General features: G+C 40.5%; 4 protein-coding genes and 2 pseudogenes across 4 annotated transcripts in view; 4 read left to right on the top strand and 2 right to left on the bottom strand.

Annotated features, from left to right (window-relative positions):
- Positions 1-1,922, top strand: part of LOC145940453 (uncharacterized) — a 2,879-nt gene extending 957 nt beyond the window's left edge. The window contains exon 1 of the mRNA XM_083045625.1: positions 1-1,922. This exon is cut by the window's left edge and continues 957 nt beyond it. Coding sequence (XP_082901751.1) covers positions 1-1,252 — 1,252 coding nt within the window. The 3' untranslated portion in view covers positions 1,253-1,922.
- LOC145940454 (uncharacterized) overlaps positions 1-2,931 on the top strand; it is an 11,045-nt gene extending 8,114 nt beyond the window's left edge. Inside the window, exon 2 of the mRNA XM_083045626.1 lies at positions 2,194-2,931. Within this exon, the coding sequence (XP_082901752.1) occupies positions 2,196-2,843 (648 nt within the window). The 5' untranslated portion in view covers positions 2,194-2,195 and the 3' untranslated portion in view covers positions 2,844-2,931. The remainder of the gene's footprint in view (positions 1-2,193) is intronic.
- A 13,686-nt stretch (positions 2,932-16,617) lies between these two features.
- LOC145941121 (uncharacterized) lies at positions 16,618-17,265 on the top strand. The gene has a single exon (XM_083047003.1). The coding sequence runs from the start codon at positions 16,618-16,620 to the stop codon at positions 17,263-17,265; it is 648 nt and encodes a 215-aa protein (XP_082903129.1).
- A 28,183-nt stretch (positions 17,266-45,448) lies between these two features.
- On the bottom strand, positions 45,449-61,813 carry LOC145941116 (uncharacterized; annotated as a pseudogene).
- Positions 61,814-62,701: 888 nt separating this feature from the next.
- On the bottom strand, positions 62,702-64,504 carry LOC145941115 (uncharacterized; annotated as a pseudogene).
- Positions 64,505-68,475: 3,971 nt separating this feature from the next.
- On the top strand, positions 68,476-69,104 carry LOC145941114 (protein GVQW3-like). Its single transcript, XM_083046997.1, has 2 exons — positions 68,476-68,503; positions 68,671-69,104. Exons 1-2 carry the CDS (start codon positions 68,476-68,478, stop codon positions 69,102-69,104), a joined length of 462 nt encoding a protein of 153 aa, XP_082903123.1.
- Positions 69,105-72,089: the final 2,985 nt, after the last annotated feature.

Raw genomic sequence — 72,089 nt, 5'->3', positions numbered from 1 at the left:
CGCTCATAAAATAGTCGACAACGAACAACATCAAACGGTTTATTCTCTCACCACACAAGAAGCGATATTCGCTCTTACCAGCAAAGGAAAGCAAGAAGTTTGCGGATACTCTCTCGTACGAACAGAACATCCTAAACTAATGATTTTCGAAACAGTACTCGGAACCGTCATCTTTAAAAAACAATCACGCATCTCAAACCTTGATATCTTTACGTACATGAATTCGAAGTTCGTCTACGTAGAGAAGCACATCCGTACACAAATCAATCAACTTTATCATGATATTTTACTTCAACAATGTAACCTGGAGCAACGCATGCTACAAAACGCCTTAGCCATAGCCACACAATCTCCTGATATCTTCGCGTATCACTTGATGAAAGGTCCCGGTTATATGGCCCTACAAGCCGGCGAAGTAATACACATAGTAAAATGCGTACCTGTCGAAGTTACACTCGCCCAAACAGACCGTTGTTTCAATCAATTACCCGTACTCCGGGAAAATCGAACATATTATTTAACACCACAAACTCACATATTATTACGACAAGGTACACAAACAACATGTAATACGTTAGCACCCGCCATGTATCAGTTGGGAGATTCCTGGTATAAATTTATGCCGAGACCGGTGGATACCATACCGCCCATTATCATGAAACCTTTAACCAAACCGGTATGGAAATACATCAGCCCAGGATCATTGGCTACTAGCGGCATATACTCAGAAACGGACTTAAAGGACCTAAGAGACCATATAATGTTCCCAGCTGAACGACCTGCAGTTCTTAACTCTTTGGCAAGAGGAATAATGGGCAGAACAATCTCTCTAGAAGAAGGGTCGATTTCCAACTTATTAGACGCAAAAACCATAGAAAAAATAGCAATATCCGCTTGGCAAAAATTCTGGAGTAAATTTTTAATTTTTGGAAATTTTAGCGCGGGACTGTTAGGAATATACATGGCCATTAGGGTCGTGAAATTAATATTAGATACCATAGTCCATGGCTACGCCCTACACACCGTATATGGGTGGTCCTTATACCTGATAGGGGCCCTATGGGACTCCCTGACCAACCTATTATTGCACTTAAAAATGAGACGACCAATGAAATCGAAACCAACCGCCCCAGACAGTGAAACGCTTGAACTCCATAATGGTGAAGATAATACAACGACAACAGTCTATCCCCTCCTCCCCAGAAGAGAAGATAACACTTACTCCTTCGAACTCAAGGAAACCAAATATTGAACCACTAATACCTTACATCTTATCAGCTTTATAAAAAAAAAAAATAAAAAAATAATAACAATCAACACCGTACAACTGTTGGAAAAACCAACGTTAATATAATTAAAATTTTTCTTTTCTACAGAGAAAAATGGATATTCAATTTTTAAGAACCGATCTCCTCACACGCAACCGCCTAGAAGCGACTGTAATAAAAGTAAAGTCACCACACCTCTTTTGGATACAACTCCAAAACAGCGCAAAGGACCTAGAGGACTTAGAAGAAGAATTAAAATTCAGAATGGACAGAAAATCCTCATACCTCCATTTATGGCCGAATGCCATGCAAATAAACCTAGACGTCGCAATTAAAGAAGGCGACAGTTGGAAACGAGGATTTATTAAAACAATAAACGAAGATACCCTAACAATTAAAGTCATCCTAGGAGATTGGGGACGACTCGTACAGCGACGCATGTGCGACGTATTCATACTCGAGGACAGATTCAAAGAATTGACTTGGCAAGCGCTTCTCTGTGGATTAGCACACACAGAACCCGTCGAAGAAACCAAAACATGGCCAATACTAACTCGAAAAATATGTCAGACAATGCTCGAAGGCAATAAAGGATGGATAAACATAATTAACCCCCCACGGGATGGAGTGGCCTTCGTAAAATTAGAAATACAATCAAGAAACAACATCTTTCCCAATTCTGTATACAACGTCCGGGACACACTGATTCAAATGGGACTCGCAAAAATCAGCGCTCAAGCCGATGCTAATATTAATCCATCCATATAAATAAATATATATATATCCTATAAAATTACAACATAATATAATCCACTCTTACTATCAATTATATATTTAAAATCATAAGGCATACCGCCGGATTTCTTTATACATAGACAACAATTTCATTACCACTTTAACATATTAAATATAATATCTACTACAGAAATGGAGATCCAGTACATCGAAACGGAGTTCCTGACTCGCAGCCGCCTAGAAGTGACAATACTGAGAGCGGATTCACCACTCCTCTTCTGGGCACAATTAAAAAACGGCGAAGCAAATCTCCAAGAGATGGAAGAGGAGCTCAAGTTTCGAATGGACAGGAGAGCAAAATCGTTATATATTTTACCCGAAAACCTGAAAGCAGAAATGGAGGTCGCAATCAAAGAAAAAGAAACGTGGAAACGCGGCTTCATCAGAAGCATCAACAAAACTACCTGGATGGTCCAGGTAGTACTAGGCGACTGGGGCAGGACAACCTGGTACCACGCGAACGATGTCTACATCCTAGAAGATAGATTCAAAGAATTGCCATGGCAGGCCATTATCTGCGGGTTAGCCTATACCAAGGCCCCCACCAACAAAACCACTTGGCCCAGGAGGACACGCCACTTATGTCAACTCCTTCTAGAAAAACAACAAGGATGGATTAACATCATACATCCCTTGAGACAAGGAGCGGCACTCGTAAAACTACATATGAAAACCGACAGCGAATTCAACAGAGCATACAACGTTAGAGACGTGCTTGTCAAACTAGGACATGCAGAACTGCACACAAAAATCACAGCCGACGTCGAACCCGCCGTATAAATAAAAACATATATATATACGCAAATATATTCATCCGTAATCTTAAATTAAACTATTGTATTTTCTTTATAACCTCGTATACTCTATATTACTATTCATATATTATATTTCGTTAAATACCTTCTCTTTATACATATATATATATAAAAAAAATTTTTATATAGTCTCAAATACATAAAATATTGTCTTTTTATCTCTAGATTAAAATAAGTTATATTTTGTAACTTCAGTAGTAAGAAGAGAGAAGGAATTTACCTATATACATATATATATCTATAACCAACACGTATACACCAATATTTTAGTTTAATATTCTTCGTAATCGTGAACGTGGAATCATTTTCCATTCTATAGAAAAACTACCTGATCGTCAGTTCCAGTATAACAATGCCAATATATCATCAACTCCAATGGACTCCTGAAATAACAGAAGAAATACGGCAAGGACCCATCGACGGCGTGAGACCACAAGATCACCCTGAAACTTATTTAAAATTGATGGAAATCCGATGTGTCATACAAGCACGGGGGAACATCTATCAAAATACTGAAGACCACTCTAAAATCTGCCAAGAATGTTATAATAAAATACCAACCAAGGAGGAGTATATGACACTACCACCCCACAATCTAGTCCATAAGGACTCAGCAGACAACCAAACAAACTGCACTAAGTGCGAAATAATAATCGTACTAATAAAACCTGCAGAAGAATGTATCGAATGTATAGAAGAATTTCTATACGTCAACTACGCACACCTGGTAGACGGATGGGGCCAAGCTGTGTTTCCCAGAGGGAGAGAAGAACAATAAAAGGAAAAAGATTCCACGCGCATCTTACCAGTAATAAAATAAAATTAAAAAAAAAAATATAATAAAAAAAAATGTAAGAAAAGAACGAAAGAATAAGGAAGGGGTTTTGGTGGTCGCCTTTTTCTTTCCTCCTTTTCAAAAAAAGGAGATACATGTTAACTAAAGGAAGCACAATTAACCAACAGGTTAAATGTGGTTCTTTCTACCGATATTCGTAAATCGCGGCAAGAAAAGAATCGAAAATTTTTTATTTCTTTTTTGCAAATGTTGTGTTACACCCCCAACATTTGTCTAAGACGGGGGGTGTTACGTCCTGTGGACTGCACGATTCTTTTCTCCTCCCCGATTTACGCAGATTCGCGTTCCGCGAACATATTAATTATAAGACCGAAATTAGTTATAAGAATTAAACGGAGAAAGACAGTGATTGTGAAACAACTCGATCGGTGAGATTACGAAACCTACACTTTGATCAATAAGTCATAGGTAATGTTGAAATATCACGATCGACACACGCTATCAGTAGACCAAAGATCGGAATTAGGAAAGAACTCTTCATACAAGGAAGCAATACGTTGCGCAAAGGGGATTAAACACCGAACGTATGACTATGAGTCACAAGAAAAGAAGACGCTCTTTGCTCTATAGGAAGGGCAGACGAATAGTATAAAAGCAGCGAATCTTCCAAGAACGCTCTATTAATTCCGCCTACGTCGTGGCAGTTACACACTTCTGGATCCTCGCATTAAACATACATTGTGACCATCGGGGCTCAACAACCAGCTACCAGTCAACCTACACCTTCGCCCACACCACTCGAAGGAACCATCGATCCTGAGGATCAACCTATAGCTGCCAACCCGCTCACCAAATAATATACAGCCAACAGTGAGTACTTTCATTCTTCTACGATCACGGAAGTGAATAAATCCCCGGAATCGCGACTAAACTTAATAAGTAGTGGAAATCGCTGCCCGTCGAGCATTGAAACGCGCTCTCCGATTGAAACGGGACGATTAAAAGCCAACGCGAATCCTCAACCGCCTCATAGCACATCAACGTTACACACACACTCATATATAATTGTTTATACATGTCCACCAAATTTAAATGTCTAATTCTCCGAATATTATTAAGATTTTATTTTTTTGAATAAATGATAATTATTTACATTACGCGAATTTAAAGTCTTATTTAAACCCCTGCGTTCCTTCATATATCCCCCGAGATCGCACAAGGTCCTATCCCGCGTAAAAGGGATTTAATTCCCTTACCGAAAAGGACCGACGAACGGACCCCTGAAATAAGCCAGGTAAAAGCGACTATCCAGTCGTTGACCTGCAAAAGGGCCAGACAGTCCGTTCGACCCGAAATCACTCCGATTTCGGGAAAACGCTGTTACGACCTTCGAGCGGCCTTTCCTTCGTGCAGGCCAGGACGTAACAGTGTAATATAAATTTAAATGTCATGGATAATTTATAATAAATAAACATTAAATTCAATAAATATAAATAAGTGTCGCAACCTCACTGACCACGACTGTACACAGCATTTTAGCTATATACGCTTGTGTCGACTTGTGTCGTAGTTGGAAAGCACCGAGTCGTATACTGTGTTACACAGTGTCGCCTGTGTACATAGCTGGAAAGCACCCAGTATATACTACTAGACTGCTATCTCCTCGGGTCAGCTACAGCGAAAAGTGAGGCAAGTTAAAAGTAGTGGAGGGGATAGCGGCACCATTTTTTGTCGGGCAAACATTCTGATGTTTGTATATCGAAAGTGATTGACAGATTGACATATATGTTATGACGAATTATTAAAATAATTATAATTAAATTATTATAAATAATCATTTTGAGAGAGAAAAGGGTAGAATAATATGCCGATGTCGTGTAGTGTACTGGGCTGTGTAAGCAGGCACAAACCCGGTTCAAAGATCAAGTTCTTTGGGTAAGTATTTCTGCATTAACCGTGAGATTATAAGTAAATGTGTTGTGGAAGTCAATTTTATGAATTATGTGGCAGTATTTTATTTCCTGTAATATTTTTTATTTCTTTAAAATCTACAATCTATTCTGAATCAAGATCTTTTAAGCAGAAAAAAATTTGCAAAAGAGCCATTGACAAAAAGAGTCGACATCCTGTCTGCGAAAACCTCCCAATCAGTACCAGATGTTTCACCAATAATAATAATAATTATAATTAAATTATTATAAATAATCATTTTGAGAGAGAAAAGGGTAGAATAATATGCCGATGTCGTGTAGTGTACTGGGCTGTGTAAGCAGGCACAAACCCGGTTCAAAGATCAAGTTCTTTGGGTAAGTATTTCTGCATTAACCGTGAGATTATAAGTAAATGTGTTGTGGAAGTCAATTTTATGAATTATGTGGCAGTATTTTATTTCCTGTAATATTTTTTATTTCTTTAAAATCTACAATCTATTCTGAATCAAGATCTTTTAAGCAGAAAAAAATTTGCAAAAGAGCCATTGACAAAAAGAGTCGACATCCTGTCTGCGAAAACCTCCCAATCAGTACCAGATGTTTCACCAATAATAATAATAATAATAATATATTTCATAATAATTATCAAATGTCTACAATTTTAATAATTCGTCATAACATATATGTCAATCTGTCAATCTGTCAACCAGTCAACCACTTTCACTTCGATACACAAACATCAGAACGTTTGCCCAACAAAAAATGGCGGCTCTACTATTACTTGCCTCATTTTTTGCGAGCAAGCTAGCAGTCTAGTAGTATACAGACGTCTGTGGTCCCAATAACCGACACATTAAATTATTATTAAAAATATTAAAATAAATAAATTTTACGTTAAAAAGCAAATATTTTATTATAATAAGTAATTAAAAATCAAACAAACTTACTTGTAAGTAACATTCGATTGTATTATATGAGAGTCTCGTTCGAAGGGATTACACTAGGTAGTACCGCTACTTTCGCCAAGTTGAGCCACCAAGTTTAGAGAGTATGAGGTAAAGAATTTTCTTTGGTACGCGTCTGCGCACCTCAACCACCATCGACTGCGCACCTAACCACCATTACATCTTCATAATTTTCGGAGCTATAAAGGCACTTGTCGACAAACAAAACAAAAAGGAAATTCGTGATTGAGAGGGAAAACGGTTTTTAAGGGTGGGTTGTAATCCCTTCGAACGAGACTCTCATATAATTACGAACGTTACTCAGATAAGTTCTTTTGCTTTTTAATTATATTTCAAGTCTCATTCTTCGGGATTACACTAGGTAGATGTTTAGAGCTACAGAATTTAACTTCGAATTCTTTTTTTTTATTTGGTTTCCTAAAATCGTTGAAGTATACACCTTGATCAGAAGAAATCGGTCTCTTGTAGAACTTTGCGAAAATCTCTGATTGTCCTGACCTGATTGATGTGTCTTACGTATTATATTTATATCTATTCCTTTACGATCCGCTGCCAAAGTCGCAGCATGTCTTGTGAGTCGTGAAACATGTCAATTCCAGCTTGTCTGAGACACTTTTATCCATCTACTCACAGATTGTGAGTTTGCTGCATGGTGAGGCTTATTTTCAGTGATAAATAAATTTTCCTCACCCACTCTCAAATCTTTGGTTGGTGCCAAGTAACGAATGATGGCTCTTGCCACATGTCTTTGGTCTCTCCTTGAAGAAAAGCAGAAAGACTGGTTAGTCCACTCCCACTTTGAAGTTTCAATTGGCTTACTTATTCTTATCTGTATTCCCTCTTGTGATATAGAAATATTGTTGATTTTTATTAATACCAACGTCTGAACTCTATGTGTTGTTGCTAATGCCATTAAAATTACTAATTTGTAAGTCAGATGTTTTAAATCCGGAGTATCAAGAGGTTCTAAATCTTCTGCCCATTTCGAAGTTACTTCAACGTCCCAAATCGAGTTGTATTTAATTTTTGTAGGTCGTAGTTTGAATACACTCTTGAAGAAATGAGTCATTATTAAATTGTTGTTGGAGAATTTTTGAGATTGATAAGTGATATTGCTGATTTCTCAGCGTTGAGAGTACCATAAGAGACTCCATTGTCAAAGCGTTGAGATAAATACACAGTTTCAGTATCCTGGAATGCATTCAGTTTCAACTTTTTGCAAAAATTCCACCAATTTTTTAAGTCAGAATTATATTGATGTAATATTGAATTTATTAAGGATGTAAAAACAAAATATTGATGACTTTTTCAAACAGATTTTTCTTTTTGTATGCTATCCACATAATTTTCCTGCAATCAGAGAAAGATGACTCGCTAGGGGGTGTTTCACTAACCTGCAGGGAGATAATAAAAGATTAGATGATGCTGGAAAAATTTTTGGTTTATTCATAAGCATAAACATAAATACGTGATACCAAGGTTGGGAAGGACAATTCGGCACGACTAAAGTACCACACGCCACGTCATTTTTTATTTTTTATAACGCTTTTAGTACTACAGAAAAGCATAGAATTTTTAATTTTTCCAGACTAGCATAAATGCATCAATGGCCCATACCTGGATCTCTTTTCCAAGAACAGAATTTGTTTATCTTGGTGTTATTTCTTGAAGCAAATAAGTCAATTTCTGGGTGACCCCATGTTCACTATTTTTTTGAATGCCGAATTTGCCAATGTCACGAAAAGGGGCGTTCGTGGGATAATTTCTGGGGCGATTTCCGTCGCGGGGTAACGCGTATGTGATTGGACGCTGGGCATACTCGTTTCGTGCCCTTTCTGGTTCGCGGCGGTTTTGGTTCTTATACCTCTCCTTATCTAGCTCTTCTCGTTTCGCGAGGGCTTTGGCTTTCGCGAATGATTCGAAAAGGGAAGAGTAGAAATGCCTGTCCATTTGTAGTCGATATTGTAATGGTAGTCCGTCGCAAAAGGAACGAACCGTTAGTTCATCTACGTCGACTGTTACTCGTTTGCAGAGGTACCCTGTTGCGCGGCGTTCGGTGTCGAGGATGACGGAACGAAGGTCTTTAACACGACTAATATAATCTAACATGTGCTCGTTAGGTTTTATGTAAATAGTACTAAGCTCATCGCGGTACTGGTCTATTGTTTTCGCGGATCTGAAAGCGGTGGTTAGGAGATCGATTAGTTGCGTTACCGTTTCGCAGGGTTCGTCCTCTACTGAGTAATAAGTATGCTCGCGAAGCTTATTTATTAGTAGTTTAGTGAGGTTACGATGGGGGCACGATTTCTTTAGCGCGGCGACATGCTCGAATGAACTGGTTTAACGAAACATATCCATCGAACGACGGGATCGATTCCGTTGCCTTGTGAAAAGATACCTTGGGTAGTTCTCCGCAGGGTGGATTTCCGATTCCCCCTGATTTCTCAATAGTTAACAAGGGTTGTCCGGAACGACGCAAGGTCGGCTGGTTTTGCCTTGCAGGCGCTTGATTTCCCTACGCAACTCTTCCATTTCTGCTAGAACGTCATTTTTAAAAGAGGTCATCTTGTTCGGGCCGGACCCTTGTTTATAGCCTTCACTATCCCTTTCCATTTGTATTCGCAAAAGTTCTATCTCGTGTTCCCTTTAATCCTGTTTTTTTCTCTGCTCTGTTAAATAACCGGCCTCTTCGCTTAAACTTGCTTTTGTTTTAGTTTATTTCGGGCTTCAGCTAATTCGGCTTCTTCTTGTTTTAATTTTGCCTGGATTTCTATTAATTTCGTTTCTGACAACTGGCTATTGGAGTCTCCCTTTCCCCCTTCTCTCCCGGGTTTCCGCGCGTGATTATCATGCTTCAGATTTTTCGAATCCCACCGCTGTCACCAAAATGTTACGTTTTGGCACGATTGCGGCGTGATTTCGCGGGGGGAATAAATTTTTCTCTCGCGAAACACGTGCTCGAATTTGCCGGGGTACGTCGTTTTTTCGGAAGTTATTTTCCGGCGATCGCCTGCGACAGAGGCTATTCGAATGTATGGTTGAAAGTCGACGAGAACGGTTGATTATGGGAATAAAAGGGATATCTGGATTTACGCGGGATCGTCTTTCAATAGCCGCGATTTTTTTATCCTTATATTAACGGAGGTATTCTCTATACATATCGAATGTTCCGTTCAGATGAAAAACGGTCACTACGCTATTGCCGTCAGAATATACGTAAGGTATTTCTTCTCCGTCAAAAAATTTTAAATACGCGATTTGACACTTGAGACAGTGAAAACGTGGATCGCGAGTTTCCGTCAGTTTATGTACATTACACACGGAACACGTTATTACTACGCAGTAGACAATTTGCCGATTACAAGAAAATGTTTCGCTATAGCTAACCAGTTAGATTTCTCTGTTATGTTCGCGCGATGGTGACAATGTGCGCATAGAGCGGCGTTCGTATCTTTATGTATGAATCCGATTGCGATTTGATAATAGATAGTCTCGGGTTCTTTTGTACGTTCTTTTTCTGACGGGAGAATAATATATTTAGGGAAACTACGCGGACACACATGAGTGACGTATTACTATCGGAATGCCACGTAATTGAAAGTAGTCGTCAGACGGCAATTTACCTTAACGTTAATTGAGTCGTTATTCTTAATGTTTTAATAACGAGGATCTAATGATTCTATAATATTCGAACTAAAATGTATTTCATCACTACTGTTGAGGACGGAATCGGATGATTCGATCTTATCGAATTTCCACACAACTTTTATTGCCTCAGGCAAGAAAATGCGTTAGTCATTTATGATTTCGGGCGAGGAAACTAAATTTTACCGATTTATTGCCTCGGCTGGAAAAACGGAGTTTCACTATTTTATCGCCTCAGGCGGAGAAACCGGATTTCATTTTGCGTTCCACGACTTAGTGTTTTTCGTACGAGATATTATTTTATTTTCACGTTCCAACAACGATGCGACCTTGCTAGTTATTCCGGTTGCTGATTTGGAAAGAATGCTACTCGCGCAAGGGCTTCGCGGCCTTATTCGATGAAAAGTGGGTGCTTGGCAGTTCCCCAATGTTCAGGAGTTGCTCCTCCGTAGTAGGTGTGCAGAATTTCAGCTCTCACTTCGAGGTATCTGACACGGCGTGAACGCTATCGGAGATGGTGAGTGGTGGCAAAGCAGGATACTAGAGATCAATCGGCGTCAATCGTGAGGGGCACTTTATTAGTTCAATACCTTTGTTACCTTCGTTATTATTCGCGTTTTTGCTAACGTTGAATAGGGCTTCGCATTCTTGATCCACGTAATAGTCTCTATACCGAGCAACGTGATGTCTACGCCGGACACTGGTTGATAGTAACGCGCGACCAAGCGTCTGAGCTGGTTTTTCCGTCCTGCACGACGAGTCTTTGGCATCTCAATATTGTCTCGACATTCTAAGGCGTGTGCTACGTCCACAATTATTCAATGTGCGGATGTCCTCACTATCTAATATTGTTTCGGTGTGCAACGACGAGCGGGTCGTCCTCTCGAAGCCGTTGCCACAGTGTCTAGAATTTGCAAGGGCGGATCGTTTGGTAACGAAGATCGGGTCGTCCTCTTTAAATCGAAACCGCGTTGATCCAGAGTTAATAAATATATTAAATAAAGGAATTATTCGCCTCGTGCAGAGCAGATAACGTTACGATTTAATAATAGCGCGTAAGTAGACGATGAGGATATATTTCGAATGATATCACTTATTCAAATAAACACACGATTTATTTTAGTAATAAGGCTACACACAAAACGAAATTGACTTGAGTAAAAGAAATACACTAGTAGTAGATTTAGTATTAGAGTTAGACTTAATTTTAAAGTTGGAACTTAACTTTAGATTTAGAATTCGAATTTTAGAATTTAGAAATAGAAAATTAACTTAGAAGTAGATTCAGAGTTAGAGTTCGTAGTCGGAGAGGGTTTGAGGTAAAACCACTCGAGTCGGAGTCGCGATGTGAACTGACGAAATTCGGGACTGCTATGAGGTCCTTCGTTTCGGCGGCTCGGCCGCTGCAGTGGTCTGAAAGTGGGAATGCACGACGTAGTGGGGAAGTTCTCAAACGCTACGCAGCGCCGCTCTTAGGAACTAGGCGGAGTTAGATGTCACTAGCATGTTGTAACGAAGTTACTAACCGGCTAAAATATATAGATTAATAATAGACCGCTTGTTTGCTTTTTCTACCTCTCTCTATCGCTCTCAGCATGCTATCTCGCTCGCACGCATGCCGTCTCGCTAGCACACATGCTATCTCGCTCGCACGCATGCCGTCTCGCTCGCACACATGCTATCTCGCTAGTCGCATGCCGTCTCGCTCGCACGCATGCCGTCTCGCTCGCACACATGCTATCTCACTCGTACGCATGCCGTCTCGCTCGCACGCATGCCGTCTCGCTCGCACGCATGCCGTCTCGCTCGTACGCACGGCCGTTCCCCCACGCACCCGACCACGAGAGTGGGGCAGCCGGCCGAGTATATAAGGGCGACCGACCAGCAGATAGACACTAGATCCTATCCTGCAGTCCTGCCTACCGCACGCTCCAGCATAAGACCGAGTTGAGGTGACTCAACTCCGCCGAGTCATCGGCTTCCTGACCACCTGTCGGACCAAGGTGTTCCTTGGTCCCGCCGAGTCATCGGCTTCCTGACCTCCTGTAGGACCAAGGTGTTTCTTGGTCCCGCCGAGTCATCGGCTTCCTGACCTCCTGTAGGACCAAGGTGTTTCTTGGTCCCGCCGAGTCATCGGCTTCCTGACGATACCGTTAGGGCAGAGGGGTTCCTCAGCCCTCCGGACGATCCGGCCCGCGACCGAGGTGGACGCGTTCCCCGCCTCGTCTGCGCCGGGCTCCACGAGCCACCATTGTAAATACGCGTGTCGCGACCGTTCTCTCACACACACGCACATACACACAGACATGCATACACACGCTGTGAATAACACATTACACACAGTGTTCCGATTAGGGACCGGCTGGCCGCGCATGTGCGAGCACGCGGCATCAGTGAAGTATCTTGTACTAGGGAAAAGAGGCACCGTTACTCACCCGGTTACATTTAGAGTTTAGAGTATTAAAAAAATATTTAAAATTTAATTATTTTATAAATATTAATTATAATAAAAAATAAAAAGGAAGGGAAAAAGGTGATATCATTAAATAAAACACTTTTTACATCAATAAAATAAAAATCTTTAATTTGGCAGAAACTTCAAAGAATACCAACATTTGTTGCAAGGGTAAGGAAAACTGCCAAAAACCTTACCAGTATTCATTAATAAACAAAAATTATAATTATTAATTATCGTAATCGTCCGATCGTCCGATCCCTAACTGTCGTTCACGATCCCGCATCCCGCTCCCGCCAAGCGCCAAGATACTACATGCGTACATATGTACGTCACTGTATCTTTCTGGCCGCGCATGCGCAAAAGCACGCATGCGCGGCCAGCCGGTCCCTAATCGGAACACTGATTACACACCTAGGCTTTGCATGTATTTTTCTAAATCAATAAAAGTTAGTTGTTACGCAAAAGCGGGTTAAGAAGTTTGAGTCTCCCCTTCTCTCGAACCCTGACACCGACGAGCCGATCCGTGCGCTCGGGAAAGATGACCGCGTTACATGGCGCCCGAACAGGGACCTGCCCAGTAGAGACTCAAACTTTCGAACCCTCCCTGAATGTTATCCTGGATCTATCGCTTAAACAAAGACCAGCTCGCGACGCTTCTGGATCTCCACGGGCTTGATAGCACCGGGAGTGTCGACGCGCTACGCAAACGCCTACGCCAATTTGTGATCGACCACCCCGACCGATTCATAGACGACGAGATGCCGAAACAAGAGGACGAGACGACTGCCGGACCAGCAACCAACCCAGAACCAGAACGACCAGACCGCGAGCCAGGACGACCCGAACCCGCAGCTATCCTAAACCAAATAAGAAAGTGGGGGCTGCATTTTGACGGGAAAGATCCATTCGCGTTTATGGAACGCCTTGACGAATTAAAACGAGCCTACGGGTACGCCGACAATTTTCTCCTGCTCGGGCTTCCCGAGTTGCTCCGAGGAGACCCATTGCTGTGGTATCGGAATAACCGAGACAGCTGGACTACGTGGGCGGACTTTTGCAAGGGATTCTACCTACAGTACCTTCCCCCGGGACACCGGAGCCAAATGAAGCGGGAGGTGCAGAACCGTCGACAACAGCCAGGCGAGCCATTTAGTAAATACGCCACGGCATTGTTGACCCTAATGCGGCGGGCCGGGGATTACACCCCGCTGGAACAGACCGAACAGTTGTATGAAAACATGGATCCGGATTACCAGATCTACGTTCGCCCCACCGAGGCCACCAGCATAGCCGAACTTACTACCAAAGCCACGGAATATGAACGAATTGTTCAGCGGCGTAAAAACCGGCAAGGCGGGGATAAACACACACCAGAACTCGCAGTCGCCGCCGCCATTTACGACCGAGAAACCTGCTGCTGGCGGTGCAAACAACGAGGACACACGCGCCTGGACTGCAAGAGACCACCCAAGAAGTTCTGCTCCAGGTGTGGAAAGGACGGGATGTTCACACGCGATTGCCACCCACCGGCGGGAAACTCGCCGCGGGCCGGGGAAATTACGGCCGCTACCCGTCCCGCAGCTACCGAATAAAGTTCGCATCAAGGCCGTATCTCAAAGTGCGGGCAGCGGGCCGCCACCTGTGGGCCCTCCTGGACTCGGGCTCCGAGATCTCTTTCGTCAACCCAACCGTGGCCAATCTAGCCGAAAAACGGGGTCACCCCAGACGCCCAATGGACCGGCAGATAAGCCTGGCCGATGGAACACCAGTGCTCATCACGCACACCGTCATGCTGCCGCTCACTGTGGCCAGACGAACCGTAAAACACTGCTTCCCGGTCATGCCCAATCTCGACGTACCTATCCTAATCGGAGTCGATTTATGGGCCCAACTGCCCATTACTCTAACCCCACCGCCGGCCGCCTACCCACGGAACAGCCCCACTGCGGGGAAGATCTCAGAAGGCATCACCCTGCGAACACCCGACGAGGACCAAAGGTTACGACAATTTTTGGAAGAGGAGCTCGCCGCCTTCGAAACCGTCCAAGGGCCGACCGATAGAGTATCGCACCGAATACAACTAAAAGTCGACGTACCGATCAAGCAGCGTTACCGCCCAAGAAACCCGGCAATGCAAGACGTCATCAATACGGAAGTCGCTAAAATGGAACGAGAAGGCGTCATTGAGCCCTCGCAGAGCGCGTGGAGTTCCCCCGTGGTAGTCGTACGAAAAAAAGACGGGACCCATCGCTTCTGTATCGACTTCCGGAAAGTGAATGCCGTCAGTGAAAAAGACGCGTATCCGCTGCCACACATAACGGCCACACTGGACAAGCTCAGAGGCGCCCGGTACCTGTCGACATTAGATTTAAAGAACGGATACTGGCAAGTGCCTCTGGCCCCGGAGAGCCGCCCCGTTACAGCGTTCACCGTCCCGGGAAGAGGGCTGATGCAATTCAAAACCATGCCGTTCGGACTACACTCAGCCCCGGCCACATTCCAACGACTGTTAGACTCCGTACTGGGACCCGAACTCGAACCAAACGTATTGGTCTACCTGGATGACATCGTGATCGCCAGCTCGTCGTTCGAAGACCACCTACGACATCTCGCCGAAGTATTCCGACGCCTGCGTGAGGCGCGGCTCAGACTTAATGTGGACAAATGCCATTTTTGTCTGGACAGCCTACGATACCTGGGGCACATTATCGACCGGCAGGGGATCCGGACCGATCCATCGAAAGTCAGTGCCGTTACAAACTGGCCGACCCCGACCAATCTGAAACAAGTGCGGCAATTCCTCGGCATGGCATCTTGGTATCGGAGATTCGTGGCAAACTTCTCCGCCCTCGCCGCACCCCTGACCCGCCTCACCGGTAAAAACGCCCGGTGGACTTGGACGACAGCGGAGGAAGACGCTTTCGGACGACTAAAGGAGGCGCTAACTACGGCCCCAGTACTAGCCTGCCCAGACTTCACCCTGCCCTTCACGCTACAAACGGACGCCAGCACGCAGGGCCTGGGAGCCGTACTCACGCAGCAGCAAGAAGAAGGGGAGAGGGTTATTGCCTACGCCAGCCGGACGCTGAACCCCGCCGAGAAAAACTATAGCGCCACCGAGCTCGAATGCCTAGCCGTGGTATGGGGGATACGCCGTATGCGAGATTATCTGGAAGGATATCGGTTCACTGTAGTCACCGACCACCAATCTCTGCGGTGGCTACAAACCCTGGAATCTCCAACCGGCCGACTAGGGAGATGGCTGTTCGAACTACAGCAATTCGACTTCGAGATTCAATATCGGCGGGGCGCGCTGAACAAAGTAGCCGACGCTCTCTCTCGCCAACCGGAGGCCTGCGCCGCACAGAAGACCACGAAGTGCCCCTGGTACTATCGCATCATCACTACGCTGAGAACTCGCCCCGACGAGCTACCGGATTACCAAATGCGTAACGGAACCCTGCACCGACATATCCTCCACGACCTCGACTTCCGAGAAATTCCAGCCGCGGACCAATGGAAGCGATGCGTCCCCACGCCGCAACGCACCGCCCTCCTCGAGCGAATGCACGATGACCCCGCGGCCGGCCACCTCGGCACGGCCAAGACAATGGCCCGGATCGCGCAGTTGTACTACTGGCCGGGAATGTTCCGCGACATCGCCCGCTACGTTCGATCCTGCGACACCTGTCTAGCCTATAAGGCGTCGCAACAAAAGCCCGCCGGGAACCTGCATACGGCACCCGTCGCTGCCCCCTGGCAACAAGTGTCGATCGACTTAATCGGTCCATTGCCTCGCTCGAACAGCGGCCACACTTGGGTCCTGACTATGCAGGATCGCTTCACGAAGTGGCTCGAAGCCGCCCCATTGCGAAAGGCGACAGCCGCCAATGTCGTCAGAGGGTTTTATCCGACCGGATAATTTACCGGCACGGCTGCCCTCTATGGCTGATCTCGGACAACGGAACGCAACTCAAATCACAGGACCTGCACAAACTACTGACCACGTTGGCATCCAGCACCGTAACTCACCGCCCTACGCACCGCAATGCAACCCGGTCGAGCGAACCAACCGGACCCTGAAGACAATGATCGCCCAATATGTCGGAAAGCATCAGAAGTCATGGGATGAGCGCCTTACCGCGCTCCAATTTGCATACAACACCGCCTGGCACGAGGCCACGGGACACACACCCGCTTACCTTAATCACGGGAGAGAGCTCACCCGACCACACCCGGAGGACCGACGAACCTCCGCCGAATCGCGACCACCGGACGCGGTGAATTGCCAATTGCGAGAGGCCTATGAACTGGTACGAATCCACCTGGCGCGCGCCTTCCAGCGGCAAGAACGCCACTATAACCTACGCCGGCGAAACTGGAGACCACAGATTGGCGAGAAAGTGTGGAAGAAGAACCACACCCTATCCGATAAAGCAAAGGCTTACAATGCGAAACTCGCGCCGAAATACGTCGGACCCCTGGAAGTCCGCAAAATTGTATCGCCGGTTATAGTCGACTTGCGTGACGCCCGAGGGCGCTGGCATCGACACGTGCACGTACAGGACCTCAAGCCGCACACGGGCACGTAAACATGTTTACGCCGCATTCCAGACATTCCAGCGCCCCCTATAAATTCGAGCACGCCGTTGGGGGTAACAACAGTACGCTATCAGTCCAGCTAGCGAAACGATGGCATCGCCCAACGCAAGAAAAGAGCTCCACGATCTCTTCGGAGACTTTCCGTGGTCCGACGAGAGCGACCCGGGACTCGATCCACCCCCGCCCGCGACCACTGACAAGGCTCAGCCACCCGCCACGATCAAGGACGCCCGGGCGACCGCGACTTCTCCGGCACCGGTCACCGACCGGCCCCGACCATCCGAGCCGGTCAAGAAGTCGGTGCCCCGGGTCGGCACCACGATCCAGCGATCGGACGCGACCAACCGACGGAAGATCCGTTTTCTAACGGACCCGCCGCCGCCGCCGACTGGTCGACATCGTCCGAGCCCGGCGAAACCGCCGACGAGACCACCAGCATCAGCCAAGATACCGGTGAGACCACCAACGCAGGCCCCGGCACCTCCTACGGCGAAATTACCGGCGAGACCCTCGCTGGGGGCACCCGCCAGAACCGCGCCGCCCAAGCCAACGAGCCGAGAGGGTGCCACAGCGGACAAGGCCATCTCGCAATGCGCAGCCGCCCGGACGATGCCTAACCCCCGAAAGATACGGGTGTTATCAGTCCGGACGCCCACCGGCCCAGCACCACCACTCCGCGCCGTCGGGGTGCGTCCTCCGCCGCAGATCCCAGTCGAGGTCGCCCCCGGCACGATCCTCTTGGTGCCCCACCATGCCGTGCACACCACCCGCCGCCACCGAGCCTGGAGCACCAACGGAAAGTGGCTGTTGCGGTTCAACGCAGACGGAAGCCTCCGGTCCAGCCGCCTCCGACCCACCACCACGGATCCGCCGTCCCAGGTTCCCGGATAAACAAAGGGGGTGATGTAACGAAGTTACTAACCGGCTAAAATATATAGATTAATAATAGACCGCTTGTTTGCTTTTTCTACCTCTCTCTATCGCTCTCAGCATGCTATCTCGCTCGCACGCATGCCGTCTCGCTCGCACACATGCTATCTCACTCGTACGCATGCCGTCTCGCTCGCACGCACGGCCGTTCCCCCACGCACCCGACCACGAGAGTGGGGCAGCCGGCCGGGTATATAAGGGCGACCGACCAGCAGATAGACACTAGATCCTATCCTGCAGTCCTGCCTACCGCACGCTCCAGCATAAGACCGAGTTGAGGTGACTCAACTCCGCCGAGTCATCGGCTTCCTGACAACCTGTCGGACCAAGGTGTTCCTTGGTCCCGCCGAGTCATCGGCTTCCTGACCTCCTGTAGGACCAAGGTGTTTCTTGGTCCCGCCGAGTCATCGGCTTCCTGACCTCCTGTAGGACCAAGGTGTTTCTTGGTCCCGCCGAGTCATCGGCTTCCTGACCTCCTGTAGGACCAAGGTGTTTCTTGGTCCCGCCGAGTCATCGGCTTCCTGACGATACCGTTAGGGCAGAGGGGTTCCTCAGCCCTCCGGACGATCCGGCCCGCGACCGAGGTGGACGCGTTCCCCGCCTCGTCTGCGCCGGGCTCCACGAGCCACCATTGTAAATACGCGTGTCGCGACCGTTCTCTCACACACACGCACATACACACAGACACGCATACACACGCTGTAAATAACACATTACACACCTAGGCTTTGCATGTATTTTTCTAAATCAATAAAAGTTAGTTGTTACGCAAAAGCGGGTTAAGAAGTTTGAGTCTCCCCTTCTCTCGAACCCTGACACCGACGAGCCGATCTGTGCGCTCGGGAAAGGTGACCGCGTTACAATGTTTTAAACAGCGCCTAAGAAACTTAGAATTATTTTACATGTTAGTTATAAAAAGTGAATAATTTTAGTGGCCGGACGTGACACCAATTCCCATTCTGTATCAATGTTTGTGTTTCTTGATTCCCTATCAGCGTCTATATTCTCTTGTGAAGGAATATAAGAGCTATTCAGATTTCCCTTTCTTTACACCACTGGCAAATTTTTCTAGCCAAACAATTTAACGTGGGATACTGAATGTTCCCCATTCGATTTATATAGGCTAACGCAGTTGTATTGTCCACCCTAAGATTTCACATTTTCGACAATTTGAAGCAAAACATTTTAATGCATAGAAGGCTGCGATTAACTCAAGATGATTATGTTGCTTTCTTTCTGACAGTGTTCAAAAATTATTGGCATAAGAATGATTACAACTAGCCCCCAACTTGTGAGGGAGGCGTCTAAAAAAATTTCTTTTTTAAATTTAAGTTGCCTTATTAGTTGTTTTGCAATAGGGATATTTTTCTTTTACTAATTCAGATCTAAATATGAGCTATTTGATATTGATATGGTTTTTTTAAAATCCTGATCTTGAACAATTAAAGCCATAAATTTTTCTCTTTCAATTAATCAATATCTTAGTATAGAGTAAACCATGCGGAACCGCTGGACACGCCACTATCAAGAGTTCTATTAAACTTGCAAAATCTTGTATTTTACAAGACTTCTTATGTTCTTAAAAAATTTTCTATTAAATTCCATTTTTTCCTTTTTTCTTGTGTTAACTCTAAGGTCATTTGATTCGAGTTAATAATGAGCCCTAAAAATTTACCCTATGTCGCAGGAACATTCATGCTCTTCTCTTCACTTATTAAAAAACCCAAGAATTTCAGCAAATTTTTAGTGATTATTACGTTTTTTACGCAAGACTCATAAATTAATCCTATACATAAAATATCGCCTATTTATATTGTTGAAATTAAACCCTGTTCTTTTAAGATATTAATTACAGTTATTAACCACAATTTTTATTATTGGCGTTGTTATTAATGGCTGCTGGGTTGTTCTGGTCTGGTTGTATATCGGTCTTTCGGATTTGCACTATGTACTTTCACTTGCACACCAAACGAACATTGGAATCTGAGTTTGAGCGAAGCCGAATTTCGAAATAAATTGTGTTTGAAAGTCCGAAAAGTCTAAGTACGAGGCCGGATAGCTCGAGTGCGGAAAATTACGCTCAAAAGTCCGGAGAAAAATCTGCTCTCCCGAGGGATGTCGCGGGTATATCAACCTCCTTGCTTTTCCTCTCCATTGGTTTGTTAACATTTCCTGACGAATAGGAAATTTTTCAATGACGCCCTTTGGGTCCCGGAGGCGTCGCTTTTGATTTTACAATTATCATGGTTGGTCAGGGCTTTTGTTTAGGCCCTTACGTTTCGACCAATGGAGAATTTGTTGCTATCAAGTGTGATTAATATTTTTATTACCCTCTTGAGTTTGTCTCGGGCCGATATCGCGTAACGATATGTCAGGCGAGAATTGTTTAGGATCTGTTATCGTTGTTATTCTCTCTTCTAAAATTTTATTAGTTTCAAGTGTTGGTTTTGTTTAAAGAACTGACGATTATAGTTTATCTTCTTAGAGTATAACGAGTTACATTTTTGAATTTTATGAGTTGATCTGTTTGCTTCTCAAGTTCTGTATATATTTTTTAACTTTTACTATTGAACTATCTCGGCATATGTTTTCCTCGCCTATCAGATCATAGTTTATTTGTGCGTCTGTGATATCTCGAATATCGCTTTGCGTTTTCCGTAAGGAAAGAATCGTGGAGTCCACAGGACGTAACAATTCTTTATTTTTATTATTGAACTATCTCGGCATATGTTTTCATCGCCTATCAGATCATAGTTTATTTGTGCATCTGCGATATTTCGAATATCGACTTGCGTTCTCCGAAAGAAAAGAATCGTGGAGTCCACAGGACGTAACAATTATTTTATATCCTTTAATGCACTCAAGAACAAACTTGTTGCGTATAATTGCCTTCCAGGCTTAAACCTTCCAGGTAAAAACTTTTTAAACGTCTAGCAGTATGACTTAGGTTTTCAGCTATTGTTGTTTTCCTTGCTGGATCTTGGTTTGAGGAGTCTGTTTTGTTTGTTGGTTTTTCTTTGAAGACGTCTGCGACGTTTTGTAGTCCTGATTCGCCGTTCCCTGTCTCGAATAAAGGCCTCTTCTGGTTAAAGAACTGACTTTTACAGATCTAGGGAAATGCAAGGAAATGTAATCACGAATTTATTGGATACACAGGAATAGATGTTTAGGGAATTCCAATATTTTCTAGGAAGACGATTAATAATTCTATCTCCAAACGCTCGTTTAAATAATCTGATATTAATTTAATGGTTAATAGCAATAATATTTTACACTCGTATTTTATTCTTTAATAGTTCATTTAATTCTAAGCGTTGATTATAGATAACAGTTAAAATAGGCGCTAATATTTTTAAATTAAAGATTTAAGTACGTAGAATATTCATCTATTTCGAAATTTATTTCGGGCAACTGAACTTTCAATTGATCAATTAATTCCGAAAGCGAGGTTTCGTCTTGAAAAGTGTATTCATCAAAAGGTTGAATATCTTGATTTAGTTCTTTAAATGAGTAATTAAATAAATCTAATGATTTATCAATATCGGAAGTACAATTATTAGTATCAATTATTTTATTACTCGTAGAAGGAAATTGTTGAATGTCTTGAGAATTATTAGTTGTCTCTGAGGCTTTTGATTTATCAGAAGATACGGGTAGTAAGGAAATTGCCTCACAAGATTTGGATAAATTTCTATCTTTGGGTGGAAACTTGAATAAAATAGTTACTGTTTCCTTATACTTATTTACTGTAGCTCGACTACTACGCTTTGTAAAGTACAAATAATAATTTATATCGCGAATAATAATTTAGAAGCGACGCCTTCGCTCTTCCATCACCGTTCGAGGATCGACTGCCGAGCCGCCGATTGCTAGGGCAACGTTATGCCTCAGGAGTGTCTACAAAAATTGAATGACGATTTCGCGGAAGTTACAATCTCAGCATATTTTTTTTGTAGGGACACTCCTGAGGCATAGCGTTACCCGAGTGATCGGCGGCTCAGCCGTCGAGCCTCGAACGGTAGTGGGGGACCGAAGGCGTCGCTTCAGATATCGGTCCGAAAAGGGCAACTAATTCCGAGCACTGATTTATATTAATGTTAAAAGTTATATTTTTCATAAATAGGATCGGTAATAAGTAGGATTATTAATCTTAAAACTGATCGACTATAATAAATTGGCAGCGTCATTCAAATGCTAATATTAATTAAGATAATATTTGTTAAAGGACATGAGACAAAATGAGGAAAACGGAATGTCGATCCGTATTGTCGATATGAAATTATACAATGAATATGTATATTATGAGTGGTAGTCACTTACTGAAGGGTCTAGTACATTTCCCCGACAATCATTTGTCCGACGATTTACTTGACCGACACCATTTGGTCGACAATACATTTGACTGACAACATCACTTAATCGACAATTAACATGGCCGACAAGTACACATAACCGACACGGTTATTTGACCTACAGTTCACATAACCGACAAGTACACTTAACCGACACGGTCACTTGTTCGACAAATTACTTCACCGACAAAAAACTAAACACATAGGTCTGGGTGGAACCTCGCTTCGCGTGAAAAGTTGCAAACCCATGTGGAACCTCGCTTCGCGTGGAAAAGTGTATGCGTGGACACAGTGGGTTCCGCCCCCCTGCGGGGGGCTCCACTACAAAAAACTAGACACGTAGGTCTAGGTGGAACCTCGCCCCGCGTGGAAAGTTGCAAACCCATGTGGAACCGTATATGGATACGACAATAAGGAGCCAGGGGCTCCGCCCCTCCCCCTGCACCCCCACCCCACTCAAAAACTAACCCGACCCAACCCATGTCCGCAGTACTGCATAGAAGTTCCAATATATGGCCTCGCTTTGCATGGAAAGTTGCAAACCCATGTGGAACCTCGCTTCGCGTGGAAAAGTGTATGCGTGGACACAGTGGGTTCCGCCCCCTTGCGAGGGGCTCCACTACCAAAAAACTAGACACATAGATTCGGGTTGAACCTCGCTTCGCGTGGAAAGTTGCAAACCCATGTGAACTTTGCTTTGTCTTGCAAAGTACATGCGTGAACACAGTGGGTTTCGCCCCCCCCTCCCTACAGGGGGCCATCACTTCCGAAAGATATAACCTAACCTAACCGAAACTTACTTCTGATTTAAAATTGAAATTTCATAGAATTGTAGAAACACGGACCTTGTTTTGCACTAAAGTATTTTTTATTCCTTCATCTCTAGGAATTGGATTAAATTAAGTTAGTTTTGTTAGGATAGGTGTGAACGGGGAGAGGGATTCCGCTCACACCCATCCTACAGATTTTCGCAATTTTCAGTATTTTTGCTTATAACTATGGAATCATTCAAAATTCACATGTACGACCTTGACACAATTATAGACCTCGTTTCGAGCCATAAGCACGAGGGATATGAGGTAAACTTAGCTTCGCGGGAAAAGTCGAAATCCCATGTAAAACAAAACAACAATAGACCTCGTTCCGTGAACTGTGGGTCAAATAACAGCGTCGGTCAAATATACTTGTCGGTCATGTGAACTGTAGGTCAAATAACTATGTCGGTTAAATATACTTGTCTGTCATGTGAATTGTAGGTCAAATAACCGTGTCGGTTAAGTGTACTTGTCGGCCATATTAATTGTCGATTAAGTGATATTGTCGGTCAAATGTATTGTCGACCAAATGGTGTCGGTCAAGTAAGTTGTCGGTCAAATGATTGTCGGATAAATAAATGCGACCCCTTACTGAATGATACTTGTTCAGTTGGTAGAGGCGTCTAAACCGTCGCTCTTCCTTGAGGACCTCGGTCTCGGGATGCGGATGGTTAAATAGACGTACACGCATTTAAGCACTTAAACTTATTTATTATTGATCAACAATTTATGTGGCTATGTCCAGAAGTATGGACCGGTACAATCAGAGTTTAAGTACAATCGGTAAGGCAAAGACGAATAAAAATATGCAGTCTAAGAACTAATAAGCTCGACGGAATGAATAGAAGTAGCCGCAGGACGCAAAATTCACGGTTTATATACCCTTGGCATATCCGAGCCGTGTGCAGATCGCGCTCGATTCTTCGATCTGACGAGGCTTTTCTAAGAATCTATCTTATCTTTCGGAGGAGGTGGTACAGCAACGAAGAGTTATAATATAATTTTTAAAGCTGCCCAGATAGAAAACTTTTACGATAATTCAGATTTGTTATTACAGGTAGTATTACATATTTTATGCATACATCTCAAACTCATCTTTTGCAAAATTATAATTTAAAATGTTTAACAATATTTTGCGAAAGGTCTGAGTTAATACTACTCTTATAATTAGTGCGGCAGTTATTTGAATAGTTCATGATTTTAAAATTGAACAAAATTTTATTTATGATATGCTATGTCTTATAAATTAAGGTAGAAATTCTTTTATGGTTTTCTGTCCGGGTGCATGATGTTGATAGTTAGCAGAGGCTCGGTAATTTAGATATCGGTCTTCGCAACATAAACAAGGTGGAGAGCGAGCTGTCCGTTATCTTAGACGACGCAATCCTTAATTGTATCATTAGATTATTATTTTTTTACGAGGGTTTATACTTAAAGATACATATACTTTATTTAATTCCTTATATGTTAATAATATAATTAATTAATTACGAAATCATTCTTTAGAGATTTGAAATTGTCAAAATAACAACAAATTACAAGTCTGTCTGTAATTAAGTCTAAATTATTATAAGTTATGATTCCATAATTTATTAATACAACATTAAAACCTTGTAAGAATGAATAATTACATAATTTCTTAAAGATATAGTGTTATTTTGATCATACTTATAGAATCATTATCACATAAATTAATTCGAGTAATTAATAATAAGAATTTCGACAAGGAATTAATATATATATAATATATCTCAAATTTAATTATTGTATGATAATTAGCGTAAACAGGATTCTATAAATATGATAAGCTAATGGCGCATAGCATTATATCGCATTGCTTAAAGTTGCTGATTATGGTCTATGGAATCTTCTCCTCAACAATTACTATTTCATGATTCTTCGCGTTTAAATGTTAAGCATAGAACTCCTAATATTAGTATTGGATATAGGTATACATATTTTGATAATGATTTATAATTTATATTACTAATTGTTAGAATTCGTGATCAAGTATATTCTATAATGAAGCATTCTATTTAGCCTTAAATGGTCGCGCGCGCGTTCTGGGATCCCGAGACGCTTGGTTGGTCGTATTATAGCCCGAACTATAACCAGTAGTTATTAGGAATAATAATATTGTAAAACATTTTTACTTATAAACGAGCGCTCTCGCCAAACGCTCGTCGAACGAAAACGCTAACGCAGCGAAATACGCACGAAGCACGGAAATCGCGAGCTGCAAGCGAAGGCCAGGGAGTTCGACCTGCTTCGCTTGCATTTAGACCAAAAATGCGTGAATATTGTTAACCAATCGGGGACTTGTTTCCAAGGGCCTCGCCCGTTGAAAATCAAAGAACAAAAGAAGATATAAGACGGAGAGCCCGCCCGCGAAGGCAGTCTCGAATACAATTCCTAAACATCAAGACGTGGTCGCTAATAAGAACCCGGAACATCAGAACGAGACTCACTAATAAAGATCTAAATTATTGAGAGGAATACGAATATACGCTCGTTAACCAAACATCGAATGTTTGGTTAACGCGAATATATAATTAAAGAAAGGACGAGAAATAAAGTGAAACCATATTCGATCCCCAATAAAAGTGTATTTAACGAAAAGAAAAGAGTATAATCCTCCTAACGTTCTGCGAAGTCCTGATCGACCCGAGGATCCTCATCCTTTATTCGACGCAACCCCAGTGCCTTGCTCGAGGCACACAACAATTTGGTGGCAGCGGTGGGATTGTGCCGACGGACCGCCAGGACCAGCAGGAACCTGAAGACCTGAAAACAATACAAAAGTATTAGAAAAATCAGGCACGTCGAAATAATCAACGGATAACACAGAAAGCAGCATACAATAAATTAAGACCCGCAATACACACATACACAACGTGTGGAAGCAGGCACGTCAGTTAGAAAAACAGCTGATGGAAATAAGCAGAAGCCACAGTGCAGTGAGAGAGAAGGACGGACAACGCAAGCAGTACGAAGAGCGATAAGCAAGCAGCTGAGAATCGGGTAGGATCGCCAACGTCCCAAGGACAACGCCGACCTGCGACAATCTCACGGACAACGCATCATCACGGAGCGACGACGTGCCGTGTCAAGCACGAGCACCGAGCCGCCAGCCGTTATCAGCCCACGAGCGATCGAGTTGCAGTAGCAGCAGCCAAGCCGTACCGAGCGATAAAGAGCGTAACGATGCGAACCGTAATACTGTAAGTCCGATCCTTATAATATTTCTGCGTGAATGTCGGAAGGGAACAAGACATCCCCGAAACCGATAGCGAACAAATCTTGGTTACATAGCGACTCAGCCAAACGAGCGATTCAAGCGTTACCATTAACTGTAGAAAGACTCGAGCGAGTTCGTAGAAAATTAGAGAACGAATATTCAAGCGAAAACGAAGACGAATTACCCGCGAACGTCATTGTTAAACGCGAATTCCCCTTCGATAGTTTTGACGAAAGTATACTAAAGACGCGAACCGACGGTAATAACGAAAATATAAAAGAAATTAAAATACGCGCAAGCCAAACCCCTAGCAACGCGTCGCAGAAAAGCGGATGGTCAACTACGTACGATAGTAGCGATTTTGACTCTAACGAAGACAACATGTCGGTTATGCACACTCCACCAAATGGTGCAGCGGACGTATCCATGGGTGCTGTAGACCGCGAAATTGGTCGCCTACGCGAAACTATAGAGCGCGGAAACGTACATCGCGTAGAAGTCGACGTACACAGGACATCCGCCGAACATAGGACACCCGTCGAAAACAACGCGAAAGAGGAAAACCCTTTGATGCGCGACGTATTACAAGGCCTACGAGACCTACGAATTGAAATGCGGACAGAAATAAATAAAATGTACGATTCGAGGTCAGGCGGAGAGAGATCAGATGACAGTCGTCAAAGCTCCCGCGAACGCGCACGCAAACGGGATGCAAATAGGCACCGCGATAATCGACATCTCCGTGAACACACCCGTAATCAAGATGCGGAAGAGAGATGCGACAGTCGATTTACGCGAACTCACTCCCGAGCGAGACAGAAATAATCAACGTGATCACCGCGACTACCCTCGCAATCGAGACGCAGGAGATCGACGGAATCTACGCGAACAGGGAGCGGATAGGCGCTACAATAGGCAGATTAGATCCCGCGAACGCGCTTATGATCGAGATTCGGACGAAGAGCACGAGCCTCGTATGGCTTACGGACGAATCGAGCGTGACATCCGAAATCGGCGGAATGCCTCACAACGGTACATGTCACTAAAGGAGGCGCGAATAATGATACCGGAGTTCGACGGCACAACGCGAACCCGATTACAAGAATTTTTAAACTCCTGTACGTACGTAATTAAAAATATTCACCCCGATGACGAGGAAGCGTTAATTCAAGGAATATTATTTACTAAATTACGGGGAAAAGCCATGCAAGATTTCGAGACACGAGACATTCAAACGTTCGAAGAATTGAAAGACCAACTAGAAAATTCTTATCAAAGTAAGCGGAGTACAGCGCATTTACAAATCGAGTTCAATTCGCTCAAGCAAAACTTTAACGAACCGGCACAGAGTTTCGGACAACGCGTCGACAAACTTGCCAGGAAATTATATAGCTCAATGATTGAGGGAGAAAAGCGTTCGAGCACCTATAAGCGTGCTATTCTAGAAACCATACAAAGCCAAGCATTACTCAATTTCCAATTCGGGTTACGTAACGAATTGAAAATACTCGTGCGATCACAACGATACACAACACTCCAAGAAGCGATAACGGGCGCAACCGCAGAAGAAAAGTTAATAGGATCTAACGCGTCGCGAATGACAAATGCATCGCAAAGCAAAACTGGGCAACAACCGCGACAAGGTCAACATAAAACCACGCAATGTTATAAATGCGGAAAATCGGGACATTACGGACGCGATTGCCGCAGCAGTAAATACGCGTTCCCAAAACCGGACAAGCCCCCTCCCGCAAATACCGTAGAGAAATTCTGCAATTATTGCAAAAAACGCGGACATAATCGCGACGAGTGTTGGACTTTAAATGGAAGGCCGAAAACAAATACACCGGACCACGATAAGGGAATCGATAATAAAAAATCGCGAAGCATAAATAAAATTGAAAACCGTAAGAAACCGCAATCACGAAAAAGAGATACCGAATCCGAGTATAGCAGTGACGAGGAAGAACGGCAAGAAGAAAAGAATAAAAAGACACGCGCGATAGAATATCAGGTGACTCACGTGCGACAGACGTCTCGTGGAGCAGCGAGCCTGAATTTAATAACTCTACCTATACGCGAAGTAAAGAACGGCAAGATAAACATGCTCTACGATTCTGGAGCTACTGTCTCTCTAATAAAAGTTAAACATCTGAAAGGTGAAACCGAGATATACAACGACAAAATTACTTTGATCGGCATAACCGGGCATAAAGCGCGAACAATAGGAAAATTCTACGCGACTATCGATTTAGGCAACCGAAAAATCAAACACGCGATTTATGTCGTAAAGGACGACTTCCCAATGGAATACGAAGGGATCATAGGAATCGATTTTCTACAAAAGCAACAAGTCACGTGCGATTACAAAAAACAGGAGATTCAAATAGGAAACGCCATATTAAAATTACGACCGTACAATAAAATTCAATTAAAACCGCGTAGCGAAACGATAATACAAGCGGCAACGAATCGTAATAAGATAGGCGTGATAAAGGCCGAAGAAACAGCACCGGGAATATATATTGGATGATGCCTGGTCAGTGATGTGCCGTATAATTTACGTCCATTCTTTACGTAATTTTTTACGCGTAAAAAATTAATTGTTTACCTTATTTATTTTTTACATTTTTTACATAAAAACGTAAAGAATGTAAACAATATAAAAAATAGCCTAAATTACTAACAAAATTATATAAACTGGACAAACTTTATATTACTTTATTTTAAAAGTAATAATACAAAAGGTTAAATGGACACGAACCACGAACATACATTTTTCCAAAGAACATAAATTTTTAAAATTTATATATAAAATAAAAATAAAAACTTTGAAACAACATGAAAACTAGACTCTAATAAAACTAAAACAAATCATATATTACATATCAGTCATAATCATATCACATATGAACATTTTTTTAATAGTCATCACTTTCATTTTTATCAATTAGTTTCAACGAAAAATATATATGAAGCAGTTTCTTTGAGCGTTCAAAAGTTAATCTATTTCTGATTGAAGAATGAACGTATGACCAACTGGAAAAAAGTCTTTCTATCTGTGCTGATGCAGCTGGTAATTGCATTAATTTTATAGCCACTTCAGAGAGGCTTGGATGCTTTATTTTTGACATATTCCAAAATACTATCGGGTCTACAACGTTTTTCTCATTTAGTGTTTTAAATATTCCAGTATTCTCCTTAAAATTATGTAAACTGTTAATGCCTTCAGTATCCAAATTTTCAAGTAAAAATTCATGCATTTTTTCCAGTTGTAGTGGTAGAAGTCTTGAATCAGCGTTCTTATAATAAACAGGATGAAGATAAAATGCTGACAATGTATATACATTTAATGCCATTGTTCTTCGATGTTCTAGTTTTGAATTTAAATACGCAAATTGTTGTGGAAATTTAAGGTTTAACCATAAATTTGTAGCTTCTGCAGCAGAACAGTTTGCACTTTGCGTTCTGTTTATCAGTATACAAATTGGATCGAACAATAAAATATATTCTCTGACTTGATCAGCAAAATTGTCATCAAAAATTAGAGATTTCACATTTTGTTTAATTTTCTTGAAATTTGGATCATTAACAATGAGATTCTTCATAATGTTTAAGTTTTTTATTAGACAAACATACGAATCTCTATATGAACACCATCTTATCGCAAGGTAATTTTATTCGAGAGCCTTTGTTATCGACTAATGCTCTTTCAAAATAAGATTGCTTAAATTCTTTTAAAATAGTAATAACATTTTTTGTACAATCTTCATCCAATACGTCTTTTGCTAACAAATTAGCCGTATGTGAATTGCAGTTTGAATGCCATATTTTAATTGTTCGACCCATTTTAAGCATAGCTGAAGCATTATCAGACACTACAGCATAGACTGTTGTATTATAAACATCTTTGGCTAATTGAATTGACTCATTAACAATTTCAGTAAATTTTTCTCCTGTTTCTGAATTTCCAGTCAAATCCCAAGCATTTAGAAAAGCTTGAGAACCTCCAACATTATGAAGCATACATACTACTGTTTTTGTATTGCTAGATGAATTTTTCCAGCCATCTATTAACAGTGCCGAATATATATTTAGTGATCTAGCGTTGTTATGCATTTTCTAGCAATGTGCTAGACAATACTTTGCGATTCGGTAATTTAGATGAATATGCTGGACGAAGCTTAGCAACAAAATTTTTGAAATGATCAGACTCTACGACGCTGAGTGGTATATTACACCCAAAAAAAAAGTTTGCTAATGCATCATTTATTTCTTCAATTTCTTTATGATTTATTTGATCAATAAAATTGAATATTTTTTTTTGTTTTTGATGTTTTCCAACTTCATCATCTTACTACTACGATTTTTTTTTGGCCGAGTAGATGGTGATAGTACAGATTGTTTAGAGTTAGATTGTACATTAGATATTTGTTCCCAGCAAGAACTTGTCGAAGGCATTGCAAAACTTGAGTGCGTCCATGTTTCGGAAGAATTAGAATAAGATCTTTGGCTGTCAGATATCAAGCTCAACGGGGGTTCCTAAGACCCTGCGGCCCCCCCGGCCCCCTATGCTACCGCTCCCTCCGACCCCGTGGGGGTTAGGATTCGGCGTCAGCACAGGGGGTCCCCTCCGGGAGACTCCCTCCAAACAGGGAGCCTCTCATTACGGGAGGGAGGGGAGACCGGCTACCTTTTCGGCAGCCCCTGTCCTCTCCGTCCCGTTCCAACTCAATCCCCCGCAGACTGCACCCCCTCCGCCCCCAAAAGGGGGTCAGGATCCAGTCGCAGTCCACGGGGGCCCTCTAATGAGAGCGACTCTGTCCCGAAAGACAGGGCCGCTCCCAGCGGGATGAGAGGAGACAATCGACGGATCGATCAATGTCTCCCCCCATCCCGCTGCTCGCACACACACCTCCTCTCCTTCTACTATTGAATCCTGGCCGCAGCAGCACCAAAGGCTCTGCGCCTTGCTCCACCTCTCCTCCTCCTGTTAGGATCCGCCTCAGGGTCGTTCTCTCTCTCCCTCTCGGCCACTTCTTTCATCGTCATCACCTCTTCGCAGAAGAAGGTGACCGCCCTCCACTTTTCTTCCGTCTCCAGCATTTCTTTAATCGTTTCTGGCAGGGAAAGTCCCCGTCCTATCGTTCCCCTTAATGCCTGTCGCTGCTCCTCCCATGCCGGGCAGTGCTCAACCGTATGCTGCGCAGTATCCAGCCTATCCTCACAATGGTGGCATCTTGTGTTTGCCTCTCTCCCTGTTTTGTGGTGCAGGTACTCACCAAAACAACCGTGTCCCGTGAGCACCTGCACCACTCTGTAGCTGAGATCACCGTGTTGCCGGTCCAGCCATTCTGCCAGTACCGGCCGGATTGCTTCGATCGCTCGAAAACCCGCCCTTGGGTGAGTTAGCCTCTCCTTCCACTCTTCTACAGCTCTTTCTCGAGCCCGCATCCTCTGCACCTCCACTCCTCGTGGTGTTAGCTTGACTCCCCTACTTTGGAGGTCCTTTCTCATAGCGTATAGAGATTTATACGCTTCCGCCAGTATGGTCCAGGGCACGGAACCCGCCACCACACATGCCGCTTCTCCCGGGATAGTTCGATAGCCCCGGATGACCCTGATCGCCAGCCTCCTCTGCAGTTCGTGCAGAAGTTTTTCGCTGCCAACGGTCAGGGCTCCGCTCCATACCGGGGCGCCGTACAACGCCATCGAACCCACCACCCCCATGTAGAGGCGGCGCATCTTCTCCTTTGGCCCCCCGATATTGGGCAACAGTCTGCCTATTCCATTGACTGCCCCCCTTATTCGGGGAGCCAAGCGATGAAAGTGCTCCCTCCAATTCCAGAGGCTGTCCAGTGTGAGGCCCAGATACTTCATATTATTACCCACACTTATTCGAACTCCCTCTACCTCTATGTAAGGTTGGGGTGGCTTGCCTCTCCGAGGCCCTGTTAAATATATGGCCTCCGTCTTATGCAATGCCATCTCCAGCCCCAGAGTTCTTATTCTCCTGACCACCAGAGCCGCCCCTCCTCTCGCTCTTCTAGCAGCTTCCTCCCAAGAATTCCCACGGGCGAGCACCAGCGTGTCATCTGCATAGCACACCAGATGCACGCCCGTGAGAAGAGCCCCGCGCAGCACCCAATTATAGCCGAGGTTCCACAGGAGTGGTCCTAAGACCGACCCCTGCGGAACCCCGCAGTTAACCTCCTCATGGTGTTCCTTCTTATATTTCCCCCTATATGTGATCCTCCTATCCCTGAGGTAATCATGTATCACCCTTTGCAAATATTGGGGCACCCGATGGTGCCTCAGCGCCTCTCTTATGCATTCCCAGGGTAGAGAGTTGAATGCATTTGATATGTCCAAACTTATTGCAAACAACACTCCACCCTGGGAAATCGTCTCCTCTGCTATCTCCTTGACACGTAAAATCGCATCCACAGTGGACCTGTTTTCCCGGAAGCCATATTGGCATTCCGCCAGGTTTGGTCCTACCCCCGCTAAGTGCCTCTTGAGGCGGGATGCTACTATCCTCTCAAGCAGCTTTCCCGCCTCATCAAGGAGGCAGATAGGACAATATGCTGAGGGGCGCCCCTCCTTCTGGATGAGGACCAGTCCTGCCTCCTTCCATATAGTCGGGAATCTTCCTGTTCTGAGGTAGTTCGTGAATAACCGCATCATCCTTCCACCCAGGGTTTTAAGGGCTATTGCCCATACTTTCCCCGGTATGCCGTCTGGGCCCGGGGCGGTATTCTTCGCTTTCATCTTCTTAACCGCTTCCATCATTTCTATGGGCTTGACTTCCAGTTCTTCAGTCCATCCATTATTATTGTTATTATTGTTGTTGTTGTTGTCTTCTCGGACTTCTTCCTCTTGTATGTCCGAAAGCTCTGCTCTTCCTTCTCTCTCATCTTTTGGAAAAAGGGTCCCCACTATTTCCTTAAGGACCCGCGGCTGTAGTCCTTCCGTTACAGGTGGCCCACCTGCTCGCAATTTTTTCCTTACGATCAGGTATGGCCTGCCCCATGGGTCTCTATTAAGGTCGTCGAGGAGCTCATCCCACGCCCCGCTCTTAGATTTCCTAATTGCAAGGCGCAGGGCCCCCCTTGCTTCAGTGTACTCCCTCAGCAGTCTAACCTCCTCCTCCTCTTCATGATGACGCCGCCGGCAATGAGTGTACCGATGGCGCGCTCTTATGCATATTACCCGCAATCGGGCTATGTCCTGCGACCACCAGTACACTCCGTTCCTCCTTGGGGGAGCCGTGAGTCGTGGCATAGACGCATCGCATATGTCCACCATTGCTTTACGGAACCATTCTGCTTCACGATTCGCATCAAGCTCCTCTTCCGCAGGCTCCTCTTCCCACGTCTTTGCAACGGCTGCAGCTGTGACTGCCTCTGCCTCAAGCTTTTTCAAGGCCCATCTCAACGGGGGAGGATTCTTTCCTCTGATCAATCCCTTTGGCCGGCTGCCAAGGGAGGGGTCGGATATCTCCATTCTGACATATCGATGATCAGATAGAGTCTCCGATCCCTCCATTACCCTCCACCCCGTCACCATTCGCGCCGCTCTCGGCGATCCTAATGTGACATCTACAATGGATCCGCCATTATGCCGCACGCAGGTGTGAGCCGTTCCCCTATTGATTATTAAGAGGTCAATCTCATCACACCACTCTGTTAGCATCATTCCTCTAGCGTCCGATACAGGGGATCCCCATTCAGTCGACTTTGCATTCAGATCCCCCGCGACTATCACTGGTGCCGGCGGATGACGGTTGATCTCCCTCGCCAGCTCGTCTAAGAACCTCGTAAATTGGCCAGCAGGTTCATTCGGCGAGAAGTAAACTCCCGCCACCATGAGTTCGCCCCACTGGACTAATACGTATCCCTTTCCAGTTGTGTTAGCGGTAGCGCGTCTTGTCCCCCTCCTCCTATTATAGCTACTAGTCCGTTCCTGTCTCCTTTCCAATTGTTCCTGGTGGGGACGTAATACGGCTCCGCAGCAATCGTCAGATGGATGCCCCACTCCGCTATGGTTTGCATCAGAAGGTCCTGTGCTCCCGCGGAGTGGTTAACATTCGTTTGTAGAAGCCTGTAATTGCCTCTCATCATTTCTTTGCGATGCCACGAGCTCCTCCTGGCCCGTTTCCATTATCGCATCCTGTGTAACCGGAGTTTTATTAGCGACAGTATTATTCTTTTTAGCCCCCACGTTACTCTTAGCCCTCGACTCCTTTACGCTCGCATATCCACAAGCTTTACCCCCGTATCTGTGATCCGACTTTAATCCATGATCTTTACAGAACAGGCAACACACAGCCGCAGTGCAACCTGCTGCCCCGTGTCCCCGCATCTATAACATGAGCCACTTCGGTCTTTCTCCGCCTGGCAGTTGGCCCTTGTGTGGCCCACTCCCATGCATCTATAACATTGCACAGGTCGCGCCCTAAGTGCCTCCACCCTGGGACTGACCCACCCAATTCTTAGCTGCCCTTTCCCCGATAGTTTACTGGCAGCTGTTGCCGGGCAGCGGACCCAGCAACAGCCCAGTCCATCCTTGAAAGATGTAATGACATTTCCCACTTTGACATCTTCAATGGGGCACTCCCCCTCCTTTGCCACCGCCGCTGCAACGTCCTCCATTTGGGTGGCATCATCCAAGGTGGACACCCTAATCTCAGCCCATTTTTTGGGTACTGTGACCCTGACACCTTTGGGTTCCAGCAGAGTTTTCAGCTTCTCCGCTAGTTTGCCCGCCGTTTCCTTGTTATTTTTTCCGGGGACTTCATAAAGAATGTTCCCAGATATCGTTCTCTTGGGCTTCAAGGTCTCAATGCCGAAGTCAGACAGCTTTACCTCTCCTCTCACCGTAGCCACCACTTCGCCCACTGTCCTCCTACTTACTTTGCCCGCCCCCTCCGCTGTATCCATTGCTTCCTCCCCTTGCGATTGCAGGCTCAACATTATTGCAGCTCTTTTCGGAGGTTTAATCTTTACGACCTCCATCTGTGGCTGCACTCTTTCCTTCCTCGTTTCTTGTCGATCCTTTGTCTTAATTGACTTGGGGTCGTTCGCTTCTTTTGCTACCATTGATCCTCCATTCTCAGGAAAGGCAGTTTCTGAGGTTGAGGCCTTCTTATTCTTCTGGATAGTCTTATCCTCTTCTCCCGATACTCTTTTCTTCTTGCCTTTTTTCCCAACTTCAGTCCATTCTGTCTCCTTCGTGGATCTGTCAGGCTGAAGTATCCTCTCATTTCTTATTGAGGGACAAGGATGAGTTACCTCCCTCATTGCCTTGGATTGAAGTCTCTCGACTTCTTTCCCCTTCCCTTTTGTGACTTTTTTGGGTACCATTGCCACCTTGGCATACGATGCTACTTTAGGTGCAGTTACGTTCCCCTCTCCTGTTGCTCTGAGCGGTGGGCGGAGACTTCTCTCCGGTAATAGCCGTTCCTCGATAGCCGCAAACCTTGCGTCTATCATTTGAGCAATTCGATTTACAATCACTCGTTCAAGCGGGGCTTGTTCCTCTTTCTGTTCTTTAGACCCCAGTATTATTGTCCTGGAGCCTCGTTCTTTCCCCTTGTCTCCTATCTTTTTCCCCTTCTCCGTTCTTACCGGGGACGTATCCATAGGCGTTGTCACAGAGGGGAGGTCAAGCTCTCCCGCCTTAATGTTCCTACCCGACTCTTTAAGGTTTCGGATCTCTACCTCGATCATAACCATTTTTTGCCTCATTACCTCCATCTCTCTCTTGAGTTGGCGGTTTTCCTCCTCCAACTTACGTGTTTCTTCATTTTGGGTGCGACGACTGAGTTCCCTCGTAGCCATTCCCACCACCGTAGCCACTTCCCTCAACACCTTCTGTGAGGTATCCTTGTATCCCTTTTTAAAGGATGCAATATTGAGTACCTCTGCCGTAACTTTATTCAGCTCCGTCACAATTTCTTTGGCAGTCATATCTGCCAGGCATCGTCCGTCCCCTCCTTCCTCTTTTTCTTCCTGATTTTCTCCCAGAAGAAGTTTCATTGCCCGGGTATTCCTCTTCTCTGTCCAGTTCTCTAGGAGTTCTCTCTCCGCTCGAGCATGCATTTCCTCTCTCTCTGCTCTTATGCACTCTTGCTTAGCCGCATACAAGCCTACATATTCACCCGTAGTCGGGGGTCTTCCTCTCTTCTTTCTGCATTTGTCAGCTGAGGGGTTTTTCTCCTCTCCAATCGCATCCACCTCCTCCTCTGATTCAGAGTCCGAGATTACCCTCTTCTTCTTTCTTCCAACTACTGTCTCCTCCTCTTCCATCGCATCAGTATCATCATCGTCCGTTACATTCGCCGTGCTGTATCGTGACGAGGCCGGTGACAGGGATGGAACTTTCACTTTTGTTAGCGAGTATAGTCCCGCACGCCGAATACTCCTTCTCTTTGGTAAATCTACTCTGGCACTGTGTTTCCCAATGTTTTCCTCCTTGCTAGCTGATGCCTTTATGGGTGCATGAAAGCCATCTTTCAGTTTCTCTTTCTCCCATCCCTCCAATCTAACTCTCCAGAACGACCTCCATGAAGGCCGCTGCTGTCTCCTCCTTGGGATTGCCCCTGTTGGCACTCCTGTCCCTTTTATTCTCTTGCACCAGACCCGAGACAGTCTTGGTTCCAGAGCTCATCCCACTTCTCGTAGTGCGACTATTGCCTCCGCCTCCCATTTCATCGTTAGTGTCTAACGGTGATCCCTCCTTGCTATTCTCAATACTCGTTTGTTTATCATTGCTACTCATTGTGGTTCTTCCCACTTCCCACCGCGGCTCCTGTCCCCCAGGGTATACCCTCACCGGCCAAGAGGTGCCCCGAAACATGACCGGGCACACCCCAAGGCCGAGCCCCAAGTTCCCCCGGGGTGGGGACGTACGTCTTCAGCCGGGGGGATACCGCACCCCGGCCAGACCCCGAGCCCCTTACACACCCGTGTGGGTTTTAACGCCCACACGGGTTTTCAGGGGTCCCGCACCTCCGACAATGCGGGTACCGCGGTGGGCGGCGCCACCCGGGGGGCCCCACGGACGCTTCGGACAGGGTCGCCGCTCCCCGGCCCTGCTCTATACGCTGTGGCGACCAGCGCGTCCCCCCCACCGGTAATCACGTCCGGTGGAAGGGACAACGCCTCTCCCAGCCGGCCGGTTCGGGACGGGAAACGGTCCTGACCGGCCAGGAGTACTACGCTCACCGCCGGGTCCCGCCTCGGAATATGTCCGAGCGGCCCCGGTGGCAGGTCCGCGTGGCACCCTCCGGGCGATGCCCCTTGGGTAACCCCTCCGGGCAAAGCCCCTCGGGTAACCACGCGTGGCCTACTCCGCCGTCCCGGCCCGAGCTCGGAGTACGTCCGAGTGGCCCGGGCGCGGCCAACCACAGGGACGCTGGGACGGGGACCCAGGCTACCCAGCCTGGAGACCCCCAACCAGCACCCTGTGGCTCCTCTCGTCGCCGGGCCCCGCTTCGGAAACGTCCGAGCGACCCCGGCGACCGACCACCGTGACTCCCTCCGGGCGATGCCCCTCGGGAAAACCCTCCGGGCAAAGCCCCTCGGGTAGTCACGGATGGCCACCCATCTCCGCGGCCCCCGCCGCAAAAGCACCCACCCCGAGACCCCGGGGGAATACCCCGGGAGAAAAACCCCCGAAAACACCCCCCCCGAGACGACGGAACAGGAACCCCGCGGCCGAGGCCGCAAACTGTATGGAGGGAGGACAGCGCCAAAGGCGCTGTGCAATGTCCAACCCCCAACGGTGCCATGCCACCGGGCGTTTGTATTCAAGGTCGCCATCCTCTATCACATACGAGCCGAAGCTCTATAGAGGAAGTGGGCCCCCTCCTCCCAACATGAGAGAGCTCCCCGAGACTGGGGAAACTCCCCAGAACTCGGGGAGTTGATGTACCCGATGTTATTCGAGTAAATTTTCGGTAGATAAATTTTTAAATTCTGAATGTAAAATTTTGAGTTTATCTTTATCCAAAAAAGATGCCAATTTATCAAGACTTGTCGTGAGAAATTTATATGAATCGATAAATCGTAATTTTATGCAAGCTTTCCTCTCTTTGTCATCGTTGGTACTATTGACAGTTTTTGTAAATGATATATATTTTTCTTTAGTTATTGGAAGTAATTCGATTCCCCCTTCGAACGCTGTAGCTATTTCCTTAATTATGAAATGTGAGTCATAACCGGATAAATTGTGAAATACTATTGGAATACAAAAAGAGTTTTTATAATTTAGATTACAATTTGAGTGCGCGGGACCTCTGCACCGCCCGGTCAGATGGCAATGATCGCGTACGCGTGTATCGTCATCTTGCATGAATGGTTTCTCACATATATGACAATGCGTCGCGCTATGAAATTTTTCCCACTCGTCAGATGTTAAATTTACCATGGGGACGTTAGTTGCTAAAATATTCTTTACGCGTATCGCTAAATTTTTAAGTTGTTCGGAAAACCACGAAATGCAATCTACACTACGGCGAGAATAATACTCGGATAACGAATCGTCATATGAGCAATGTACATAATATGCTATACTAAATACTTGGTGATGTTGGTATAAATTCTTTTCTTCTTCCTTCTTATTCGTCTTTGTCAGCACACATTCGAGGTCTGCGTATACGACAAAAGGAAGTCGTTCTTTGCGATTAAAGTTGTTGAACGCGAGCCACTTGTCCTTATCGCTCGGTAATCGGATAGCGCAGTCATTCATCTCTCCGCAGTCTACCATATGTGTCTGCAACTTGTCCTCAGACCCGAAATAATGCAAGCATCTGTAAAAGATAATAGCAATTATAAACACTTTATAATTATTTTATGATTATTTAATATATAATTTGCAATAAATATACATACCGATCACAGATATATTTTCTACATTTGTCTTTGCTCAATTGCGAGCTGACAAGCCGGGATAGATTCTTTATCCAGGCGAAATGTCCAACGCTATTGCTGTCTTGCATGTACAACAAGTTGATGTGTCTGTCTTTCTTTTCCTCCGAGAGACGTATCGGGACAATGTTCTTTTCTTCGATACTGTACACATTTATCGAAATGTCATTATAATGTTCAAATTTTTAAATTTGATTCAACGTCATCGGAAACTCAATGTCCTGGAGATTCAGCACTGTTGTGTAATGTGGATACATAGATTTGCGAACCGCGTCTCTTTCAGCGGGATACAGTGCAGCGACCACAGCCCACGCAAAACATGCAGTGTCTTTTGATTTCACGTTAATCACTGCTCTCTTCATCATTATTTCTCGCGGTAATTTAATGTGACATCCCGCACGCATTGGATTATACTTGTTTATATTTACAATTAAATTGATTATTCGCGACAATGTCCAATCACTATCGCGTTCCTGAAATTCTTCGAGAGATGCTAGCGTGGGCTCCATAGCGCGTTGATCGTACCATTCGCGCAAATCAGACGTGCGAAAGATTTCACAGTTTTTCGTATTGATAGTTTTATTAGCGCGTTTATCACCCGATACAAACTCACCATTAAACATAGTGTTCACTTTCACACCAGTGTGTTTTTGCAACACTTTTTGCACGTGTCCGATCACAATGTCTTTGGCCTCCTCTAGAAATTGACGAGGTTCGATGTGATTGCTGTTTATCACCGCACCAGTCAAGATGCGGCTCTCGAACGCCGTATCAATCTCTCGCCATATGAGTCCGACGTCTCGCGAACTGCTTCCAGCACCTGCGTGTATAAAACGTCTGCGTACCGAATTCTTCAACCCTTCGAGACGCGCGATTTGGGAGACAAGCGATTGTCGAACTCCGATCGGTAATCGTGGACGTTTTATTCGACTTTGTTCTTCCAGTGATTCGATGTATTCGTCACATTGCTGCTCCCACACAATATATTCTTCCACCGAATTCACCCTTGCGGATTGCTCCAACAAACTTGCTTCCAATTGTGCCATATTTCTTTACTTGAGATGCACTTCTTGAACCTCTGACAAAGATACTGACATAGTATGCCTCTTTACCATCATTTTTATTTGATTGTAGAGATCATTGGCACTCAAGTATGTTGCACTTAACTTTGTGATTTTATTACGTACGAATGATGCATCGACCTTGAAATTGATACATTTTTGCACATTTCGCGAGATTCATCTCAAGATGAGAATAGCCGTACATTGGCGCTCGAAAATTTTAATTATGTTGCATTTTCTTGTGATTTTGTTACATACGTTTTGAACACCTGGGGATGATATCATAGCAGCCGTACATTGGCACTTGAAATTGATACATTTTTGCACATTTCGCGAGATTCATCTCAAGATGAGAGCGGTCATACATTGGCGCTCGAAAATTTTAATTATGTTGCATTTTCTTGTGATTTTGTTACGTACGTTTTGAACACCTGGGTATGATATCATAGCAGCCGTACATTGGCGCTTGAAATTTTGGATATGTTGCATTATTTTACATCTAATATTTCATCTGAGGATGATGTCATAGCGGCCAAACATTGGCGCTTGTGTTACATTTTTGCAAATCGGTTAATTGTGATTTTGTCACATACGGATTACGCAATTGTATCAACGCTTGAAATTGATTTGCGGTTCGTATACTTGGAAGAAGATACGCCCTGACTGCTACGTCATACAAGTATTTGGAAATAGGAATCAGCGTTGGAGTTATATCTTATGTGGAATTGGCTATTGGCTATAATCGATGCAATCAAATAATATTGCCTATTGAAACATGGAAATCGCTAATGTAGAAACGAGCTGATATTGAGCGGCTAACTGAAACTCCGCTATGGATTTGTGATCTGACACTTGAATTGGTTGACATGTCTACTTCAAAAATTATAAAGATTACATCATCTAATAATACTTTATACATGAAATCATCAACTTTATTATGTTTATTTAATTTTAAAAAATGTATAGATCATATGTATTCCTGGTTGTGTGAAAATCTGCATATTGTTACTGAAAAGTTTAAACAATTTGTAAATATTTAAAAAATGTATAGATCATATGTATTCCTGGTTGTGTGAAAATCTGCATATTGTTACTGAAAAGTTTAAACAATTTGTAAATATTTTACAACTTGATAATATCTGCGATGTGAGCAATGCCGCAAAAATGATACGTGAAAGCCCTATGTTTGACAGCGATTCACTTATTGATTGTGAATTATTAGCTTGTGCTGTAAAAGATATTCTTCATAATGCTTGTAACAAATAAAAATTATTTTACTGTTAAACTGTATGTAATTATTTCTTTCCCAATAAGATATAGCTGACAAAATTATTTCTTCGCTCTCTGGTGATGTAAAAAGTGATGAGCTAGCCGAGACATGATACTCCAGTTAGAACAAGAGAGATGTAGAATTAAAATCATGAGGGGAGTAACATTATAATATGTGTACCGTCATAAAGTTTTCAGCATTTGACGAGTTAAAGTGTCCTGGACGAAGTGCAAGTGAGAAGAAACAAATGAATATAGAAGATAGTGATGAAGATGTGGTTATTGATGAAGACAATGATGAAGACATTGAAATAAATGTTGAAGAAGCGGACAATGAAGAGGAAGACATGGATATCGAAGAAGTGAACAATGAAGAATCATCCGATGATGACATAGGAATTTTAAAAGATTCTGATTATGATAGTGATTGCAGTGAGTGTGTTGATAAACGCGTGAAACGTTTAAAACCGACAGACATTAGAAACATTGATGAGCTACTGAAAATGTGTTGCATTTCTTTTTACTATAGAGTTTATAATGATAAATTTTGCACAGCGTGTTTCCTGCGAGTTAATGACTTGTACACGCATGCTTGTGCTGTGCGTGAACATGAAACTGAAAAATACGTTTATCTTTTGGGAGATAGATGTTGTGAGTGTAGAGGTTCAATATCCCAAATACTATCGTGCAATCTGTGTCCTATTTGCACAAAATAAACTTGCATAAACTATTATAGTGAGTATATATATTAGTGATTAATTAAGAACATTCCATGTGTATCGAAAAATGGCGAACAATATGGGGGAAATCGAAGCATTAGAACGGCATCTGTGGAGTCATTTCCTTTGGGTGGATTCGAAAAGAGAATGCGCTGTGTGGGAGGATCAATGTGACACGTGTATCGAGTTATTGATGGAAGAGCAAAAACAAATTGATTGTGAACATTTGGAAGATTATTATTATGCATTGCTTCGCGCTCGAATTGCACGCCTCGAGGGTTTAAAGTACTCATTACGCAGACTTTTCGAACCTGGTGTCAGTGTTCCAGCGATATCGGGAAATAATCCAGTGAGTTCGATCGTGCAAGCGATACAAAGTCGAGAGATCGGTTTAAAAAAATCTTATACAGAACACCTATACTCGCGCTGGGGACTTCATAATTTCTATGCAGCAGAATTCAACCTACCATCAACACCATCACCATCATCACCACCATCACCACCATCACCACCATCACCACCATCGCCACTATCACCATCATCACCATCATCACCGTCCGATGAACTTTTCGGACTCGTTCCCGAAGATTTTAATGATTGATAATATTGTAAGTATATTTAATCTATTTTTGTAATATATATTAAAATTAATAATAAATTTACTTTTGTTTCAGTAGACTGGTAGATAGAGACCATCGTATAATGGTTACCGTAAGAAGATGGAACCGCCGCCCTCCCTAACATATATATTTTAATCTTAATCTTATATTTTATTATTAATATATCTCTTTTTATATCTTTTTATATTATATTCTTATATTCATTATATTCCTATATTCTGTATTATATATTCATATATTATATTTTTCTTTGTTGTTTTTCTTATATTTCATATATTTTCATTTTTATATTTTGAATTCACACACACACACACACATCACACATGTATACACATACCTATTTTATAAATAAACATTATTTTAAATATTAAATAAATGTATTTATTTTAGAATAAGTCCTCTCTCCTTTCCTCCTATTAAAATCTTATTAATTTAAAAAAATATTAAAAGAAAAAAAAATATTAAAAGAAAAAAAATATTAATTAAAAAAAAAAATTCTCTCTTACGAACGCCTCTCTCTTTGCGTTCCCTTCGCTGCATCAGCTCTCGCGCTCTCCATCGCCGCATCATCTCGCAACATCTCTCTCTCGCTCTTGCATATGCGCCTCGCTTGCGTCATCTGTGTCGCGTGCGCCTCGCGCTCTCCTTCGCGAACGCCTCGCGTCATCTTGTCGCTGCGCTACCTCGCACTATCTCGCGACCGCTATCTCTCTCGCTCTTGCATATACGCCTCGCTGCATCATCTCGCTACCTCTCCATCGCCGCATCATCTCGCGACCGCTATCTCTCTCCTTCGCATGCGTCTCTCTCGCGACATCTCTCTCACGTGCGCCTCGCGCTCTCCTTCGCGTCATCTCCGTCGCATTCCCCTCTCCCCGCGAACCCCTCGCCGGCAAAGCTCCACGCGGTCTTTTGCGGATTCCTCTCTCCCCGCGGACCCCTCGCGGACCCGGCTCCAAAATCGCGGACGCCTCCCCCTCCCCGCGGACCCCTCGCGGTACATCGCGGACGCCTTCCCCTCCCCGCGGCCTCCTCGCGGACCCTAACCTCGCGGACGCCTCCCCCTCCCCGCGGACCCCTTGCGATACATCGCGGACGCCTCCCGCGTGACGTCATTCCCCCTCGCCCTGGGTTCCCTCGCCCCTCACCCCCCTCATTGTCCCTGAGTTAGAACTCTCCTAGTATACCTACTAATCCATTATCTCAAAATTAAATAAAAGTTTATCTTACTCACTGACACCGATGGACAACAGCGGAGTTGATTTTCAAGCTACGTTGTCTGTAATATACAAATATAAAATCTAAATTATAGCAGCGTTCAAATTACCCAGAAAACATTTTGCGCGCAAATACCTAGCAACTCACGTACAAAAGCGGGTCATACTGCGCAAGCAAAACTTTATCAAAGTGCGTCGTCATAGTGATAGCAAATGCTAGCACACTTTGCGCGCGATCTCATCTCGTTATAAGCATGCAAGATGAGCGCATATTCAACAAGCATATTGCACGCCTATATCACAGTATATACAGTAGCGCAACTCTCTGTCGGCGCCTTTGAAGTTAGTGTTGGCCAAAATGGAGTGCGCATGTGCGAAATAAGCGAGTTGCCCAGTAATGCCATCTAAACTTCTCTCTCGCACACTCTTGTTTGTTCTCTCTCCAACTCATTCTCTTTCTAACTCAGTCATTACTAACATATCAGAATAATATAATTTAACAAAAATAATACAAAATAGAAAGAAATAAAAATTATTATAATATGTACGTTAAAAAATAAATAAAAATTTCTAAAGCGTATCATTAATAAATAATATGAGACGTGTGTAATGTTAAAATAGACAAAGGCAAAAAAAAGAAAATATAATATATAAAAATTATTAACTATATACATTGTTATAAAAAAAATCATAGTATTATTAATTATATGTATCAAAATAATAAAATTATATATTATACAAAAATTTAATTGCACGCTAATAAGTGACAACCAGAAATAATAAAATGCAATATTTTTATAAAATAAAAAAATTATATTTATTAAATATATATTTTTGTATAATAATGTTAATATGAAGTATATAAATAAAATTTATGAAACAAAAATATAATCACATATAAAATATTTATTACAAATCACATATAAAATATTTATTACAAATCACATATAAAATATTTATTACAAATCACATATAAAATATTTATTACAAATTTTATTAATAAATAAAATTAAAAGTATTTTAGTTTTCCTAAAAATAACATGTTGATTTAATGTAGATATTCTAAAAATTACATTATATATTATATATTTATGATAAACAAAGAAATGTTTAAAAAATATTTTTATAAATATGCATATACATATATATATATATATATATATATATATATATACCTAATATCTCTATTTTTTCTTCCAAATTCTTTACCTGTCTGTACCTCAGCTACTCGATCCACCTCGATAGAAACAAGAAAGAACCTCAGAAGAGCAAAAGAGACTTTATATAAAATAATTAATAATATTATAATACATATATAATATAGTAAAAATACATATAGTAATAATCTATAAATAATGTTTTTATAAAAAATGAGATAAAATTAATTTTAATTACCGCTTTGTATACTTACTAATTATTATTCCAAATTGGCATGAGAATTATTGTCGCAATTAAAGAGGGCATTTAAATGTGTTAAGGCATTTAAATGAGACTGAGAGAGACCGAAACAAGTAAGAGTGAGTGAGAGAGGAGTTCAGATGGCACTACTGGGCAACTCGCTTACTTCGCGCATGCGCACTCCATTTTGGCCAACACAAAATCGAGTTGCGCTACTGTATATACTGTGCCTATATCTTGCATGATGCTGCAAAACTTGCGCGTGAATTGAGGGTGATATGCACATAAGTTGAAAGCAATGTGCAGATAAAATTATAAAAGCAAAAAATATATACTATCAAATTAATTACTATACAAATTTTAATATTATAATATATAAAAGCATATATACATGTATATGTTTACATAATGTTACAAAATTTATATAGCAATTTATATTAAAAATATATTTTATTATATAAACGGATCTATATAGACAGGGAATTCCATGAAAAAAAAACTTTTAATCAAAATAAAATCTTTTTTTTACATATACATAGGTATATAGTACATAATATAGTGTTCTTATTAATTAGTTAATTTGAAATTTAGGAAATAAGCTTATATAGAAGCTTATACAGAAAATTAATGAAAATTTAGAAAAAAAGCCTTATAAAACTTAACTTTAACAAAAAAAAAGGAACTTTATAAAACTTAAACTCAATTTACTTATTGTTAGAGTATTTAAAACGTAATAACAGACAATTCTTGCCTTCTTTATATAGTAATGCTACATACATGTATATTATTATTTAAATTTCTTTAATGCATACGCTGTTGATGTCGATATCTTTGTTTAATTGATCTTAATGCCTCCGATACATTCAATTTGAATTCAGCCATTGTAAATTTTAAATGTTCAGAAGCAGCATCTAAAATAATAAAAGTATACTTATTTTAATAATTACTTAAAAAATATTCGCTTTATTTAGTTATAAATTTATTATAGATTTATATATAATATATTTTGGAATATAAAAGAAATTCAAGAACAATTTTAAAATAAAGCAAACAAATTTTTCTACACACATTTGAAACTGCGCGTAAAAAGAATATATATTCTATGTCTCAATAATTATATAAGATAGATTAAAACATTTTAATTTACTTTACACAAATAAAAGCAAATAAAACAGAATTATATTTTAGAAAATTATTTTAAAGATATTTGTGGACATACCATATAAAGCTTCAATTATTCGTAGATCCGATAACTTTTCCTTTGTAGAATGATTATTATTATTATCTTTGCCTATCCATGTAAATGATACGGCTATATTTGTAGTAAAAATCTCTTTAAATGCTAAATGTATAATATCTTTTACATTTCGTCCTCCAATGGATGCAAGGTATTCCACCTATTAGAAAACATTAACATAATGAAGCATTTATTCATTAAAAAGATAAGAAAATAAAATTATCATTAAAACAAAATTATCATAAAATTATTACCATTTCAATATATTTTGCGTCGTTTGACCGATTGAATTCTAGTGCTGCTTTTCAACCGTTTGGAATGGGATTATTTTTGGTTTCTTAGGTTTATTATTTATTTTTCTATGGGAGCATTGATGTCATTCTGTAAACAGAAAAATTAAACAGTGTTAAATAATTGATGATTTTCTACAACAGAAACAAAAAATGTTTCTGAAATTCTTTATATTTCTTTTTAAATTATTATAAGAGAAAAGTATTAGATATAAACCTTAAAATTTGTTAACACATGATTCCATGTCTTATATAAAAATTTCAAAAAACGAATCAAAAATTACATTATGAAGACTATGAATTACTGGAAAAGATAGTATTGAAATAATAATTCTATATTTTTCATTTGCGCGCCAAACTGCTAGTAACACTAGTCACCGCTAGTTATAAGGACCTGTGTCCGGCCTTTATTATCTAGTTCTTTTTGCGTTCGGCTTTCCCTCCGGCCTTTTTGCTGCTGCGACTTACTTCTTGTTAAAACCACTGCTATGCAAGAGTCTGACTTCTAAATTGTGTGTAATTTCTAATTATTAATAAATAAGTATTATACCGGGTGTCCCATTTTAAAGGACCCACTCAAATATCTCAGAATATCCCCGCCCAAGGTCAAATGAATATTACTATGTTATGTCCCCCTCGAAACCCTACAACTTTTGTAGGAAACATTTTTCGATTTAACGCAGTGTTTCTGACAATGAGATATTTGAGTGGGTCCTTTAAAATGGGACACCTGGTATATGCACATCAAGTATATCATTGTTACGTCCAGACTCAAGGAAGGAAAAGTTGAAAGGAAGGACGTAACTAAATTTATCTTCGAACGACGGCAGACTATCCATCTGTTCGACCCGAACGAACGTCTGGGCCCAAATAGGTCAACGACCGCAAGGGTCGCTCTTACTCTATTTAAAGGGCCGTTCGCTCAGTGGTCCCTTTTCGGCAAGAGAATTTAATCTCTTTTGCGCAGGATGGGACCTTGTGCGATCTCGGTTTACGGGAATGAGTGGGAACGGGTTATATTAAAACAGAAACCATTTACGTTACAATTATAAATTTATTTCTAATAATGCAGCAAACAAAATTCTATACATAATGATAATATAAATAATAATTAGAGATGTTCGCTAATGAAAGTGTGAGTGTATGTGTATGGGTCGCGGGTGATACATAGATACGGAGGTCTTCAATCGGGGCAGAAAGGGGAAAGAGTTATTGTTTAGATTTTAGGGTCCCGATTGGTGGTTACAATAATTTAAACGATAATAGATATATAAAAATTGTGTCCATGTATGTGCGTGTGAGTAAGAATGCTAGTTTATGAGAGTTCGGTAATTTTGGCGGTGGAGGGGGGATAAGTTCGTAGGACAAGGTGTGCAGGGACGGCTGAAGGATATTTGCGCCCGGGAACATACCAGGGGATGATGTTATTCCTATCAGTGGTCTCTAAAAATTCTCGTAAGGCCTCGTGGTCTACGGGGCCTGGACCAATTGTGAAAGCTCCCTCAGGGACTTCTCGTATCCCTGGGAGCTGATTTATCAACCAAGCTCTAAATTGCTCGTATGAGAGCTTGGCAGGCGATTCTGATTCTTCGGAATCGTCGTCGCCGATATCTATTACTTCGAACTCCTCCGGATGTTCCCTATTTACAGAGGACGTTGGGAATGAGGGAGGAGAATCCTCGAGGATGTTGAGGGAGCCGGAGACGGAGATCTAGGTGGATCAGGGCGTTCGGGAGAAGTAGGGGGAAGAAAGGGAGAAGGGCTCCGCGGAGAATCGGCGTCCACAGAGGAAACAGAGGAGTGAGGGGAAGGGGCCCGCTGAGGTATAGCGGGTTCGGGAGAAAGAGGAGAAGGAGTTCGCGGGGAGTCGAAAAGTTCTGCAGAAGCAGAGGTAGCGGGGGACGGTATCAGCGAGGTTTCTGTACGTTCGGGTGAGGAAATAGGAGAGACCGTAGGGTAATATGTATTGGTTGTCTCTGTGTGAATCGGTGTGTTAATTTTATTTAAGGAGCCGAAGGTTTCGCCCGCAGCCAGACTCCGTGCCAACGTTTTCCTTAATATTCCTATTACGCCGGTTTCGCGCCAATTTAGCCGCGATTCGCGAGGGTCGTCTCCTTGGATTTTCCACTACGAGAGTGAACAATAAAATAACCGGACAAGAAGAGTACTTACTGAAAAATAACTCTGGGAGTTCTTGTAAGAGAAAAAAAGGGATATATATATATATTTATTTTTATATAATTTTGATATTTTAAATATTTAATAATTTAGTTAGTTATTTTATTACTTATTTGTTCGTTCAAGAGAGAGAGAGAGAGAGAGAGAGAGAGAGAGAGAGAGAGAGAGAGAGAGAGAGAGAGAGAGAGAATAAATCACGGATTGCTCCGCTATCGCGGGAAATCCAGAGTGATTTCGAGAGATAGAGAGGAGATGGTAGAAATCACGGATTGCTCCGCTATCGCGGGAAATCCGAAGTGATTTCAAAAGATAAGGGGACGATAGAAATCATGGATTGCTCCGCTATCGCGGGAAATCCACAGTGATTTCGAGATATAAGGAGATGAAAGAAATCACGGATTGCTCCGCTATCGCGGGAAATCCGAAGTGATTTCAAGAGAGAGAGAGAGAGGGGGGTAAGGATGGAGGGAGAAAAGACAGTTTTTCAGAGTTAGAATTAAACAAGGATAATAAATTAATAAATCAAAAAGGAAAACAATTATAATTTAATTGAAGTCCCAGAATTATTTTTAAGTATAAGGGTGGAGATGTAGCACGCTTGATAAATTTACTACTTATGGAGTGCGCTGATAAAAATATCCAGAACAGAGTTGCGTCGAGTCAAGCGCTTCAAGGTGGAGGTCTCACTTGCAGTGTATCCGGTAGTTGTATTTCCGGTTTTGTGAACTCGCTATTGTTCACTGCCTCTCGCTGTCGCACTTAATTCTGTTCTCACTCACACACAAAACGAGCGTCGAAACTTGAGTTCGAGTGAGGCCGAATTTGAAATGATAGTGTTCGAAAAGGCCGAAAAGGTCTAAGTATGAGGCCGGATAAGTCGTGTGCGAAAAATTATGCTCAAGAGTCCGGAGTAAAATCTGCTCTCCCGAGGGATGTCGCGGGTATATAAACCTTCTTGCTCCTCGTCTCCATTGGTTTATTAACATTTCCTGACGAATAGGAAATTTTTCAATGACGCCCTTTAGGTCCCGGAGGCGCCTCTTTTAATTTTACAATTGTCGTGACTGGTCAGGGCTTTGTTTAGGCCCTTATGTTTCGACCAATGGAGAATTTGTTGCTATCAAGTGTAGTTGATATGTTTATTACCCTCTCGGTCTTATCTTATGCAGATATCGCGTAACGACGATCCGTCAGCCGAGAATTGTTTAGAATCGTTTATCGTTGTTAGTCTTTCTTCTAAAATTTTATTAGTCTTCCCAACTGTTGGTTTTGTTTAGAGAACTGTCGACTAGTTTAACTTCTTAGAATATGATAAGTTACAGCTTTAATTTTGTGAGTTGATCTGTATGTATTTTTTTATTTTTACGATGAAGCTGTCTCGAGATATGTTTGCATCGCCTGTCAGATCGTCGGTTTATCTGCGCGACTGTGATATTTAAAATATCGCCTTGCGTTCTCCGAAAGAAAAGAATCGTGGAGTCCACAGGACGTAACGATTCTTTACTATTATTATTCAACTATCTCAGCATATGTTTTCCTCGCTTATCAGTTCATAGTTTATTTATCCGTCTGCGATATTTCGAATATCGCTTTGTGTTCTCCGAAAGAAAAGAATCGTGGAGTCCACAGGACGTAACGATTCTTTACTATTATTATTAAACTATCTCAGCGTATGTTTTCCTCGCTTATCAGATCGCAGTTTATTAGTGCAGCTGCAATATTTCGAATATCGCCTTGCATTCTCCGAAAGAAAAGAATCGTGGAGTCCACAGGACGTAACATCATTAATATCATCAGGTTATGGGCCCAGACACAGTGAACTGGACGGAATTCATTCTTTAGTAAAATTTGGTTACATTAAGAGGTTAGTGTACTCTCGAGTCGCAGATTATCCTGGGAAGATAAGTACAAAGTGCTACAAGAAACAGAAAGATACAGAATTCCTCTATTTGACTGTACTAATTACGACAACTGGAAGTACAGAATGGAAATACTATTGAGAGAATTGGAACTGGAAGAACACGTAGAAATTTCACTAACAATATTGCTGAACGCCCATGATGTAAGGATAGTACAATCTGACGCAGAAGAGAAAAGGAGAGAAAAACAGATTAAAGCAGTGGAAATCAAAAGAACAGATCGTAAGTGTGTCTCACAAATTATTCAACGTATCGCTGACAGTCACTTAGAGTATGTGAAAGATAAAGAAAATGCATACGATATCTGGAATACATTATTTAAAACTTTTGCGCGTAAAAGCATGGCAACACAGTTATTTTTGCGGAAAAGACTTCTTTTGTTAAAATTTAATAGTCTCAAAGATTCACTAAGCAATGATTTTTTGATTTTTGACAAACTCATTCGAGAATTGAAGGCTGCCGGTGCTAGTCTCGAAGAAAATGACATTGTCTGTCATTTATTGCCCACATTGCCACCAGAATATGACCAAGTCGTGACGGCGCTGGAAACAATTACGGGCGATAATTGAAAGGTACCATTTGTAAAAAATCGACTCCTGGACGAAGAAGTTAAGCAAGTAAACGGCGAGAAGAAAATCAGTCACAACGAAGGAAAATCATCAACAGCATTTCGTACAAAAACAAGAAAATTTACCAAAGGAAAGCAGGTTTCAGGCGGAGATGGAAGTTTTCCGTTTAGGTGCTATACTTGTGGAAAATATGGACATAAAAGTGTGAATTGTCCAGATGCCGAAGAAAGTCAAGGAAATAATCAGAGATAATTATCAAATGAAAAAATTAGGAAACAAGAAGTTTACAAAGGCAAATGCTGCAATGAATTCCGAAGAAACTGAAGAAGAAGAGGATGCATTCTGCTTTCTAGCACAACCTGGACATACAGGGAACAGCTGTCTGAATTGGTTCTTGGATTCAGCAGCAACGGAACATTTAGTAAGTGAAGAAGTCGAACTTGACAACGTCAAACCACTAAAGAGAAATCTTAGAATAAAAGTTGCTAAGACGGGAATTGTTATGAAAGCAACGAAAGTCGGTGAAATAACAGCTGTAAGCGAGATAAATGGAAAAGACGTACTTATAACAATAAAGAATGTTTTTGTTGTACCTGATCTTGATTCCAATCTGATGTCAGTTAGCAGACTGGAGGAGAAAGGTTTCTCGATACTATTTCAAGATGGAAAAGGAACAATCTCAAAAAAGGGTGAAATTGTAGCTATAGCTCATAGAAATTTAAATCGTGTATACCCTTTAAATTTCCGCAAATATGAAGGAAAAGCGTATTTAACAAGTGGAATGAAAATATGGCATGAAAGACTCGGCCACTTGAGCTATGAAAACATGAAGAAACTCCAAGGACAAATTGAAGGAATGGATTTTAAAATAAATCGATCATCAGAAGTTTGCAGTATTTGTATGAAAGGAAAATTAACTAAACTGCCACATAATAGTCATCGTAGACGCACCATAAGGCCGTTGCAGCTGATACATAGCGATGTCCTGGGACCGATTGCACCAGCATCTCGTGAAGGTGAGAAATATATAATTACGTTCATTGATGATTATACTCACTTTACAGCCTGCTATATTATGAAACACAAATCAGAGGCGTTTAAGTACCTGAAAATTTATGAAGCAATGGTGACACCCATTTTGAACGAAGAATAAGCAGATTTCGATGCGATAATGGAAGAGAATATGTGTCAAAAGAAATAGAAGAATTTTTCAACAAAAAAGGTATCCAATTTGAGTTTACAATCCCATATACTCCAGAACAGAATGGCGTCGCGGAACGCATGAATAGGACTATCTGTGAAAAGGCAAGGTGCATGTTGCTTCATTCAAAATTACCGAAATCTCTTTGGTCGTATGCTATCCAAACTGCAGTATACATTACTAATAGATGTCCTACAATTGCATTAAATGGAAAACTACCTGCTACATTCTGGTTTGGACATGAACCCAATTTTAAAAAACTAAAAATGTTTGGTTGCGTGGCCTATTTACATTTATCAAAAGAAACTGTTGCAGGAAAATTTGATTCAAGAGCGCGAAAATGTTATATGATCGGATATTGCACCAACGGATATAAGCTGTGGTACCCAGAAGAAGACAAAGGCCTGTCAGATAGAGATATAATCTTTGAAGAAACAAGATTTAAAGTAAACTTAGACGATGAGTCTATAATCACGCACGAAAAAGAACGCGATGAGGATCTAAATTCGAAAGAAAATACAAGTGAAGAAGAAGAAGAAGCAGATAATGCAGCAGAAGTGTTAGAGACTGAAGCAGAAGAAGGACAACCTCGTCGGAGCTCACGTCAAAGGAAAACACCAGCGTGGCACGAAGATTATGCAATCATAGCAATGAATGCAGAATGCTATGTTGAAGATGTTCCAGAAGCTTTCGATGAAATACAATCAAGATTTGATAAAAAGGAGTGGTTTCATGCAATAGATGAAGAACTGAAAGCCTTAAAGGAAAGCAACACTTGGATGCTATGTAAATTACCAGAAGGCAAAAAGGCAATCAAGAACAGATGGGTGTTCAAGGTCAAAAGAGATGAAAACGGAATCAAAGAGTGCTACAAGGCAAGGTTGGTAGTAAAAGGATGCTCACAACGTAAAGGTTTTGATTATGATCAAACCTATGCTCCGGTTGCCCGTTTGACCACTTTAAGAACCTTACTAAATGTGATAAATGAAGAAGATCTGTATACGAGACAGCTGGACGTCAAAAATGCATTTTTGTATGGAAAACTAAATGAAGAGATCTATATGGAAGCTTCCGAAGGCATAAAGAACAAAGAAGGTTTAGTATGTAAGTTAAATAAAAGTCTTTATGGATTGAAACAAGCGCCTAAAACTTGGAATGATACGTTTGATAATTTTACTAAAGAATTAAGTTTTAAAAAATCGCAAGCAGATTCGTGTTTATATTTGCTAGAAACCAAAGATTTTAAAATTTATCTTTTATTATACGTTGACGATATAATTGTAGCTGGAAATAAAGCAAATAAAATATTAGAAATAGTTGTCGCCCTACAGAAAAGGTTTAAAATGAAAGATTTAGGAGAATTAAAATCGTTTTTAGGAATAAAAATCACTAAATTTGAGAACGGGTTATTTTTAAGTCAAGAAATTTATTTAAAACGTCTGTTAAAGCGATTTAATATGGAAGACTGTAAGCCGGTTAAGACGCCGATGGAAACAAAATTTATTAATGATAATAATCAACAAATAGGCGATCATAAACCGTATCGCGAACTAGTCGGTTGTCTGATGTATTTGACTCAAACTACTAGACCAGATTTATGTTTTGCAGTTAACTATTTCAGTAGGTTTCAGAGTGATCCATCCGAATCTCATTGAAAAGGCCTTAAAAGGATCTTGCGTTACATTCAGGGTACAATAAACTATGGTCTACTTTACAGCCGGTCGAATAAAAGAAATGAGGAAATTTAACCGTGTACTCGGATGCAGATTGGGGAAACGCAGAGGATAGAAAATCCACATCAGGATTTTTGTTTCAGTTGTATGGAAACACAATTTGTTGGTCCACTAGAAAGCAAAATACTGTAGCAATGTCCTCCACTGAGGCCGAGTACATATCCTTAGCTATGTCTGCTTCTGAATATCTGTGGCTTAAAGTTCTGCTGAAAGATTTCAAAATTTGTTTTAAAGAGCCTGTAATATTTTATGAAGATAACAAATCTTGTATTGATACTTTACACAAATGGGAACATAAACGTTTAAGACATGTCGATATAAAATACAATTTTGTAAAAGACTTAGTTAAAAAGGAGGAGATTAATGTCAAATATTTACAGTCAAAACAACAAATCGCAGACATCTTTACAAAATCACTGAGCGGAGATATTTTTGTAACACTGCGTGAAAAGTTAGGCCTAAAACAAGTTTGTATGCAATAGCTATTAAGCCATATAAAATTAAGGCGGAGTATTGAAATAATAATTCTATATTTTTCATTTGCGCGCCAAACTGCTAGTAACACTAGTCACCGCTAGTTATAAGGACCTGTGTCCGGCGTTTATTATCTAGTTCTTTTTGCGTTCGGCTTTCCCCCCGGCCTTTTTGCTGCTGCGACTTACTTCTTGTTAAAACCGCTGCTATGCAAGACTCTGACTTCTAAATCGTGTGTAATTTCTAATTATTAATAAATAAGTATTATATATGCACATCAAGTATATCATTAATATCATCAGATAGGAAAAAGTATCATAAACATAACTTAGTTAACATGCAAAAAAGAATATTTTAAAAAATTGTAAAAAAATTGAATTACCTGAATTCTCTCATTACGTCTTTCATACATTCCATTACTTGCATTTTAATAACATTTATAATATCAGTATTTCCCTGCAGAGTATTTTGATGACATGTTACAGTGGGATTAAGATGCTCACGATTTGAAGTGAGTGTATCATTAGACTGTGTATTATAAGTGACATTATTATAAACCGGAGCTGATGATAGTAAAGTCAATGAAGGCTGGGATTCACATGAGGATGAATAAGATTGAGGTGAAGGTGATGTATAAGATTGAGGTGAAGGTACAGGTGTATAAGATTGAGAACTTGAAGACGATTCAATTGCACTTTCAAAAAGTGTCATGTTTTGATTATGTGTTATTGATTCTCTATTATGATGTGGTATATAATCAATATTATTTGTTATTGAAGTTAATGGTGAAATATGAGATGCCGATGATACTGGCAAACATTCGTATGATGAAAAATGTTTAGTCGCATTTTGACAAGATGTTCCTATATTTTCGGTAGAATGCTCCTCTGTATTATTATTCTTTCTTTTATAATATTTATTATGTATTTGTCCAGTATCGTTCATTGACGTAGTCGATAAAGTCTGAGATTCAGATAATGTTTGAGAATTTGTAAATAATGGCTGTTTAATTGTTGAAGAACATGAAGGTTGAGATATTATAGATGAAGTTACTGATGTCGCTGAAAAATTATTGTGAGATATTGGAGTTGTTGTACAGCCAAAAGGCTGAAACATTGGTGTTGAAGTTGCATTAGAAAATGATGAATTTATTTGTATTCTATTTGGATCTTGATTTCTCAATACTGAAGATTGATTTCCTGGTACTACTAAAGATTGATCTCCTGGTGATATTAAAAATTAATTTTTTGATAATACAGAGGATTTATCTCTCAGTGATATTGAAGATTGATGTTCCGGTGATAATGAAGAATTTAATGCAAATTGTTGAGATGCAAATGGTTGAAAAATATGTGGAGATGACGTAGATACTGATCTGTGTAGATATAATGCAGATTGAATTGATTGTTCTGCTGAAGGAACAGCCGGTGATAATATTGATGAGGGAGATGGTGATGAGATTGTAGTTGCATATGCACTGTTCATTGCTCTCTTTTTAACCAATTCTTGATTCTCATATTGTGATAAATTCTTTCGAATATCACTGATCTCATCAGTTACAGTTGTGTTTTTTTGCTCTTTATATTTATTGTTAGTGTAATGATGTAGGCCCGTTTATTAATTAAAAAACAAGAGAACTCACTGAAGTTCTTTATTAATACCGAGTCGTTGTCGGGGAAGGCCTCTTGGCCGTTGCGCCCTCTGGCTTTTGCCGTTTTATAAAAGAGGGGTTACTTTTTAAATTAAAATAAATCTATTACGATATTACAATACCCTCCTCCTAAGTTCATAAAACAGGAATTAAAGCTTAAAAGTGGGACAAAATAAAATGTGTAACGCGTTCTTAAAACTATACTTAAACTAAAAACTATTCATTAATTTCGGGTGGTTATTTAAGGGCTATAACGTTCAGGTTTCTTGCGCAATCTGCTACTTTTGGAACTTTTAGCAATAGGCTGTTTGCTAGTGTTGTCATCATTGCTGATAGCGTCTTCGTCATCGTGATGATGATTGGATTTACTCATCATCTTATTTTCGACATTCTGCCTGTGTTTTTCAATGTCGGGAGTGGCAGGAAGAGCAGGTTGCAGTGTGTTATCATTATTGTGACTGATTATTATTGGGATTCTATTATCTGTTTCATTGACGCTTACATTTAATTCTTTGCGTAAGTTGGGAGTGCAATCGTTATTGGGAGTTGCTGCTAATAACTGATCTAGATGTCTTTTCCAAATTTCACCAGTCTCAAGTTTAACTAAATATATGCGAGGGCCTAATACTTCTGTGATTACAGCTGAGGCCCAGGTTTTTTTGTTCAGTGTTCTATAATCACGTACCAAAACTGAGTCTCCTTTAAATCTGATGTCATGAGCTCCGCTGTAGTGTTCTTGTTGACGTTCTATTTGCTTCTTCTTGAAGGTTGGCTTTTTTAGATCCAATAAAGTTCTGATGTTGCGGTTGAACATTAGTTTGCATGGGGCTTCTCCAGTCACACAATGAGGTGTTGTTCTATAAGCAAATAAGAATCTGTTGAGAAGGCTTCTTAAAGAAGTTGATCTGTTTTTATGATCTTTCATTGCTTTGGCTAATGCAGTCTTGAATGTTTTTACAAAGTTCTCAGCAGCACCATTTGTTGATGGATGAAATGCTGGTGAAGTTTTGTGTTTGATGCTATTCTTCGCACAGAATGCTGCAAATTCTTTTGAAGTGAACTGCGTACCGTTGTCTGTAACTATTTTCAACGGTAGTCCAAAGTGAGCAAATATCTCTCTTAATGCTTCTATTGTAGAGAGAGCATCCGTATTCTTCATTATTATGACTTCCGGCCATTTGGTATAGGAGTCGACACATACTAAAAACATGTGGCCTTTGAATGGTCCCGCATAATCGAGATGTATTCTTTCGAATGGTTTTTTGGTTTGCGGCCACTTTATCAGAGAAGCTTTTTCGGGTTCAGCCCTGAATGACTTGCATATTTCACAACTCTTGACTAAGTGTTCGAGATCTTGATCCATGTTTGGATACCAGAAGTAAGATCTCGCTAAGTGCTTGAGTTTTGTGATTCCAAAATGGTTTTCGTGAAGTTGGTTTAATAACGTTGTTCTTATTTTTTCGGGTAGAACTATTCTATACCCCCACATCAAGATACTTTGCTCTGTTGTAAGCTCATTCTTACGAATATGGAATGGCTTGAGGTTCTCTTCAATTTGTGAAGGCCATGTATCATCATTGATGTAAGTTATTATGCGACTTAATAGGGGATCTGTTCGCGTTGCTTCACGTATTTGTAGATATTCCAGAGGAAGTTTGTTTTGCATGAAGTGTAAATATTCAATATTTGAATCTTCTTCTATTTCTGTGGTGGGTAATGGTAAACGGGATAAACCATCAACTCCTCCATTTTCGGTGCCTTTTACATATTGCAGCTTATAATTGAAATCCGATAAAAATATAGACCATCGCTGTAATCGACCAGCTGCCATTACTGGAATGCCTTTTTTTTCACCGAATAATGCTAATAGCGGTTTGTGGTCTGAGGCCAGTGTGAAACGTTGTCCAATGAGGTATTGACTAAATTTTTTTACACCCCAATAAACAGCTAGTGCTTCTTTGTGAATTACAGAATATCCTTTTTCTGCTTTAGATAGACTTCTCGAAGCGTAAGCTATGGGTCGTTCCGTTTCATTTGGATAAACGTGTAATAGTACAGCTCCAATTCCATGTTGCGAGGCGTCACATGCTAATTTTATTGGGAGGTTTGGATCGTAGTGAGCAAGCACGACTTTAGACATTAATATTGATTTAGCTTTTTTGAAGCTATCTTCACAGTTGTGACTCCATTGAAATTTAACATTTTTTTTTAATAGCTGATATAGCGGTTCTAACGTTTCTGGTAGGTTGCGGATAAATCGTCCATAATAGTTCACCATACCCACAAAAGCACGTACTTGGGTAACATCGCTTGGTCGAGGTGCTTCCGCAATGGCTTGAACTTTTTTAGGATCCATATGCAGTCCTTTAGCATCGATGACATGTCCTAGGAAATATAAGTTGTCTTTAAAAAATTCACATTTATCCAAGTTTAATTTAAATCCTGCTTTGCTGACTCGAGTTAGAACTGCTCTTAAATTGGATAAATGTTCTTCTTCAGTTTTTCCTGTAATGAAGATGTCGTCTATGTATACTGCTACACCTTTTAATCCTCTAAGTATATTTTCTGCTTTCATTTGAAATATGGCACTTGCAGGTTTTGTGCCAAATGGTAAGCGATTTACAAGAAATATGCCTTTATGTGTACTCCAGGCCAATAATTCACGCGTGCTTTGATCTAATAACAATTGGTTGAATGCGTTCTTGAAATCTAATTTGGTGAATTTTTGTCCTCCTTGAACAGCCGCGAACATTTCTTCAATTCTGGGTAATGGATAATTAACATCTTCCAGATGTGGGTTAACGCTTAAGCTGTAATTAGCACATAGTCTCAGTGTTTTATTGGCTCTCAACACTGGGACTAATGGTGTGCCCCAATGTGAATGTTCTACTTTAGTAATAATTCCTTGTTTCTCTAATTTGATTAGCTCTGCATCAACTAGATCACGAAATGCAAACGGAATAGGCCTTGGTTTGCAAAAAACAGGAGCTACGTTTTCTTTAATTTTTAACTGAACAGTTTCATGCTTATATGTACCAATTTTATTATCAAAAACACTTGCGTACTCTGTCAATAACGATTGCAGACTCATCTTATTCTTAATATTTTTATCGCAATTAAAATCTATTGTTAGTAATTTTATTTGAAAGTTTTTGAACATCTTAAACGCTAACATTAAATCACGACGTAATAATGGTCTACAATTACTTTTTACTATTAGTAATCTAGCAGGTACGGAATGTTTACTTAAAGTTGCTGTTACTTGAATTTCATCTACTGGAGTGATAATATTACCATCATACATTTTTAACTTTATTATTGAAGATTGCAACGGAATGTTTTTGAATTCTTCCTGATATAATTTGTGTGCAATACAGACATGCTCGCTCCAGAATCTACTTCCATTATAATAGGTTTATTATTTATTTTAATACTGACTTTTAGCGGTTCAATAATTGATTGGTTGCCTTGTAGGTTAAACATTTCCGTAGCCTCTTCTGACGTTTCTGACTTTTGTGACTGATCAATAATTTGTGGAAGTTTGTGCCTTTTTGCACGCTTTAGCTATGTGACCCAATTTATATATCATTACAGTTTTTACATTTATACTTTTTGTACCTGCAATTGGAAAAATCATGATTAGTATTATTACATGCGTAACATTTAGGTTGAGCCACCGATGAGGAAGAACTTTTTGATTCATTTTTGGTAGATGCACTTGTTGATTTCTTTTTGTATTTATTTTGTTTCTTTAGTTTGGCATCGAATTTATGAATGGAAGCAGACGTTTCATTTAAAGCGATTTCCTTTTTTAATGCCAGTTCCAATAACTCTTGTATTGTTTTTGTTTCGGCTTCTTCACATAATCTGTCTAAAATCTTTCCTGCAAATAATCCACTAATGAAACGATCTCGTAATATGCTATTTAAATTGTTACCAAAATTGCATAAAGCAGCTAAGCTTTTGAGGCGTGCAAAATATTTGGCGATTGATTCATCCCGATTTTGTTGCACCTTGTAGAATTCTATACGTTTTCGCCAAACTGAAGTTCTGGGAGAAAATTGTGTGTCTAACATATTGCACAATTCGTTGAATTCTTTTGACTCTGGTAAATCTGGATCACATAGATCACTTAGTGTGCGATATACTGACTTAGAAATTGATGTGAGCAGGACAGCCACTTGTCTGTTGTCTTGTACATTATTGGCTACATAATATTGTCCCAAACGTTGCCGATACAGTTTCCAGTCATCTCCTTCTTCATAAATTTCTAATCTGCCTATATTTCCGACAACAACTACAGAAGATTGCGTCATGGTGTGGAGAACAGAATAAAATTTAACCTTAAAGTTGTCTTGTCTCAAGTATTAATATTCAGTGCTTATCACTGTTGAGACTGTGTTTAAAATGAAACAGTACTATGTATGGGCCTTTAAAGCATGACTATCCAATTGTGCCTCGTTGCCAATTTGTAATGATGTAGGCCCGTTTATTAATTAAAAAACAAGAGAACTCACTGAAGTTCTTTATTAGTACCGAGTCGTTGTCGGGGAAGGCCTCTTGGCCGTTGCGCCCTCTGGCTTTTGCCGTTTTATAAAAGAGGGGTTACTTTTTAAATTAAAATAAATCTATTACGATATTACAGTTAGTTGATTCCTTTTCACTGTCAGAAGATTCAGTAGTTTCATAACGTGAAGGTTTTTTTTATATTTTCTCTCTTAGGTCGTTTATTCATATTGATTTATATCTGTAAAATAAAAATATTTTATTATCATATAAACTTTGGCAAAAATAATTTTATCATAAGGTAACAAAAAACATGATAAAGCACAGACAGTTTATATCACTCATTTTCAACTAAAGTTTCAATAAAAGAAAAGTTCTATTCATTGTCAGATTTATATAATATATAGCCAATATGTAAAGTGTATCACACTCACATACACAAACACACACACACACACACACACACACACACACACAATGCATAAAACTTAAAATTATTATTATATGTGAAAATATGTTAGACTAATTGCATTTTTATACATCATGTATGTTGAAAGTTACTTACATTGTTTTTAAACTCACCATATAATCAATGAATCTCTATAATTATAACAAACACATTTATAATTAAGAAAATAGAATATATATGTATGAATTATATTATTCAAAATTAAAAACAACAAAAACAAAATATTAAATAATCAAAAATTAATAGTAGCTACTATATATTTATAAGTGTCAGTGCCTTCATTACTGCTGTCACTGTTATCACTGCTATTAGTTTCAAAAATGGCATTCTATAACATTTTGTTATAACATTTGTAACAGGAATAATTTCATTATCAAGTAATTCGGAACATACAAAAAATTCTACAATATCAGATAAAATGCCAACATCATAAAAATGTTTAACATATTTAAATTTTTTTACATTAAAATAATATTGTTCATCTGCTACAAATATATTTTGAATCAAACAAATTGATGAACATTTTAAAAAACAACAGTTAGTGTTAAGACGAAGACTGAAAATCATCTTATTGTACTTTAATTTTCTATATTGCTTACAATGAAGACATATTATATCATGAATTAATGGACCAGATTCATGTGATTGTTATGCTCGAATATGATTATTCATAGTCAACTTTTCATAGTATATTGGTTGTCCATGATATTCGTTCATTCTTCGAATAAACTGTTGCAAAGGAAGATGTGGCTTCCTAATATACTTTCTGATAAATGGAATTTTATTCTCAAATGGAAATGAAGATATGGTATCTAAGGGTCCGAATCTTTTGACATCTTCTGTTAAATGTAACAAGCCATGAATGTTATAAGATAAGAAATCTTTGCCGTAAATCTTCTCAGATAATGTAACAAATTTTTGTAATGCAATTTCTGAAAAATGCAATAATTTCTGTGAATATGTTGGAGATATTAATATACGAATTGATGTGTGAAGCAACAAGAAATGAAAATAAACGTCTTCTTGTAATATTCCACTTAATACTACAGGACCTGTATATAGTACGAATTGTCGAAATTTTGTGGCTTTATAATCTCTCCAATCTTTCAAAGATCTTGGTGATCGAGAAAATTCTATTGGGCAATATTTCCGTATACTTTCCAATCTTGAAGATATTAAATCAATATGTTTAGCAGATAGTTTAACTGATTTTGTAAAATTTTTAATTATCCATGCCTTACAAAGTCTTTTTACCACGCCTAGACAAACTAAATGCATGTAATCAAAGGGTACTTGAGATACCATATTTAATGGAATTTGTAACAGAGGACTAGCTGTCTCATTATTATGATGAGCTTTATATATCCATTGTGCATATTCATTATCTGTATGAGGTTCATGAGTGGTACCAAGGAAATACATTGCTCTATTTATATGAAAACCTGAAACTTTACATTTTGAACAAGGATATGTGGCATTGTGAGATTTATGATTTAAAATAAACGCTCTAGCAGGAGCATCGGCTATAAAACTCCTATAAGTAATAGGTATTAATTTATCTTGATAAACAACGCCTTTAGCATCAGAAATCTTTTTGATTTCTTCAATAAAATATTTAAAAAATACATTTGAATCGTTAGGTTTTTTATAACCTTTGTATATTCCAACGATTCCAGGACTATTATCAGTTATATTATGAATTCAAAATTGAATAGGCCAAATCTGAATTTTTCCATTACGATGTAATTGTGCTCCATCAGTACTAATATCTATCTCTAATGAAAGTGGAATTGCAGAAGCATGAATATTAGATAATTTTGCAATAATGGATACTTCGAAGCCAATGTGGACATATTCTCCATCTCCCATTTTTACAATATCTACAGTATTAGAAGGGGTTTTTAAAAGAGTACGTATATCCTTAGGTAAATATGAAAAACAAGAATGAGAAGTTAATACTTTCAATATAGCATTTCCCTGAACATGAGTTAAATTATTTTGAACAAAACATGAAGCTAATTGTTTTCTGAAGTTGTCAATTGATTCAATACTTTCGTTGTCAGAATAATCATAGTCAGAATAATCATGTTCAATACTATCGTTGTCAAAATAATCACATTCTTCATTAATATAATCACGATTAATCCATACATCTTCAAATTTTATTTTCTTATTTATTTCATCATTTTGAAACTGAAATAATTGATTATTCGAAGAATTTACACCTAAACATAGAGATTCATTGCACATTCTATCTTTTGTATTTATTTGAAGCAGATGATCATCAGATAATAATCTTGTATTGTATGTGTGTGTGTTTTCACATATTGTGTGTGTGTGTGCTGTTTTATTGTGCTCATTTTCCTTGATTGCTTTTTTTATTCGTTGTTGTTAACGAAGAGAAAGACAGTAAAATGGCTTCTGAGATGGACGATCATAAACTTTTTTCATTGTAAAATAATATAGGCAATCTTTTTTATAACAATGATCTTGTATAATATTTTTGAAAGTTTATAACTGTAAAATTCTGTAAAATTTTTAAACTTATTACGTTGCAATTACATTTAGACAGGAGTCAGTTTAAAGAAGAGCTCTTATTAAGAATTGAAAGAATATTAAGTATAAAAGCCAGAAGTAAAAAAAACCTCAATAAGTTCGTATATTACATATAACTTCATTTTATCACCTATTTTTTTATGAAAATAATATAATATCATACAAAAAAATATAGAGAATATAAAAATATAAAATAATAATTAGTAAATTAGTAATCATATTTATGAACATTTTTTAAAATATGAAAACTTCATCATTTTATAATATTTTATTTGACTCGAACAATATCTTTATAATTATTAAACACTTGCATATTATTAAAACATTTCAATGAAATGACATATAAATGTATGAATAATTAAAATTTTGTATTAAAATATTATTAAGAAAATAGAATTTTTACAAACTCACTCTTGTGATTCTCACAGAAATAATACTTATGCAGGATATGATACTCGTACGATATTTTTCGTGTCTTCTAACAAACTAAATTTTTCCCATCATTGCACTGTCGTATATGCGCAGCCATCAGCAGGTCGGCACACGATTACCGCGTTCTTGTGCCGGTAGCATCAACCTCATCGGTCGGTCATGGTCTCGTGACAATGCTCGCGACTAATCTACGATTGCTACGTCATGGATAGTCGAGCGCAATTTGCGAACAAATATCTGGCATATGAGCTGTGTAATACACTATCACATCGCTGGCACATTTTTAGCAATATGATATCCATTTGCATGTGATTGCTGGTGTATCAAATAATACATAAGCTAGCCATTTGCGTGCAATATGTACGACTAAACATATCCCACGAGCAAAACTCAGGCAAATCTCGTATAAGTTTATATTGCAAAAGACGCGCAAATTTTGCTCGCAAAAATTGTTATCTGGGTAATTACTATTTCAAAAAATTATTATTGGATGATAACTATTAAGTTCCGAATTTGTAAAGAAATTTGTTTGGATTCCATATTTCCTTGTGAAAAATCGACTCAACTCTGCCTAACAGCACCAATAAGTAACGGAATAATGGTATAATTAATTTGTTTTTAAAGCTACTATCTTGTTTATATGCTCCTATTATTAGTGAAAGTAAATACAACAATTTCGTGTGTACTTTTTTTGTCTAAAGTAAATATGATAAACGCAATGGTTAACTATTGAAGGCTTTTAAATATTTGTATTTTTCGAATTTTTTGTAGTCAAAACTTAAAAGTAGACTAAAAAACGTTCTTATTGTCTGAAACATTATTCTATCTGTTAGGATTGTCGAGTTATTCACACAAATGTGGAAACGTTCGACGTGCGTACTTTATTTTGTCCAGTACTGTAAATTATATAATAAAATAATTTTATAAATTAAAAAAAAATTGTTTAAGAGAGTAGAAACTTTTATAGGATTTATATAAATATTTATATATCTCTTAAAAATTTATATAATATCTCTTAAGTTTCTCTTGTTTAAATTGTTCAAATAAATGAACTGAATTAATGTGATTTATATTAATTAATATACAAATAATGATATTCACCTTAAGGTGCGTACTGACTTGAGCATTTTTACGCGTACGAACGATTTGCGCGCACAAACGTTTATGCGAGTAAATTTTTTTGATATAAAAAATTTTTATTCGTGCGTACAAAACTGCTCCATTTGTTCGCCGAAAATAAATCAAGAAATAGCATAATTAATTAATTTCATATAAAGCAATTAATACGAGGGTTGTCTGAAAAGTTTCCGACCTAACAAAGATACAAGACATTTTTTCTTCAAATTAATTTTTATTTTTCTACATAGTCTCCTTGTAAGTCTATACACTTCTCCCAGCGATGCTCCCATCTCTTCAACCCGTCCAAATAGTACTCGGCGTCTTTGGTTTTCAACACGTTTTTGGTCCAAAGTGAGCAAACGCGGCACCCAACGCGCGGACAGCTTTCTCATGCCTAAATCTTGATTCAATATGTGACAAACACGTTCTTTGGACATGTTCATAGCCTCTGCTATCTCTCTAACTTTAATTCGACGGTTGTCTAGCACCATTTGATGAACTTGAGCGATATTATCGTCAGTGGTTGCAGTTTTTGGACGTCCCGAACGTTCATCGTCACCCAAGCTGGTACGGCCACGTTTAAATTCAGCAGCCCAAAATTTCACGGTGGTAAATGATGGTGCAGAGTCCCCGTACACAGCGTCCAACTCGTCTTTGATTTGCGTAGGCGTATTGCCTTTCAAAAACAAATATTTAATGACAGCTCGATAATCGATTTTTTCCATTTTCACAAAAACACTCACATCGACTCACTCAAATGATTGTCAAACAACAACTGCGCGTCCAAAATGGCTGAAATTTTAGTGAGTACCTTTCAAAGCATGCGCAAACACATTTCCCAACTTTTGTTTACGAGTGCTGCCATCTTCATGTTGAGGTCGGAAACTTTTCAGACAACCCTCGTAAATTAATTAAATTAATTGAATTAATAGCAAAATAAATTTTTTATTAATTATTAATTATTATTTTATTAATTTTTTATTAATTTAATTAATAGCAAAATTAATTTATTTAAATTTGTTTTAATTCCGCAAACACGTCCAGACTGAGCATCGATTCGCACGTAATTCTTTTGATGAACCGACAAGCGACGGATCGCATTCGTGCGTGCTCAGAGTGTGTATGCGTTGAAACAAAAATGCTGCGTACACACTAGAGCATGTGTGCAAGCAAATCGTTTGTGCGCGTAAAAATGCTCAAGTCAGTACGCACCTTTAGGATAGCTCCGCCCGTGCCCGATGCCTCTCTAAGGCCTCCTCCTCCTCTCAGGTTGTCAGGGTCGTCAAAGTCCGTTGACTAATACGCGCGATACTTTTAACGGCACCGAATTTCACGTTGTCTGTAACATACAAATATAAAATCTAAATTATAGCAGCGTTCAAATTACTTACTATTTCAAAAAATTATTATTGGACGCGCCGAACTTTATATTTGGTGCATAACAATAATAAACTATATAAATATATAATAAAATAATTTTATAAATTTAAAAATAATTTTTTTCAAGTAGAAACTTTTATAGAATTTATATAAATATTTACATAATATCTCTTAAAAATTTATATAATATTTCTAAGTTCTAAGTTTCTCTTGTTTATATTGTTCAAATAAATAAACTGAATTAATGTGATTTATAATAATTAATATACAAATAACGATATTCACCTTAGAGCTGCTCCGCCGGTGCCCGATGCCTCTCTTAGGCCACCTCCTCCTCTCGGGTTGTCAAGGTCGTCAAAGTCCGTTGACTAATACGCGCGATACAGTTAACGGCACTCCCGCATTTGTACGCGCGATATTTTTAACGACACTCTCGAATTTCAGTTGTCTGTAACATACATACAAATATAAAATTTAAATTATAGCAGCGTTCAAATTAATTACTATTTCAAAAAATTATTATTGGACGCGCCGAACTTTATAATCTATATTTTTCAGGATGATTTAAGCTATCCACCAGTGAAAGATTTTTTCACATTAGTTCAGTAGTTTCTGAGATTACCCCGAACAATGGAACAAACAAACTTTACCTCTTTATATATTAGTATAGAAGTATAGATATAGATGAATAAAATATGATTATAAATTAAAATAAAAATTACTTTTAGATATTATCAATGCTTATTATGCAGTCTTCTCCATAATATTTCTTTTTACATTTGTGACTATATCTCTAATCATATATATAAAATTATGTAGACTAAAATGAAATATAGATATATAATTTATTATTTATATATTCATATGTAGAATATAAAATATATATTAATAATATAATATATACGAAGGTTGTCTGAAAAGTTTCCGACCTCAACATGAAGATGGCAGCACTCGTAAACGAAAGTTGGGGAATGTGTTTGCGCATGCTTTGAAAGATACTCACCAAAATTTCAGCCATTTTGGACGCGCAGTTGTTGTTTGACAATCATTTGAGTGAGTCGATGTGAGTGTTTTTGTGAAAATGGAAAAAATCGAGTATCGAGCTGTCATTAAATATTTGTTTTTGAAAGGCAATACGCCTACGCAAATCAAAGACGAATTGGACGCTGTGTACGAGGACTCTGCACCATCATTTACCACCGTGAAATTTTGGGCTGCTGAATTTAAACGTGGCCGTACCAGCTTGGGTGACGATGAACGTTCGGGACGTCCAAAAACTGCAACCACTGACGATAATATCGCTCAAGTTCACCAAATGGTGCTAGACAACCGTCGAATTAAAGTTAGAGAGATAGCAGAGGCTATGAACATGTCCAAAGAACGTGTTTGTCACATATTGAATCAAGATTTAGGCATGAGAAAGCTGTCCGCGCGTTGGGTGCCGCGTTTGCTCACTTTGGACCAAAAACGTGTTCGAATGAACATTACCAACGCTCTGTTGGCGCAGTTTAGGCGCAATAAATCAGAGTTTTGGCGCCGATTAATTACTGTAGATGAAACTTAGATACACCATTATACTCCAGAAACAAAAACACAGTCAAAACAGTGGCCATCACCTTCGTAAACAACTATTTTGCAGAGAAAGACGCCGAGTACTATTTGGACGGGTTGAAGAGATGGGAGCATCGCTGGGAGAAGTGTATAGACTTACAAGGAGACTATGTAGAAAAATAAAAATTAATTTGAAGAAAAAATGTCTTGTATCTTTGTTAGGTCGGAAACTTTTCAGACAATCCTCGTATATATTAGGGTGGTCGTTAAATGGAAGATCATGTTGGATGGTCATAAATCAGCTCCAAAGGTAGAAAAAATGATTCTCTAATTTTTTCAGATTTTTATTTTCAGCCCTGAGTCTCCCTGTTTGCACGTGAAATACCTAAAACAAAAGCCCAATGTATCATCAGGACTATCACTACAAGAAAATAAGCTGTATTAAAAAAGAATACAAAAAAAAATTATATCTTCAACAAAAAAAAATCAATGGAAAATAATAAATTAATCGATATATTGATTACTCCGTAAAATAATAATTTAAATTTTTTCATTCGATTTGAATATCCTTAAATGGGATATGCGAGATATTGATTAGACTAACTTAACAAATGACAAATTTAAAATAAATTAATAAATAACAAATTAATCATAATTTTATCAATTAATTAATTAATTACTCAAATAACTGAAATTAATAAATGAGTAAATAATAAATATTGAAAAATAGAAAAAAATAAATAAATAGTTAATGAATAATTAAATAATAGTGTAATATTGAAATAAAGTTTCAGAGAAGAATATAAAAAATTTCAAATAGTTTAAGGATATTCAACCAGTAGGTCAAGTACACAAAATTATTAATTGATAAAGATAAATATTATTATTAATGAGAATAATTAATTCATATTATTAATAACTATAATAAAAGAATATTATAGAGTAACGATAAACACGCATCGGCGCGATACACGAATTATAAGTTGTACCCGTGCCGAGCTTGGCCGTTACGCTCCTGACCGCGCGAATTTCATGCGCTCCCATACGTCAACTTCAATGCCTCACCATTCAAATTCTATTCATTGGATCACATTTTTGTAAAGAACTTTTCGACTTAGTATTTCATGAAGAATCTGTCATTAAAAGCTTCTTCGCCAGTTCTGGGACACCCTGTATATATATATATATATATGTATGTATTCTTTATTTACCCCCTTAGGGATTAAAGGCGCTTTTATACGGAGCGTACCCAAACCTTCACACCTCCCATCTTTCCTTCCTCTCCTGGCCATATGCGACCTCACATTCTACTAATAACATTCTTTTTCCCCTTTCCTCCAACTTCTTCCTCTCCCTTTCCTCCTCCTCTCCTTTTCCTCCTCTGTTCTTCCTTTCCTTTCTCCTCTCCTTGACCTCCTTTCTCCTTTCCTCCTTTCTCCTTTCCTATCGAGCCTTCCTTCTCTTCTATGCTTATCTGTCGCTTCCTTACTTTAACTTACATCTACTTACAACTTTTTACAACTATTTACATTATCTCCTTATAACTATCTTACACACTATCTTACATTTCTAACCTATTCCAACCTATCGAGAGAGAGAGATCTGACCCTTTTTTTTTTTTTTTTTGGTTTGCGATCGGCGCGGGCGGAGGAAAGCTATTTAGGCTACCCGAGGGCCGGCCACTCGGGTTATGTGGGATTCCTGGGCGAGATGATCCTCGCCCAGACTACCGCACTAAAACCTCCGCCCGGGCCCAAGCATGAGCCCCTTTCTGTCCTTACCGTCGTCCCGACAGGAATTGTTATTCACACTACTTCTGTCGGGACGGCAGACTGTGCCAACTTGGCACCCGAACCTCTTCTCCTCTCTCTTTCGCCTCATCCTTACTCCTTACTCCTCGCATCCGGTGATGCAATTATTATTGCATGCCCTCGAGCACCCTGCGACTCACACTCTCATACTCACGCACACGCACACCCACACACACACACACACGCACACACACACTCTTGAATCTAATCGCAGTGTCTCTGCGCTTCGCGCATTTCCGCTCTATATATATATATTTACAATATTTACAATTGCCCTCTTGGGCCACTCACTCCTACGAGGAGTCCTCCTCGGACGATGTGGAGACGACGAGGACTCGCTCTCGCTCCTGTCTCTCTCGCTCCGCCTTTTCCTTGTTTCCCATTACGCTCTCCGCGTAATGGGACACCGCGCGCCACGCCTCCTCACTCTCGCACATGGCTTTTACAACTGCGCTTAGCGTAAGATTGTCCCCTATCTTGTCCATAAGTTCTAATCTATCCTCTCGCCACGCAGCGCAGACCTGCAGAGTGTGTTCCGCAGAGTCCGCTTCCCCGCTGTCGCAGTGTTCGCACCTTGAGGTGCCGACACTCCCTATTCTCTTCAAATACGTCCCGAAACACCCGTGTCCCGTTAGGAGTTGGGTGATTCGGAACGTGACGTTTCCGTGCCCTCTCTCAAGCCATGCCTCGAAGCTGGGAAGTAGCGCCTCCCTTGTTCTGGTCCCCGCGAGATTACACCCTTCGAGGTATATCCTCCACTACCTGCGAAGCAATACCTCCTCCATCTCTCTTATCTCCTTCTCTTCCTCCTCGCTCTATGTCCCTGCCCTTCTCATATCGCTCACCCTGTGATATATTCTTGCACGCATCGCTGCGTGCAAGTGCAGGGGAGGAATCCGTGCTAGGAGCGTCGCCGCCGCGAATGACGTGGTCCTGTAACCAGCGATCACTCTCATCGCCACTGCCCTCTGTACCCGATTCATCCTAATCTGGCTTTTTCTAGAGGCCATTAATCCCTCGTGCCACACGGGAGCGCCGTACAACAATACCGAATAGACCACGTTCGCGTATAGCCTTCTCTTATTTTCGGACGGTCCTCGCAAGTTTGGCATGATTCTGCCCAACATCCTCGTAATTTTGAGGGCCTTGGTCTCAACGTACTCGATATGATCCTCGAATTTTAGCCG

This window comes from Prenolepis imparis, unplaced genomic scaffold (genome assembly GCF_030444845.1).
Source record: "Prenolepis imparis isolate NDT839.2.m4 unplaced genomic scaffold, iyPreImpa1.0 SCAF_9, whole genome shotgun sequence".
Classification (NCBI taxonomy): domain Eukaryota; kingdom Metazoa; phylum Arthropoda; class Insecta; order Hymenoptera; family Formicidae; genus Prenolepis; species Prenolepis imparis.
Note: the sequence above shows the minus strand (reverse complement) of the source record. Positions and strands in the feature narration are given on the sequence as shown.

Excerpts from the sequence above, each read along its gene's own strand:
- LOC145941121 (XM_083047003.1), top strand. The coding sequence starts at position 16,618 with ATGGCTGATCTCGGACAACGGAACGCAACTCAAATCACAGGACCTGCA.
- LOC145941114 (XM_083046997.1), top strand. The coding sequence starts at position 68,476 with ATGAAGATGGCAGCACTCGTAAACGAAA. Across the intron at positions 68,504-68,670 it reads GGCAGCACTCGTAAACGAAA|GCAATACGCCTACGCAAATC; the intron begins GTTGGGGAATGT and ends TGTTTTTGAAAG.